The sequence below is a fragment of the Mustelus asterias genome, chromosome 2 (assembly GCF_964213995.1).
Source record: "Mustelus asterias chromosome 2, sMusAst1.hap1.1, whole genome shotgun sequence".
NCBI classification, from domain to species: domain Eukaryota; kingdom Metazoa; phylum Chordata; class Chondrichthyes; order Carcharhiniformes; family Triakidae; genus Mustelus; species Mustelus asterias.
Window position 1 is genome coordinate 9,542,190 of NC_135802.1, and position 72,089 is coordinate 9,614,278.

At 48.1% G+C, this 72,089-nt stretch overlaps 1 protein-coding gene across 1 annotated transcript; it reads right to left on the reverse strand.

Annotated features, from left to right (window-relative positions):
• Positions 1-1,086: 1,086 nt before the first annotated feature.
• LOC144504366 (E3 ubiquitin-protein ligase TRIM7-like) lies at positions 1,087-28,421 on the reverse strand. The gene is made up of 6 exons (XM_078229581.1): positions 27,939-28,421; positions 21,515-21,610; positions 16,849-17,079; positions 15,468-15,490; positions 12,668-12,801; positions 1,087-1,607 (listed from the first exon to the last, which is right to left on the reverse strand). Exons 1-6 carry the CDS (start codon positions 28,419-28,421, stop codon positions 1,087-1,089), a joined length of 1,488 nt encoding a protein of 495 aa, XP_078085707.1.
• Between the last annotated feature and the right edge of the window lie 43,668 nt (positions 28,422-72,089).

Below are 72,089 nucleotides of genomic sequence, written 5' to 3' on the forward strand. Positions count from 1 at the left end.
GTGTGGAATTTATACAGGACAATGCATTCAGTGTGAGCACTAGTTATTTATGTTATAAAGTATAATTTAGATGGGGGGAGTCCGGGATTCTTAATCTGTTTGAAAAGGAACCCTTCAACTAATCTCCAAGTGCCAGATCTTCAAACTCTCCTGGAGGTTTATAAGTGTTTCTGACAAAACGGTGCCAACTCGCTGCCATTTGTTGGGCACGTTGTCCTGGCCCTATTGGACACTGTCCGTGCCACTCCCCCAAGACCCCAAACATTCCCATTCACCTCCTGGCTCTCAAACCTCCTTTCAGGAATTGCACTTGTCTGGCTTCCTGCTGCATCTTGCTGATGACTGGAAAAGCAGGAGAGGGGAGAGCGGGCACTCTGTCCCGTGCCCATCTCATTAGATTTGTCCATCCCCTGGGATTCTGTGGTTCAGGGGTCAAAATGCTCATCAAACGTTGATCACTGACAGAAAGATGTGCAAGTCGGAGGTCATTCTCTAGATTTGGCTAATCCAGCTCCACAACCCTCTGCAATCCTGGACTCGGGAGCATCCCTGGTTTTCATTACTGCATCACGGTGGCCCTGCCTTCAGTGGCCAAGTCCCTAACACTCTGGAATTCTCTTCCTAAACCTCTCTACCTCATTAAGCTGCTCCTTAAAACCACCTCTTTGGCCATCTGACCTCATGGCACCATATGTGGCTTGGGGTCAGATTTTAGCCTGCATTGCTCCTGTGAAGTTCGCTGGGACTCCATAGGTGTTATTATCAATATCAGGTTTGATCAGTGCAGCCATCAAAATGTGACTTGATAAGAATACATTTAGACAGAAAGTCATAGAGATTTGATTCTGTATTGGTCGGAGATCAAAGCAGTTGGCGAGATCATTTTGGAGGCAATCTTATTATTAATATAACTTATCCACCAACTCCCCAATGGATTCACGCCCCCTCCCTCCCCCCAACCCCACAAGTTATATTGAATTAACCGGAGACTATTGTAAGGAGAATGTGAAATGCTTCACCTAGTCTTTCCCTCCAGGTGAGTTTGGGTTCAAGTTAACACTGGGGCCCATTATTTAATATTTCACTTTAACACAGTTTAATGGAGGAATTGCCTGAACAAGAGAATGCTGGAAACACTGGTTCAGTGAAGGTTGTTTTAAATGTGTGTAAGTGTCGCTGATTCTCACTGACCTGGTAAAAGGACACCGTCCCGGCCTCATAATCCAGCTGGATGCGCATCCTGCTGATGGCAGAGTACTTCATTAAGTAAGTCTGCTGGTTCTTATGACAAGCTGTCAGAGAACCCCGATAGAAATATAAACACCACGACTTAGTGCTGTTGGTGAAGTAAGACTCCAGCCCTCCCCGGTCTATGGTACCATAGGCAACACCCACCCCCCAGGCAATGCCACCAGTCTTCACATCCCAGGAGTGGCAGCCAGCAGTGAAACTCTGAGCGCACAAAATCTGGTGCATGTTCTCGAACATTTTGGAGTTGTGCCAGGAGTTCTCTCCCATGTACCCAAACATGACTGTCTTCTCATCATCGGAGACATTCAAGAGCCAGTAGGCTGAGTCTGAGTCCAGCGTCAGTATCGACCACTGATCTAGGGGAGGGAGGGAGATACAAAGTGGTCAGAAGCTGTTGTATGTTCACCCCACTGATGGGTGGCTCAAAGGTAAAGGCCACCAGCGAGTCCATCAATCACATTGATTCCAATCCCTCCCTCCTACCAGACAGACACACTAATAATGGGAGCAATGTAGACAAATTCCATTTGGAGGAAGAAACTGAAGGTACTATTGCTAAGTTTGCAGATGATACAAAGATATGTCGAGGGACAGGTAGTATTGAGGAAGCGGAGGGACTGCAGAAGAACTTGGATAGGTTAAGAGAGTGGGCAAAGAAGTGGCAGATGGAATACAATGTGGAAAAGTGTGAGGTTATGCACTTTGGAAGGAGGAATGGAGGCATAGACTATTTTCTAAATGGGAAAATGCTTAGGAAATCAGAAACACAAAGGGGCTTGGGAGTCATTGTTCAAGATTCTCTTAAGGTTAACGTGCAGGTTCAGTCGGCAAATGCAATGTTAGCATTCATGTTGAGAGGGCTAGAATACAAGAGCAAGGATGTACTTCTGAGGCTGTATAAGGCTCTGGTCAGACCCCATTTGGAATATTGTGAGCAGTTTGAGCCCCATATCTAAGGAAAGATGTGCTGGCCTTGGAAAGGGTCCAGAGGAGGTTCAGAAAAACGATCCCTGGAATGAAGAGCTTGTCGTATGAGGAACGATTGAGGACTCTGGGTCTGTACTCGTTGGGGTTTAGAAGGATGAGGGAGGATCTTATTGAAACTTACAGGATACTGCGAGGCCTGGGTAGGGTAGACGTGGAGAGGATGTTTCCACTAGTAGAAGAAACTAAAACCAGAGGGCACAACCTCAGGCTAAAGGGACGATTCTTCAGCCAGAGAGTGATGAATCTGTGGAATTCTTTGCCGCAGAAGGCTGTGAAGGCCAGGTCATTGAGTGTCTTTAAGACAGAGATGGATAGGTTCTTGATTGATAAGGGGATCAGGGGTTATGGGGAAAAAGCAGGAGAATGGGGATGAGAAAAATATCGGCCATGATTGAATGGCGGAGCAGACTCGATGGGCCGAGTGGCCTAATTCTGCTCCTATGTGTTATGGTCTTAAATAGTGGAAGGAATTGCAGGAAGGAACATGAAGGCAAAACTAGGTTACATATATGTATAGAATAGTAATCATCACAATTTCAATGCTCCAAATAGGCAGGAAATGTAGTGAAAAGAGAAAAAGGAACTGAATTTAAACGGTGAATATAGGATTCCTTTCTCACTCAGCATGGAGAAAGCCCAAAAGGAAATGAATAATTGCCCCATATTTTAATGAGGAATGAACTAAAACTGATAGGAGAAGTAAGTGCTGGGGAGCATTTCAGTAGTAGTGATCACAATGTAATAAAAGGATGGTGAGTAAAATAAATAGTACATGGATTAAGGTAATGGATTAGAAAACAGCAAAATAAAGGAGGGCAGAACTCAAGCAAGTAAACTGCAAAAAGTCTTAAAAAACAGACAGAAAATACAGGAGTTACTTCAAAAAGATGAATCAACAGAGTTCAGGAGCAACTCCACTGAAGCCAAAAACAAACAAACTAATTATGGGGCACCAGGAACAAAAAAAGAACTGAAGGGAAAATTGAAGCTAAAGGGAAGGGATATAAGAATCACATTAATAAATTCAGTGGGGAAATAAGGAATAAAATCTTTTTCACAGAGAGTGATTAGAATGTGGTACTCACTGCCAATGTGAAATGGTCAGGTGGCTTAGATGATTCCAAAGGGAATCGAGACAAGTATATGATGGAAAAGCGAGCAGAAAGGTAAGTTGAAAGGCTGTGAGGTAGATAGAATAAGAACTAGGAGCAGGAGTAGGCCGTCTGGCCCCCTCGAGCCTGCTCCACCATTCAATAAGATCATGGCTGATCTTTTTGTGGACTCAGCTCCACTTACCCGCCCGCTCACCATAACCCTTAATTCATTTACTGTTCAAACATTTATCTATCCTTGCCTTAAAAACATTCAATGAGGTAGCCTCAACTGCTTCACTGGGCAGGGAATTCCACAGATTCACAACCCTTTGTGTGAAGAAGTTCCTACTCAACTCATTCCTAAATCTGCTTCCCCTTATTTTGAGGCTACGCCGCCTAGTTCTAGTTTCACCTGCCAGTGAAAACAACATCGCTGCTTCTATCTTATCTATTCCCTTCATAATCTTATATTTTTCTCTAAGATCTCCCCTCATTCTTCTGAATTCCAATGAGTATAGCCCCAGTCTACTCAGTCTCTCCTCATAAGCCAACCCTCTCAACTCTGGAATCAACCTCGTGAATCTCCTCTGCACCCCCTCCAGTGCCAGTATATCCTTTCTCAAGTAAAGAGGCCAAAACTGTACACAGTACTCCAGGTGTGGCCTCACCAGCACCTTATACAGCTGCAACATAACCTCGCTGTTTTTAAACTCCATCCCTCTAGCAATGAAGGACAAAATTCCATTTGTCTTCTTAATTACCTCCTGCACCTGCAAACCAACTCCTTGTGATTCTTGCACAAGGACACCCAGGTCCCTCTGCACAGCAGCATGCTGCAATTTTTTTACCATTTAAATAATAGTCCATTTTACTGTTATTCCTACCAAAATGGATGACCTCACATTTACCAACATTGTACTCCATCTGCCAGACCCTCGCCCACTTTGAATGGAAGGGGATATGTGGAGTAAGCATGAGCATGGACACGTTGGTCCACATGACCTGTCTCTGTGCTGCATAGCCCAGATTTAAAAAAACACAGGCCAGCAATCTGAGTGTTTGTATTGTGTAAGGGGACTAAGACCTCACCCTATATTTTTTTTAATGACATCAATATAAATATCTTCATGGATACGTCTAAAAATTTTAAAACTGGACAATGGTCTTTTAAGATGGCTGAACCTATGTCTGTCTGCGACTCCTGAACAGAATGAGCCACCTGGCAGTTTCAAAGAAACTTAGTGTCTCTTCTGAGATAACGAGGCGCTAACAGCACATTGTGGGCGGCAGAGACTAAATTCTAAGAGAACTATACAAAGGGATTTGATAAGTCAGGCTGGCCAGCCAGACCTATCTGCTAGGACAAAGGACCCCACAACCTTCCTTTGAAGTCTCAATGGTTGGAACATTTAACCATCGCTGGAACCTACTCGGGGTGGGAAGGGGGGAGGTGTTGGGGGTGGGGGAGGGTTTTACACACCCTTTGTCAAAGACACAATGAAGAGATGGGAGTCAAATAACATGACTCTCTGATAGAACCTGTCATATTGCTTTGCTGTACTGCAAAACTCACTCTGCCATTTTACCATCCCCCATGCAGCAGAACAGCAAAGAGGCTCTGCCGAGATTGAATACCTGGTCTCACTTACACCATTTCTACTCAAACCTCTGTATCATTGTCTACAAGACTGATTCACCTCAATGTGCCTATCTCCTCATATGCAGTCAACTCCATTGGGAAAGTGAATTGTACTGTATCAGCTTTCGGCTGATCTCCAGGAAGGAATTCCTCACTGGACTTTGATTCTGAACTCTGGGCCTGTGTAACATAATATTTATTTTATCTATGATATTTGCCCTGTAAATCTTTTCTCTGTCCCTCTTTTACTGTATAAATGCACAGGGGACTATGTTGTGAACCCCTGCCCGCCTCTCCCCACCCCCAACAACTCCCCATGCTTTGTGTGTGTGAAAATGAACTAACCCTTTGAGTTTATCCTATCTCGAGTTTGCTGTGGGGCTATTAATAGAAAATTGGATCACACCAAAATAGTGGGGTTGGTAAATGAACCACTGCTTATAAAGGGAGAAGCAAATCATATCCACCTTTCTGTTTACAGGTGGGCAGTAAGAGGAGTAATCATAGAAACATTGAAACATAGGAGCAGGAGGAGGCCATTCGGTCCTTCGAGCCTGCTCCGCCATTCATTAAGATCATGGCTGATCATCCAACTCAATAGCCTAATCCTGCTTTCTCCCCATAACCTTTGATTCCTTTTGCCCCAAGTGCTATATCCAGCCGCCTCTTGAATACATTCAATGTTTTGGCATCAACTACTTCCTGTGGTAATGAATTCCACAGGCTCATCACTCTTTGGGTGAAGAAATCTCTCCTCATCTCCAACCTAAATGGTCTACCCCGAATCCTCAGACTGTGACCCCTGGTTCTGGACTCCCCCACCATCGGGAACATCCTTCCTGCATCTATCCTGTCTAGTCCTGTTAGAATTTTATAAGTCTCTATGAGATCCCCCCTCATTCGTCTGAACTCCAGCGAAAACAATCCTAACCTAGTCAATCTCTCCTCATACATCAGTCCCGCCATCCCTGGAATCAGCCTGGTAAACCCTCACTGCACTCCCTCGAGAGCAAGAACATCCTTCTTCAGAAAAGGAGACCAAAACTGCCCACAATACTCTAGGTGTGGCCTCAGCAAGGCCCTGTATAATTGCAACAACACATCCCTGCTCCTGTACTCGAAACCTCTCGCAATGAAGGCCAACATACCATTTGCCTTCTTTACCACCTGCTGCACCTGCATGCTTACCTTCAGCGACTGGTGCACGAGGGCACCCAGGTCCCACTGCACACTCCCCTCTCCCAATTTACAGCCATTCGGATAGTAATCGGCTGCCTTGTTTTTGCTTCCAAGGTGAATAACCTCACATTATCCAAATTATACTGCATAGAAATCATCATAGAAACCCTACAGTGCAGAAGGAGGCCATTCGGCCCATCGAGTCTGCACCGACCACAATCCCACCCAGGCCCTACCCCCACATATTTACCCGCTAATCCCTCTAACCTACACATCTCAGGACTCTAAGGGGCAATTTTTAACCTGGCCAATCAACCTAACCCGCACATCTTTGGACTGTGGGAGGAAACCGGAGCACCCGGAGGAAACCCACGCAGACACGAGGAGAATGTGCAAACTCCACACAGACAGTGACCCAAGCCGGGAATCGAACCCAGGTCCCTGGAGCTGTGAAGCAGCAGTGCTAACCACTGCGCTACCGTGCCGCCCCCATCTGCCATTGATCAGCCCACTCACCCAACCTGTCCAGATCATGCTGAAGGATCTCTGCATCCTCGTCACAGTTCACCCTCCCACTCAACTTGGTATCATCTGCAAACTTTGAGATGGTACATTTTGTTCCCTCATCCAAATCATTAATATATATTGTGAATAGCTGGGGTCCCAGCACCGATCCTTGTGGCACCCACTAGTTACTGCCTGCCAATTTGAAAAGCACCCAATAATTCCTACTCTTTGTTTCCTCCCTGCCAACCAGTTTTCTATCCATCTCAATACACTTCCTCCAATCCATGCCCTTTAATTTTGCACAATAATCTCTTGTGCGGGACTTCATCAAACGCTTTCTGAAAGTCCAAATATACCACATCGACTGACTCCCCCTTGTCAACTCTACTAGTTACATCTTCAAAGAATTCCAACAGATTTGTCAAGCATGATTTCCCCTTCATAAATCCATGCTGACTCTGTCTGATCCTGCCAGTGCTTTCTAAATGCTCCACTATAAAGTCCTTGATAATGGATTTGAGAATTTTCCCCACCACTGATGTTAAGTTTACTGGTCTACAATTCCCTGTTTTCTCTCTACCCCCCTTTTTGAATATTGGAGTAACATTGGCTACCCTCCAATCTGCAGGGACTGTTCCAGAGTCTATAGAATCCTGGAAGATGACCACCAATGCATCCACTATTTCTAGAGCCACTTCCTTAAGTACTCTGGGATGTCGATTATCAGGCCCTGGGGATTTATCCGCCTTCAATCCCATCAACTTTCCCAGTTCCATTTCTCTACTAATATTGATCTTCCTCAGTTCTTCCCTCTTACTAAATCTTGCATTCTCCAACATTTCTGGCATCTGATTTGTGTCGTCTTCTGTGAAGACAGAACCAAAGTATGTATTCAGTTGCTCGGCTATCTGTCTCCTATTATACATTCTCCCGTTTCTGTCTGTTAGGGTCCTAACAGCCTCTTTCTCTTCACGTATCTATAGAAACTCTTGGTGTCATAGAACCATAGAAACCCTACAGTGCAGAAAGAGGCCATTTGGCCCATCGAGTCTGCACCGACAACAATCCCACCCAGGCCCTATCCCCATATCCCTACATATTTACCCGCTAATCCCTCTAACCCTCATATTTACCCGCTAATCCCTCTAATCTACACATCCCGGGACACTAAGGGGCAATTGAGTTTGGCCAATCAACCTAACCTGCACATCTTTGGACAGTCTTTATGTCCCTGCAAGTCTCAGTCTTTATGTTCCCTGCAAGCTTACTTTCGTACTGTATTTTCTCCTTCTTAATCAATCCCTTGGTCCTTTGCTGAATTCTAAACTGCTCCCAATCCTCAGACCTATTATTTTTCTTGGCCAATCTGTATGCTTCTTCCTCAGATTGGATTCTCTCTCTAATTTCCTTTGTAAGCCATGGATTGGCCCTCTTACCCATTTTGCTTTCGTACCAGACAGAAATAAACAGTTGATGCAGTTCCCCCATGCGTTCCTTGAATGTTTGCCATTGCCTATCCACTGTCATCCCTTTGAGTAACTCTCCCCAATCTATCAAGGCCAACTCACACCTCATATCCTCACAGTTTCCTTTATTAAGATTCAGCACCCTAGTCTCCGAATCAATTACTTCACTCTCCATCTTGATCAAAAATTCTATCATGTTATGGTCGCTCATCCCCAAGGGGTCTCGTACAGCTACATTGGCAATGATTCCCTTCTCATTACACAGTACCCAGTCTAAGATGGCCTGCTCTCTAGGTGGTTCCTCCACCTATTGGTCAAGAAAACCATCCCGTCCGTATACACTCCAGGAATTCCTCCTCTACGGCATTGTGGCTAATTTGATTTGCCCAATCTTTGTGCAGATTAAAATCACCCATGATCACCGATATTCTCTTATCACATGCATCTCTAATTTCATGGTTAATGCCATTCCCAACATCACCACTGCAGTTTGGGGGTCTATATATGACATCCACTACTGTTTTTTGCCCCTTGCTGTTTCTCAACTCTACCCATACAGACTCCACGTTGTCAGAGCCAATATCCTTTTTCACTAGTGTGTTAATTTCCTCTTTAACCAGCAGTGCCACGCCACCACCTTTTCCTTTATGCCTGTTCTTCCTAAATATGAATACCCTGGGACATTCAATTCCCACCTCTGGTCACCCTGCAGCTACGTCTCCGTGATCCCAATTATATCATACCCGTTTACATCTATCTGCGCGATTAGTTCATCCACTTTATTGCAAATGCTCCATGCGTTAAGGTACAGAACCTTTCAGCTTGTCTTTTTAACATTGTTTGTCTCGCTCCCAGTATTTTTCTCTATAACCCGGTTTGAACTTTGTCCTTGGTTTCTCTGCCTATCACTTTTCTTATTCCCTTTTCTACCTTTTGTTTTTGTCCTTGCTCCCTCCTTCTCTGACTCCTTACATTGGTTCCCATTCCCCTGGTGTATTAGTTTAAACCCTCCCCAACTGCTCGAGCAAACACTCCCCCTAGGACATCAATCCCAGTCCTGCCCAGGTGTAACCTGTCCAATTTGTACAAGTCCCACCTCCCCCAGAACCGGTCCCAATGCCCCAGGAATCTGAAACCCTCCCCCTGACACCATCTCTTCAGCCATGTATTTATCCGATATATCCTGTCATTTCTACTCTGACTAACACATGGCACCGGTAGTAATCCTGAGATCACTACCTTTGAGGTCCGATTTCTTACCTTTCTTCCTAGTTCCCTATATTCTGCTTTTAGGACCTCATCCCTTTTCTTACCTGTGTCGTTTGTACCGATGTGTACCATGACCACTGGCTGTTCGCCCTCCCCCTTCAGAATGTCCTGTACCCGCTTGAGACATCCTTGACCCTAGCACCAGGGAGGCAACATACCATCCTGGAGTCTCGTTTGCGGCCACAGAAACGCCTGTCTATTCCCCTTACAATTGAATCCCCTATAACTATTGCACTGGCACATTTTTTACCCCTCCCCTCTGCAGTGTTGTTTAAATTACCCCACCCCTGTCCATAACAATTGATATCTCTACACCAGTCTACATCTGTTTTCATCCCCAGTCTCCATGTCTGTGTGTGCCTGTATCGATATCTCCGTGTCTGTGTTTTAGTCTATATCGCTGTATGTGCACATTTCTATCTATAATTGGTCCGTGTCTTCATGTGTTTGTGTGTTTATAATAGTGTGATTCTACACAGAGGGAGGCCATTTCAGGAGTAGCCATTCGGCCCTTTGAGCCTGCTCCCCCATTCATTTTGATCATGGCTGATCATCGAATTAAATATCCTGATTTCCCCCTTCCCCCCCCATATCCCTTGATCTCTTTAGTCCCAAGAGCGAAATCTAATTTCTTCTCGAAATCAGACAATGTTTTGGCCTCAACTACATTCCGTGGTAGTGAATTTATCATTCTCTGGATGAAGAAGTTTCTCCTCACCTCAGTTCTAAAAGGTTTACCCCTTATCCTCAACTATGACCCCTAGTTCTGGACTCCCCCACCATGTATTCATCCTATGTATCCTGCTGCTTCTACTCTGACTACTCTGACTAGCATGTGGCACTGAGATTAATCCTGATGTCCTACTTTTCAGCTTGCTTCCTAGCTCCCTGTATTCTGCTTTTAGGACCTCATCCCTTTTACCTATGTCATTTGTAGCGATGTGTACCACAACCACTGTTCACCCTCCCCATTCAGAATGCCCTGTACCCGCTCCGAGACATCCTTGACCCTAGCACCAGGGAGGCAACATCCCATTCTGGAGTCTCTCTTGTGGCCACAGAAATACCTATCTATCCCCCTTACAAGTGAATCCCCTATAACTATTGCATTCCCACACTTATTACTCCTCCCCTCTGTAACAGAACCAACCGTGGTGCAATGGATTTGGCTGTTGCTGTTTTCCTCTGAGAGGCCATTCCCCTCAACAGTATCCAAAGCGGTATATCTGTTTTGCAAGGGAATGGCCACAGGAGATTCCTGCACTGTCTGCCTATCTCTCTTGCTCTGCCTGGTGGTCACCCATTCCCTTCCTCCCTGTGGAGTCTGAGCCTGCGGAGTGACCAATTCTCTATATGTGTTACCTATGATACTCTCTGCCTTGCGGATGCTCCACAGTGTCCCCAGCCTCCGGTCCAGCTCTGAAACTCAGGCTTCCAGGAGCTGTAGCTAAGACTCTTACTGCACATGTGCTGGCCCCGGGCACTGGAAATATTCCCGGCCTCCCACATGGAGCAAGAGGAGCACACCATGGCTTGGAGCTCTCCTGCCATGTCTTACCCCTTTAAATTGAATCTTTTGGAAGATGCTTGCTATCAGATTATATCCAATTCTCTAGGGCTCTTCTATCCTGCTCCTCATTACTACCGAATATAAGCTTTACAAACTATAAACAACAGAAATTACCTCTGAAACAATAAGTGAAAAAATTATTAAATACTTACCCGACTTTACTACTTACCAATCAGAGGTAGAGCTATCCAATTAGTCCCAAGTGCTCGTTTCCCATCTATCTGTAATTATTTCCTATGGTAGTATTGATCAATACTTTATCAATACTTGACTGTGATTTAATCTGCTTCTATTTTTTCCAGACTGTGCATTCCAGATCATAACAACTCATCTGAGTATTAATAACAAGTTACCTCATCTCTACTCCGGTTCTATTGAAAACAGCTGTGTCCTTTGGCCTCACTGTCGATGGGGACAATTTCTCCATATTTATTCTATTAAAACTGTTCATGATTTTTAACACTCCCATCAAACATCTTTCTCTGCTCTGAGGAGAACTCCAAATTCATGGTAACGTTCCAGTAAATCTCATCCTAAGGTGCGGTGCCCAGAATTGAACACAGGGCTCCAGGTGAGGCCTAGCCAGTGTTCTATGAAGATTTAGTGTTCCTTTTCAAACAAAGAACAAAGAACAATACAGCACAGGAACAGGCCCTTCGGCCCTCCAAGCCCGCGCCGCTCCCCGGTCCAGGATTGAATCCTGAATCCAGGATCCCCGCCTAATTTTCCAGCCTATCTACATACCAATTGTATGTCCTTTTGTATTCAATATTATTTATAAAGTTCAGAAATCCAAATACATTCTCAACCTGTCCTGCCACCAAAGATTTGCATTCATATACATCCAGATCTATCTATAACTCTCTTTAACATTGTGACATTGAGTTTATTCTGACTCTCTTCATTCTCCCCACCTAATGAATCATTCAATTCTTCACCTGCCAGACACTGAACTGGACTCACCGCATAAACACAGGGGCTACAGGAGCAGGTCGGATCTGGGAATTCTGCGGTGACTAACTCACCTCCTGACTCCCCAGAGCCTATCCACCATCTACAAGGCACAAGTCAGGAGTGTGATGGAACACTCCCCACTTGTCTGGATGGGTGCGGCTCCAACAACACTCAAGAAGCTCGACACCATCCAGGACAAAGCAGCCCGCTTGATTGGCACCACATCCACAAACACCCACTCCCTCCACCACCGATGAACAGAGGCAGCAGTGTGTTCCATCTACCAGATGCACTGCAGCAACTCACCAAGGCTCCATCAACAGCACTTTCCAAGCCCGTGATTTCTACCACCTAAAAGAACAAGGGCAGCAGACACATGGGAACACCACCACCTGGAGGTTCCCCTCACCACTAACTCACTCACCATCCTGACTTGGAAATATCTCACTATTCACTGTCACTGAGTCAAAATCATGGAACTCCCTCCCTAACAGCACTGTGGGTGTACCTACACCAGAGGAACTGCAGCAGGTTCAAGAAGGCAGCTCACCACCACCTTCTCAAGGCACAACTAGGGTTGGGCAATAAATGCTGGCCAGCCAGCCACGCCCACATCCGTGAATGAATTTTAAAAACTGTTTGCCCATTTGACCAGTCTGTCTCTGTCCTCCTGAAGACTTGTTGCTGTCTCTGGTGACCCGCGAACTTTGCCACCAGCCCCCTTGTATTTCGAAAAGCTGCCCTCTCTTACTTGTGGTTCCCAAAATAGCTGATTGGTAGGTAAAGGAATTATTCATCCGATCTTTAATAAGTTCAGGAGCATTGTACAGATTCAGGATGAGCTTCGGAATATCGATAACTGATTGTTCCTGCGTCTCAGCAACTCTGTAACAAATGAGGAAATAAATTCCTGTCAGCATTTCAGATCAGCAATCCAAGGGTTAATACGTTATTATACTGCCACTAATCTTCACACTGACACTAACTCCATACTCTTTGAGAGGACTTCCAGACTAGTTACACTTTATTGTGTTCTCCCAATCGCTTTTCTAACTTAGGCAATTCCCTTTTCAATGTTATTATTAAACCTGCTCCCATCACTCCTCAGACAGCTTATTCCAGGGGTAATAACTCACTGACCATTGTTATAGTTGTATAGATTCTAGAAAAATCTGGGGTTAAGTCTAAGGATCACAATGAAACCGATATATAGGATGTGGGAATGATCCCTGAATATGGGATTGGGGACTGATGCCTGTATTTAGGATCTGGAACTGATGTCTGTACATAAGATCTGGAAATGATACCTGTGTATAGAATCTGGGATTGATGCCTGTGTACAGGATCTAAGACTGACGCCTGTATATGGGATCTGGGACTGAGGCCTGTATTTCGGAACTGGGACTGACGCCTGTATATACCGGAGATGAGGGGTTTGGATTATGAGGAGAGGCTGAGGAGATTGGGTTTGTACTCGTTGGAGTTTAGAAGGATGAGGGGGGATCTTATGGAGACTTATAAGATAATGCGGGGGCTGGATAGGGTGGAGGCGGCACGGTAGCACAGTGGTTAGCACTGCTGCTTCACAGCTCCAAGGACCTGGGTTCGATTCCCGGCTTGGGTCACTGTCTGTGTGGAGTTTGCACATTCTCCTCGTGTCTGCGTGGGTTTCCTCCGGGTGCTCCGGTTTCCTCCCACAGTCCAAAGATGTGCGGGTTAGGTTGATTGGCTATGCTAAAATTGCCCCTTAGTGTCTTGAGATGCATAGGTTAGAGGGATTAGCGGGTAAATATGTAGGGATATGGGGGTAGGGCCTGGGTGGGATTGTGGTCGGTGTAGACTCGATGGGCCGAATGGCCTCTTTCTACACTGTAGGGTTTCTATGATTCTATGATTCATTCTTTCCACTTAGTAAGGAAGTTAAAACTAGAGGACACAGCCTCAAAATAAAGGGGGGTCGGTTTAAGACAGAGTTGAGGAGGAACTTCTTCTCCCAGAGGGTGGTGAATCTCTGGAATTCTCTGCCCACTGAGGTTGTGGAGGCTACCTCGCTGAATATGTTTAAAGCGCGGATGGATGGATTCCTGATCGGTAAGGGAATTAAGGGTTATGGGGATCAGGCGGGTAAGTGGTACTGATCCACGTCAGATCAGCCATGATCTTATTGAATGGCGGGGCAGGCTTGAGGGGCTAGATGGCCTACTCCTGCTCCTATTTCTTATGTTCTTATGTTCTTATATGGGATCCTAGAATAGAATAGAATAGAAACCCTACAGTGCAGAAGGAGGCCATTCGGCCCATCGAGTCTGCACCGACCACAATCCCACCCAGGCCCTACCCCCACATATTTACCCGCTAATCCCTCTAACCTACGCATCTCAGGACTCTAAGGGGCAATTTTTAACCTGGCCTGGATCTGGGACTGATGCCTCTATCTGGGATCTGGGACTGGGACTGATATCTGTATATTGGATAGGGGACTGATGTCTGTATCTGGGACTGGGGACTGATGCCTGTATATGGGATTGGGGGCTGATTCCTGTACGTAAGATCTGGGAATGATGCCTGTCTATAGGATCTGGGACTGACACCAGTATGTAGGATCTGGGACTGACACCAGTATGTTGGATCTGGGACTGACACCAGTATGTAGGATCTGGGACTGATGCCTGTATATGGGATTGGGGACTGACACCTGTATATGGGATTGGGGACTGATGCCTGTATATGGGATTGGGGACTGATGCCTGTATATGGGATTGAGACTGATGCCTGTATTTGGGATTGAGACTGATACCTGTATACGGGATTGGGGACTGATGCCTGTAAGGGCGGCACGGTAGCACAGTGGTTAACACTGCTGCTTCACAGCTCCAGAGACCTGGGTTCGATTCCCGGCTTGGGTCACTGTCTGTGTGGAGTTTGCACATTCTCCTCGTGTCTGCGTGGGTTTTCTCCATGTGCTCTGGTTTCCTCCCACAGTCCAAAAATGTGCGGGTTAGGTTGATTGGCCATGCTAAAAAATTGCCCCTTAGTGTCCTGGGATGCGTAGATTAGCGGGTAAAATATGTAGGGATATGGGGGTAGGGCCTGGGTGGGATTGTGGTCGGTGCAGACTCGATGGGCCGAATGGCCTCTTTCTGTACTGTAGGGTTTCTATGATTCTATGATCTATGGGATAGGGGACTGATGCCTGTATATGGGATTGGGGACTGATGCCTGTATATGGGATAGGGGACTGATGCCTGTATATGGGATAGGGGACTGATGCCTGTATATGGGATTGGGGACTGATGCCTGTATACGGGATTGGGGACTGATGCCTGTATACGGGATTGGGGACTGATGCCTGTATACGGGATTGGGGACTGATGCCTGTATACGGGATTGGGGACTGATGCCTGTATATGGGATTGGGGACTGGAGCTGGTAGCTAGGATTGAACCTGTAAGTAGAGGCAATTTACTTTGCTAAATTTAATTACCCAATTAACAAAGAGACAGCTGCCCGAGGAACAGCAATTATTTACTGTGCGACTGAATGAAACTTACTGAGAAAGGACTTGGTTTGATTTCTGTTGGGGAGAAAGAGAGAGAGGGGGAACATTAGACATCGCATTAACACAGTAAAGATATTCGAGAATGCAGCCTATCAGGGTGAGTTGTAGAAACCCAATCAACAAGCCAAAGGTAGCATTGGCACCCATGGGTGACAGCGCAGCAGCAATGCTGGGTGACACTCACAATACTCTAATAATGAGCACCCTCAGAGAAAGACCTCATACAACAACAACTTGCATTTATCTATATAGCACTTTTCATGTAATGAAATGTCCAATGATGCAGCAATCAAACAAAATTTCACACCAAGCCATTGAGTAGTGGAATGATAGAAAACAGAAGGAGGCCATTTGGTCCATAATTTCTGTGCTAGCCCTTTGAAAGAGCTATCCAAGTTACCCCATGTCCCAAAGCCTTGTGAAATTTCCTCCTTTGTGTATTTATCTAAACTTGGAAATTATGAACGAATCTGCCTCCATCACCTTCTCAGGAAGTTTCGAGATAATAACATCCAGAACCAACTGGCTGGTTAAGATTTTTAAAACCTGGCATTTTGCTGATGACCTTTTAACCTGGAGCATCCAGCCAATAGAAAGACTTTTTCCTGATTTACTTCTTCACGACCATTCAGAATTTTGAACAAGAGTGCTGCTGGGATGGTTTGGCAGCTGACCGAGACAGTACCTCCTCCCCAGGTAGGGGTGGAGTTTCCACCTTCAGCCTTCGAGAGAGGAAGCGGGCTCCCACAACCTTTTAGATGGGGCTGATTAGAGAACAGAGCCCCATTAAATCCAGCCTTGTGACCCCATCCACCACCTTAAACATTCACTCCCTCCACCACCGACGCACAGTGACAGCCGTGTGTACCATCTAAAGATGCACTGCAGCAACTCACCAAAGATCCTTAGACAGAACCTTCCAAATCCGTGATCTCTACCATCTAGAAGGACAAGAGCAGCAGATACCTGGGGACACCACAAGCTGGAGGTTCCCCTCCAAGCCACTCACCACACTGACTTGGACAGTTCCTTCACTGTCGTTGGGTCAAAATCATGGAACCCCTCCCTAACAACACTGTGGGTGTACCTACACCTTGGGGAGTGTAGCAGTTCAAGAAGGCACCCCCTTTTTAAGGGCCAATTAGAAATGGGCAACAAATGCTGGCCTAGCCAGCGATGCCCACATCGTAAATAAATAAAAGGAAGATTACTCTATGGCAAGAGGCCGGAGGGGAGGGCAGGATGGTTTTGGAGGATTTTGGGGCAGGAGGAGTTACAGAGATATGGAAGGGTGAATCCATGGAGAGAACTAAACATAAAGATGATAATTTTTAAATGGAGGCTGTAAATTAGCTATAGTTTGTTGGAAGTACCTGGATAAGTGAGAGAGGATCCAAATGTACCAGCTTCTGGGTTTCATCATCTACCAGTCTAATTAGGTGCATCCTCTTGTTCAATTCATTGGTATATTCGACACTCTTTGTCAACACCTTGAGCCCTTCATCTTCAATCATTTTCAGGGCAAATTCTTCATCTTCCTCCAGGCTCTTCCTCCACTCATAGAACTTCTTTGATAGATTTTCTTTCAGCTGATTGATCTGTGTCTGAAATTCCAAATCATGTTCTGGTTACACACTGCTCAGTTACCCCTTGGACAGGGGACACTTTACTGGGCCATTCACACCAAGTAGGAATCACCACTCGATGGAGCGCTCTGAAATCTTCACAGCTTTCTGTTTTGAGAGTGTGTGAGTATTGCGTTCTCGGCATGAGGGGGTGGTAGCAGATAGAGAGCAGAACACTGCCTCATGTCGGGTGGTGTGTGCACTTGCAGGACACGCAGACACAGAGCTGAACTCCCTCTACGCTCTCCGCACAGCACCCATCCGTCCTGCCCTCAGTACAGAATCTCTGTGCTGTATTGGAGTGACAGTTCACACTCGGACGGCGAATCATTAGACACACCTTTGTGTTCGGGTTCATGTGTCACTGAGCTGATTGAAACTTAAATTCGATTAACAAATTTGGGATTGAAAGCCAGTCTCAGTAATGGTGACCACCAAACCATCGTCAACTGTCATAAAACTCATCTGTTTTATCATGTCCTTTAGAGACGGAAATCTGCTGTCCTTACCTGGTCTGGCCTACATGTGACTCCAGAACCACAGCAATGTGGTTGACTCTAAACTATCCTCTGAAATGGCCGAGCGAGACACTCAGTTCAAGGGGCAATTAGGGATGGGCAATAAATGCTGGCCTTGCCTGCAATGTCCACATCCCGCGAAAGCAAAGAGAAACAACCCAGGTACAAGATTCAAATCAGTGTCACTGAAAGCACATTTTATTCAGAACTGTGATCTCCCTGAGTTAGACCATAAGACAGAGGAACAGAAGTAGGCCATTCAGCCCATCGGTTCTGCCCTGCCATTCAATGAGATCATGACTGATCTGATATGAAAATCCTCAACTCCATTTTCCTGCCTTATCCCCATAATCCTTGATTCCCTCACTGATTAAAAATCTGTCTGTCTCAGCCTTGAACGTACATAATGACCCAACCTCTGCAGCCCTCCACAGTAAAGAATTCCACAGATTCACTGCCCTCTGAGAGAAGAAATTCCTCTCCATCTCTGTCTGAGATGGGATCTGGGATTATGCCCTCCGGTCCTAGGCTCTCATGAGGGGAAGCAGCCTCTCAGTATCTAGTTGGACAAGTTACCAGGTATTCACTCGCACTCAGGATGTGAGCATGGCTGGCATGGCCAGTGCTTATTACTCCGACCCAGTTGCTCCTAAGAAGGTGGTGCTGGGCCTTCTTCTTGAAGCAGTGGTAACTCACTTCAGAAGGCCATGGTGTGGGCCTGACATCACCCATAGGCCCAGATCGGGTAAGGACATCGGCCGGGATTTAACAACCACACTCGGGCGAGGCTCGTAAATTCCCGCCCAAGGCCAATGGAAAATTCCGCTCTGCGAGTCTTGCCCGCCCCAATTCCGGGACAGGCGGTAAAACTCTGGCCATCAAGTTTCCTTTCCTAGAGGTCATTAGTTTATCAACCAATTGAGGTTTTTTACGTCAATCTAACAGAGTTTAGGTCATTTTTACTGATACCCGCTTTTTATTTCCAGATTTCGGAAATTTTGAATTCTCAAGCCACCCATTTTCTGTTAGTTGTTCCTGGGATGTGGGCTTCGCTGGCTGGGCCAGCATTTATTGCCCATCCCTAATTGCCCCTTGAAACTGAGTGGCTTGCTCAGCCATTTCATAGAAACATAGAAACTAGAAGCAGGAGGAGGCCATTCGGCCCTTTGAGCCTGCTCCACCATTCATTTTGATCATGGCTGATCATTGAATTCAATCCCCCAACCCTATATTCTTTGATCCCTTTAGCCCCAAGAGCTATATCTAATTTCTTCTTGAAATCAGACAACGTTTTGGCCTCAACTACTTTCTGTGGGAGTGAATTCCACACATTCACCACCCTCTGGGTGAAGAAATTTCTCCTCACCTCAGTTCTAAAAGGTTTACCCCTTATCCTCAAACTATGACCCCTAGTTCTGGACTCCTCCATCATTGTGAATATTCTTTCTGAATCTACCCTGCCTAACCCTGTTAGAATTTTATAAGTTTCTATGAGGTCCCCTCTTACCCTTCTAAACTCCAGTGAATATAATCCTAACCGACTTAATCTCTCCTCATATGACAGTCCTGCCATCCCAGGAATCAGCCTGGTAAACCTTCGCTGCACTCCCTCTATAGCAAGGACATCCTTCCTCAGATAAGGATACCAAAACTGCACACAATACTCCAGGTGTGGCCTCACCAACGCTCTATACAATTGCAGCAAAACATCTCTATCCCTATACTCCAATCCTCTCGCTATGAAGGCCAACATACCATTTGCCTTCCTTACTGCCTGCTGTACCTGCGCGCTTACTTTCAGCAACTGTATAAAATTATGAAAGGCATAGATAGGGTGAACGGTGGGAAGCTTTTCCCCGGGTCGGTGGTGACGTTCACAAGGGGTCATAGGTTCAAGGTGAAGGGGGGGAGGTTTAACACAGATATCAGAAGGACATATTTTACACAGAGGGTCGTGGGGGCCTGGAATGTGTTGCCGGGCAAGGTGGTGGAGGCGGACACACTGGGAACGTTTAAGACTTATCTAGACAGCTATATGAATGGAGTGGGAATGAAGGGATACAAAAGAGTGGTCTAGTTTGGACCAGGGAGCGGCGCGGGCTAATTGTTCCTTGTTTCTCGTTTCAAGGCTTCATTCTATGATCATCTTGCTGGTGCCAGTACAGAGCGAGACTGCGGATAGTTGGGAACCTGTCTCGGGGGCAGGGAATTCATATGGTGTTCGTGGAAGTGGAAATGACTAGGGTTGGGAAGCATTTTCCGATCAGGGCCAGTGTGATCTCCTGGACTCGTTTCGATCGCCTCAGGGGGTCGGAGAGGAATTTCCCAGATTTTTTTTTCCCCATATTGGCCCTGGGGTTTTCACTCTGGGTTTTCGCCTCTCCCTGGAGATCACATGGTCTGGAATGGGGGGGTGGGGGTGAGTTAATAGGTTGTGATGAACAAAGCATCGTAGCTGTGAGGGACAGCTCGGTGGATAGGATATTGGTATGTAGATAGGCTGGAAAATTGGGCGGGGATCCTGGATTCAGGATTCAATCCTGGACCGGGGAGCGGCGCGGGCTTGGAGGGCCGAAGGGCCTGTTCCTGTGCTGTATTGTTCTTTGTTCTTTGTTCTTTGATGCGCTGAGTATCCACCTCCCTCAATTTACACCCATTCAGGTAATAAGCTTTCTTCCTATTATTGCTACCAAAATGGATAACCTCACATTTATCCACGTTATACTGAATCTGCCATGCACTCAGCCTGTCCAAACCACGCTGAAGCATCTCTGCATCCTCCTCACAGCTCAGCCTCCCACCCAACTTTGTATCATCTGCAAATTTGGAGATAATACATTCAGTTCCCTCTTCCAAATCATCAATATATCATGTGAACAGTTGGGGTGAACAGTTCAGAAGGAAGTTAAGAGTCAACCGCTCTGATTTATTGATTATTACCAAGTAACATATCGATAATATAAATGCAGGTATATATAGATGGTGACGTGATGGTAATATCACAGGGGTAGCAATCTCGATGCCCAGTCTCTGTGGATTCAAAACCCATCGCAGCAGCGGGTGAAATTTGGATTCATGCCCTAAATCTGGGATGAAAAAGCACACTTAGTAATGGTGCTCATGGAACCGTCCTTGATTGTGGCAATTGTGGATTGTGGGGGCAGCACGGTGGCACAGTGGTGAGCACTGCTGCCTCACAGCGCCAGGGACCCGGGTTCGATTCCCGGCTTGGGTCACTATCTGTGTGGACTCTGCACATTCTTCCCATGTCTGCCTGGGTTTCCTCCAGGTGCTCCAGCTTCCTCCCATAGTCCGAAAGACGTGGGTTCGGTTGATTGGCTATGCTAAATTGCCCCTTAGTGTCCCGGGATGCGTAGGTTAGAGGGATTAGTGGGGTCAGTATGTGGGGTTACAGGGATAGGGTCTGGGTGGGATATGTCATTGCAGACTCGATGGGCCGAATGGCCTCCTTCTGCACTGTAGGGTTTCGATATTCTATATTCCAGTCCTGCCTCACAGTGCCAGGGACCCAGGTTCGATTCCCAGCTTGGGTCACTGTCTGTGAGGAGTCTGCATGTTCTCCCCGTGTCTGCATGGGTTTCCTCCGGGTGCTCCGGTTTCCTCCCACAGTCCGAAAGACGTGCTGGTTAGGTGCATTGGCCATGCTAAGTTCCCCCTCAGTGTACCCGAACAGGCGCAGGAGTGTGGCGACTCGGGGATTTTCACAGTAACTTCATTGCATTGTTAGTGTAAGTCTACTTGTGACACTAATAAATAAACTTTAGATTTAAAAAAAACCCATCACACCATTTTAAATAAGCAGCTTGTTCTCATGTCAAAACATTCAGCTCAGGCAAGGTCCCATCATAAAGCTGCCCCCAGGGGTCATACTCTACCTTAATTTCTGATTCCGATACCGTCATATCCTGGTTTCGGAAATGGCAATCCTGCTGAATTATCCGGAGGCTCTCAATTTCCTTCGTCAATTTCTCCTGTGAAGACAGTTTAAATAATGCAAAGAAAAAAAATAATGTGAAGCATGAATTAGAAGTCATTTCAGAAAGGTAGGTAACGGCTCAGGGACTAAACCGAAATCATCGCACAATGCTGCAGCTGCTGGAAATCTCAAATGAAAACAGAAAACGCTGGAAAAACTCAGCAGGTCTGGCAGCATCTGTGGAGAGAGAAACAGAGTTAATGTTTCCAGCCTAATATGACATTCCTTCCTGCCTGCCTGACTCTGCTTACTGGGCAAGACAATTTGATTCTCAGTGAGGAAGCTTACTTAGGGTGGCACAGTGGTTAGCACTGCTGCCTCACAGCGCCAGGGACCTGGGTTCGATCCCGGCCTCAGTCTGTGTGGAGTCTGCACGCCCTCCCTGTGTCTGCGTGGGTTTCCTCCGGGTGCTCCAGTTTCCTCCCACAGTTTGGAAGACGTGCTGATTAGGTTGATTGGCCATGCTAAGTTGCCCCTAGTGTCAGGGGGATTAGCTGGGTAAATGTGTGGGGTTACGGGGATAGGGCCTGGGTGGGATTGTCATTCAATCATAGAATCCCCACAGTGCAGAAGGAGGCCATTCGGCCCATCGAGTCTGCACCCACAACAATCCCACACCAGGGCCCATCCCCACAACCCCACACATTTACCCTGCTAATCCCTCTAACTACACATCCCAGGACGCTTAGGAGAAATTTAGCACGGGGCCAATCAACCTAACCCGCACATCTTTGGACTGCGGGAGGAAACTGGAGCACCCGGAGGAAACCCACGCAGACACGGGGAGAACATGCAGACTCCACACAGACAGTGACCCGAGGCCGGGAATTCAACCCGGGTCCCTGGAACTGTGAGGCAGCAGTGCTAACCACTGTGCCACCATGCTGCCCATACAGACTTGGTGGGTCGAATGGCCTCCTTCTGTGCTGTAGCGATTCTATGATTCTAAACTAAGGGACAGATTCCAGAAGCACTTTTAGAGAACCATAGAATCCTACAGTGCAGAAGGAGGTCATTCGGCCCATCGAGTCTGCACCGACCACGATCCCACCCAGGCCCTACCCCATAACTCCATGTATTTACCCTGCTAATCCCCCTGACACTAAGGGGCAATTTAGCACAACCAATCCACCTAACCTGCACATCTTTGGAGTGTGGGAGGAAATGTCCCGCTGAATGGGGAGGGAGGGGTGGTCGGGGCTAAAATGGGATTCCCAATGAGGATCGAGCCCATTCTCCCAGCCCACCTCACTGGTCCCGATGAAACTCCCACCCAGACAGGACAAGAACCCAATAAAACATGCTGATTATAATATCACTAGGAGGTTGGACGGCCCATTCAGTGGCCTCCCGCTATTCGCCCAACTCCCCAGTGGGAACTGCATCAGCCAGTCATGACCAACGTGGACAGGGCATGTTGGCCTCCAAGCAGCTGAAGGCAACTCCAAAACAGCTCAGTGCTTCTCAGTTCCTCTTTGGAGTCAACATTGCAGTTAGGAAGAATGGGGATACTTGAGATTCATTCAAGTGGGTGGCACGGTGGCACAGTGGTTAGCACCACTGCCTCACAGCGCCAGGGACCCGGGTTCAATTCCCGGCTTGGGTCACTGTCTGCGTGGAGTTTGCACATTCTCCCCATGTCTGCGTGGGTTTCCTCTGGGTGCTCCGGTTTCCTCCCACAGTCCTAGAATGTGCGGGTTAGGTGGATTGGCTGTGATAAATTGCCCCTTAGTGTCAGGGATAGCTAGGATAAATGCATGGGGGGTTTGGAAATAGGGCTTGGGTGAGATTGTGGTCGGTACAGACTCGATGGGCCGAATGGCCTCCTTCTGCACCGTAGGGATTCTACGATTCTATAAGTGTGAAGGGAAAGGTAAATAAACGCAGCTGACTGGAGGCTGAGTAGAAATCATTAAGCTGTCAGTGGAATGAGAAATAAAAGTGTTGGTGGGGATGTTTCCCATGATACATTCATAAAGAAACCCACCTCCCAGCCGCTGCTAACACCAGTGGAAAACACTCTGACTTTACCGCTGGTGTGGGCACTTCCCGCTGATTCCGGAGAATCTTGGCCAGTCATTGTGAAGGTGCAATGTTTCCAGAGTTACACCAGGAGCGGCTTCTATTCTGGTTTCTCTTCTATAAAGTGGAACCTGTTCCCACATTGACAGAGCTGCTACCCGCCAGGTTGAGGGATTGATGAAGCCACTATGTGTGTAATGGCCCCACTACCCCTGTCTGTCTGATGGGTTGGAGGGATTTTCGCAGAGTGATACAGAAGGTTCTACACAGACTGTCTGTGCAGAGTCTGCACATTCTCCCCGTGTCTGCGTGGGTTTCCTCCGGGTGCTCCGGTTTCCTCCCACAGTCCGAAAGACGTGCTGGTTAGGTTGATTGGCATGCTAAATTGACCCTTAGTGTCCCAAGATGTGTAGGTTAGGGAGATTAGTAGGGTAAATATGCAGGGTTACGGGGATAGGGTCTGGATGGGATTGTTGTCGGTCCAGACTCGATGGGCCGAATGGCCTCCATCAGCACTGTAGGGATTCTAAGTTCTAGGTTGTAAGTTCAGCCAAGGGGGTCCACAGTGAATCTCAGAGCCTGTGCAGCAGAAGGGATGTGGCAGCCAGTGTGTATGGACATGTGGGTGGACACCGAGTGAGGTGTCCGGACGGAGAGGTATCCGGCCCTGTTGTGCTCTCTGACCTCTGGTCAAATACCCTAATGTCACCCATGGTTAATGTTCATACTTTTATTTTTGTGACCCTGTTCACTGGTTTTTAGTGATCCTTCTACCCCTGAATCTCTCTGCTCTTCCATTGATCTATCACTTTTACAGTCAAAATGGACTCGGCACAATGAGCTCCATCTAGCACACTTTTGCCCACTTATTTAATTTTTTCGTACAGTATTCCACCACTGCTCCGATCTCCATTCCTTTCTGTGCTGTTAGATTGTTCAGGCAACCTTAGATATTTCACAGGATCACAGAAGGAGGCCATTCGGCCCATCGAGTCTGCACTGACCACCCAGACCCTATCCCCGTAACCCCATGCATTTACCCTGCTAAGCCCCCTGACACTAAGGGGCAATTTAGCATGGCCAATCCACCCAACCCTCACATCTTTGGACTGTGGGAGGAAACCGGAGCACCCGGAGGAAACCCACGCAGACACGGGGAGAACGTACAGACTCCGCCCAGACAGTGACCCGAGGCTGGAATTGAACCCGGGCCTCTGGTGCTATGAGGCAGCGGTGCTAACCACTGTGCCACCGTGCTGCCCCCTAGTGGGTCTCACCTAGTGCCACACCCCAGCCTTCTCCCCGTAACCCTGCATATTCTTCCTTTTCAGATAAGTCCAACTCCCTTTCTAATGCTTTGGTTGAACCTGCCTCTAACACACTCTTGGGCAGTGCGTTCCAGACCCCAGCCACTCGCTTTGGTTCCTTTTGTCAATATTTCAAATCCATGCCCTCTCATTCTCAATCCTCTCTCTCTCGAGGGGGAACAGTTTTTCCCGATCTACTCTGTCCAGACCCCCCGTGAGTTTGAACATCTCTATCAAATCTCCTCTCAGCCTTCTCTTCTCTGAGGAAAGCAGTCCAAACTTACACAGCTTATTCCTCCATACACAGTATATCCCTCTATTCCTTCAGACAAGTCATTTAGAAATATAGTAACAAGCTGTGGCCTTACTACAGATCCCTCGAGAAACCACATAATCACACACTCTTTACCCCTACTGTCTGTCTTCTATCTCCTAACCAATATCCTGGGCATGTCAAGAACTTAATTCCAATTTCATACACTTGCATTTATAGTGATAAATGTGATTTATATATACGGGCGGCACGGTGGCACAGTGGTTAGCACTGCTGCCTCACAGCGCCAGGGACCCGGGTTCGATTCCTGGCTTGGGTCACTGTCTGTGTGGTGTTTGCACGTTCTCCCCGTGTCTGCATGGGTTTCCTCCCACACTCCAAAGATGTCCGGGTTGGGTTGATTGGCCATGCTAAATTGCCCCTTAATGTCAGGGGTTAGTAGTGTAAATAAGTAGGGTCTGGGGTTGGATTGTGATCGGTGCAGACTCGATGGGCCAAGTGGCCTCTTTCTGCACTGTTGGGATTCTATGAATAGAATCTTATGTGGAACTTATTGAATGCCCTCCGGAAGTCCATATAAATAACATCCATAGTCACTCCTTTATCAAATATCTCTCCAACTAAGTCAGCTGGTTAAAGACAATTTACTCTGCATAAATCCATGCTCCCTAATGTAAGATTACACAGGATATACAGCACAGAAACAGGCCCATTCAACCTGACCAACTATTGTCAGTGTTTATGTTCCACACGAGCCATACTTATTCATTAATTCATACTTGTCCCATAGCCTCAGCCAACCCTGTCTCAAATAACAGATTCCAGTTACATTCCCCAATCTGACTTTAGGATGAGTCTGCAATGTTCTAGAATCTCTCTTCCACTCCTCCTAAAGGATGGAGTGAGATGGGTGATTTTCTAACCCAAGGAGATAATTCTTAGAGTCACAGAGGTTTACAGCATGGAAACAGGCCCTTCAGCCCAACTTGTCCAGGTCACCCTTTTTTTTAAACCACTAAGCTAGCCCCAGTTGCCCACTTTTGGCCCATATCCCTCTACACCCACCTCACCCATTGTAACCGTCTACATGCTTTTTAAAAGGCAAAATTGTACCCGCCTCTACTTCAAGGTGATTCTTCAGTTAAGAAAATTTGGAACAAATATATGAATTCGGAAGAGGAGTAGGCCACTCAGCCCCTCGAGCCTAGATCAAACTAACCCATCAACAGGTTCCTCACCTGTGTGATTGAATATCCTGCAGTTGTAGCCATCAGGTCCTGGAGTCTTGTCAACTATCAATTGCATTATTTTCTTCCCCACGGCCTTTTTTCCTTGACAATACTTCTTAGTTAGGGCGCCCCTTGCTGTCATTCTATTGTCAGAACTGTGTCTATTTCTACTGTGACTAATTATAGGATAATTATTTAGGAAGTCCATTTCCCTATTTGCAATTTCATTTTTGCTGCTCTAAAGAGTTCCGATTTCCCGTAGCCACGTTCTTCCTTTGACATTGTTAGTAGAAGATCAATCAAACCTGGGTCCCTGGCGCTGTGTGCCACTGTGCTGCCCGTAAAAATTTGACCATGCAACACTTGGCAACAATTTGCAAATATTAGGAAGGAAACGGTTAATGGACTGGTTACAAATTCAGAGCAGTATTTGTCATGCGGAAACTGGATGGATGTGATATCTTTGAGATCTGTCCTCAATCTCCTTGCTAAAGTCTCGTATTCCCTCTTTGCAACTCGTACGATTTTCTCTGTTCTCCTTCAGACCTGGCTTGCTCAATGGAAGCGCCACTCTTAGTTACATTTGTACAAGACCTTCCCGTCCGTTTTATACACATACAACAGGCCAAATGGCTTCCTGCTGTCCCATAACCTTTGTATGATTCCACACTATCTCATACTCCTCTTCCTAATCAAAGTTGTTGAACTCGTGCTCATTTTTGCTCTTATCATAGAAAATCATAGAAACCCTACAGTGCAGAAGGAGGCCATTCGGCCCATCGAGTCTGCACCGACCACAATCCCACCCAGGCCCTACCCCCACATATTTACCCGCTAATCCCGCTAACCTACGCATCGGAGGACTCTAAGGGGCAATTTTTAACCTGGCCAATCAACCTAACCCACACATCTTTGGACTGTGGGAGGAAACCGGAGCACCCGGAGGAAACCCACGCAGACACGAGGAGAATGTGCAAACTCCACACAGACAGTGACCCGAGCCGGGAATCGAACCCGGGACCCTGGAGCTGTGAAGCAGCAGTGCTAACCACTGTGCTACCGTGCCGCCATATTTTTATATTAGAATCATAATCATAGAATCCCATAGAATCTTATATTAGAATCATAATCATAGAATCCCATTTGGCCCATCGAGTCTGCACCAACCACTATCCCACCCAGGTCCTATTCCTGTAACCCCACATATTTACCCTGCTAATCCCCCTGACATTAAGGGGCAATTTAGCATGGCCAATCAACCTAACCCGCACATCTTTGGAGTGTGGGAGGAAACTGGATCACCCGGAGGAAACCCATACAGACACGGGGAGAATGTGCAAACTCCGCACAGACAGTGACCCGGGGCCGGAATTGAACCGGGGTCCCTGGTGCTGTGAGGCAGCAGTGCTAACCACTGTGCCACCGTGCTGCCCTCAAACCCCTACATGCTCCTTAAATTTTAATTGGACTACTCTCATCCCTTTCACTCACCTTCATCCAAATCTCTGCATTCTCCAAGCTCATCAGTGTGTGGGATTTGTGTTTGCCTGTTACTGTACAGGGGCCACACACACACTCTCCATCATCTTCGCAGTAAAACTCCAGCATCTCATTATGCTCCGGGCACCGTTTCTCCGCGGGGTCAGTTGAGGCCTCCCCAAGAGCTTCACACCCTGTGACCTCCTTTGGGTCTTCTCCAGGCGAGGCAAGCTTGTCAGTGGAAGCTGAGACGGCACCAGCCTCCTCCGGCTTGTCCGGATGGGGGAGATGGGGACTGGGTTCTGGGCTGGGGTCTAAGGGGAATGCGTCACCACAAAGTGGGCAGCACACAGCACCCTCGACTGCTACCTTAGCCTGGGAATCCTCCATGCAGTTTGAGCAGAGGTAATGGCCACAGGGCAACTGCTCGGAGTCAGGGAACTGGCAGCTGCAGATGGCACAAGTCAGGTCCGGGACTGACGCTGTGTTCTCCATCCTCACCACAACCTTGGGAAGAGGCTTGGCACAGCTGGAGAGCTGAACCCTGGAGAAGCAGCTTACAAGCTGACTGAGAGAGATAGGAGATTGGCTTGTTACAGTTCCAAGGTTCACCCTGGCTGGAGATTAACCCTTCGTAGGCCACAGCGGGAGATTAAGCAGATTGCAACCACAGTAACTCCCTCCCCGTGTATCATCGCTCCCTGGGATCAGGACAATCTCAAAGTGGGTGAGGGGACAGCTGGGGCGGGGCGGGGCGGGAGGGGGATATGAACACAAATCTTTAAACGTGACAGGGCAGGCTGTTATTAAAAAGCCTGCGGGATGCTTGGCTTTGCAAACAGCGGCAGAAAGTACAAAAGCAAGGAGATGATGCTTCTGTGAGTCATTAGGTCCCAGGAGGGGTATTGTGTCCAATTCTGGCCACTACATATTAGGAAAGATATCTCGGCCTTGGAGAGGGTGCTGAGGAGATTTTTGAGAATAGTACCATGGAAACATAGAAAAATAGGAGCAGGAGGAGGCCATGAGGCCACTGGAGCCTGCTCCGCCATTCAATACGATCACGGCTGATCATCCAACTCAATACCCAGATCCCACCTTTCAAAGAACAAAGAACAAAGAACAGTACAGCACAGGAAACAGGCCCTTCGGCCCTCCAGGCCTGTGCCGCTCCTTGGTCCAACTAGACCAATCGTTTGTATCCCTCCATTCCCAGGCTGCTCATGTGACTATCCAGGTAAGTCTTAAACGATGTCAGCGTGCCTGCCTCCACCACCCTACTTGGCAGCGCATTCCAGGCCCCCACCACCCTCTGTGTAAAAAACGTCCCTCTGATGTCTGAGTTATACTTCGCCCCTCTCAGCTTGAGCCCGTGACCCCTCGTGCTTTGATTCCCTTCGCCCCAAGTGCTAAATTTAATTGCTTCTTGAAAACATTCAATGTTTTGGCCTCAACTATTTTCTGTGGTAATGAATTCCACAGGCTCACCGCTCTCTGGGTGAAGAAATTTCTCCTAATTACTGTCCTAAACTGTCTACCTTGTATCCTCAGGCTGCGACCTCTGGTTCTGGATACTCCCACCATTGGAACATCCCTCCCACATCTATCCTGTCTCGTCCTGTTAGAATTTCATAGTTTTTTACGATATCCTCCTCTCATTCTTCTGAGCGCCAGCGAATATAATCCTAACCCACTCAATCTCTCCTCATGTGTCAGACCTGCCATCCCCGGAATCAGTCTGGTAAACCTCCGCTGCACTCCCTTCATAGCAAGAACATCCTCCCTGGATAAGGAGACCAAAATTGCCCACAATATTCTAGGTGTGGCCTCACCAAGGCCCTGTATAATTGCAGCAACTCATCCCTGCTCCTGTATTCGAAACCTCTCGCAATAAAGACCAACATACCACTTGCCTTCTTTACCGCCTGCTGTACCTGATGCTTACCTTCAGTGATGGGTGTACGTTATACATTCCCCTCTCTTTATTTCTAGTTATTTCAGATAATAATCTGCCCTCCTGTTTTTGCGACTGAAAACAAAGTTTTAACGTTTATTTATTAGTCACAAGTAGGCTTACATTCACACTGCAATGAAGTTACTGTGAAAATCCCCTAGTCGCCACACTCCGGTGCCTGTTCGGGTACACTGAGGGTAAATATAGCATAGCCAATGCACCTAACCAGCACGTCTTTCGGACTGTGGGAGGAAACCACAGCACCCGGAGGAAACCCACGCAGACACGGGGAGAACGTGCAAATTCCGGACAGTGATCCAAGACTCCACACATACAGTGACCCAAGCTGGGAATCGAACATGGGTCCCTGGCGCTGTGAGGCAGCAGTGCTAACCCACTGTGCCATTGTGCCACTCATATGCTGTAGGTACACCCACAGTGCTGTTAGGGAGGGCATTCCAGGATTTTGACCCAGCGACAGTGAAGGATTGGTGATAAATTTCCAAATCAAGATGAGTGACTCAGAGGGGAACCTCTCGGGGCGATGTTCCCAAGAATCTGGTGGTGGCGATCTCAGGTTTGGAGCCTTGGTGAGTTGCTGCAGTGCATCTTGTAGATAGTACAGCCAGCTGCTTCTATGTGTTGGTGGTGGAGGGAGTGAATGTTGAAGGTGCTGGAAAAGGTGCCAGTCAAACCCCCTACTCTGCCTTCCCCAGTAACCTCTCGCAAACCACTCCTCATACTGGCAAACCTTGCAAGTGGACCCATCCCTCTCTCTTGAGGCACCTTTTGATTTGATTTGAATCGATTTATTATTGTCACATGTATCAGTATACAGTGGAAAGTATTGTTTCTTGTGCGCTGTACAGACAAAGCATACCGTTCATAGAGAAGGAAACGAGAGAGTGCAGAATGTAGTGTTACAGTCATCATTGTTAGAGAGTTTAAAAGAGTTAGAATGAAGTTTTAGAAGGATAGACCGAGAGTAAAAGATAGAATTAGAAGGTATGCTGGGCACAGCTTGCAAGAAGTCACCTCGCACCCTCAGTGTACCTGAACAGGCACCGGAGTGTGGCGACTAGGGGATTTTCACAGTAACTTCATTGCAGTGTTAATGTAAGCCTACTTGTGACTAATAAATAAACGTTAAAACTTTGTTTTCAGTCGCAAAAACAGGAGGGCAGATTATTATCTGAAATAACTAGAAATAAAGAGAGGGGAATGTATAACGTACACCCATCACTGAAGGTAAGCATCAGGTACAGCAGGCGGTAAAGAAGGCAAATGGCCTTCATTGGGAGAGGTTTCGAGTGCAGGAGCAGGGATGAGTTGCTGCAATTATACAGGGCCTTGGTGAGGCCACACCTAGAATATTGTGGGCAATTTTGGTCTCCTTATCCAGGGAGGATGTTCTTGGAATCTACTTGGAATCTTCCTCACATTACCCTCTGACCCAGCCACCACTCACCCTCAGCTTGCCTCACAGTGTCACCCCCAAGCCTCACGATGATCGTTCTCAAGCTCTCTCCTTCTGTCCCCTCCCAGCTCACGCTCATGCCCTGCTCTCTAAGTACAGTTCTCTGGGTCAGCAGTGCCAAGCCTGGCACTGTTCACGTGGCATTTGCTTTTCCCTCTTTAACCACTCCCTTCTCTCTGCATCCTGAAATCAAGGCTTACTCGGTGCCTCAGTCCATCTGGGATTAGGTGGGAGTTCAAGTGTTTCTAATGTGTTGGTGCAGACTCGATGGGCTGAAGGGCCTTTTCATAGAGTCCTACAGTGCAGAAGGAGGCCATTCAGCCCATTGAGTCTGCACCAACCACAATCCCACACAGACCCTATCCCCACACCTCCATGCATTGACCTCAACTAGTCTCCCTGACACTAAGGGGCAATTTAGCATGGCCAATCAACCTAACCCGCACATCTTTCCGACTGTGGGAGGAAACCGGGGCACCCGGAGGAAACCCACGCAGACACAGGGAGAACGTGCAAACTCCACAGACAGTGACCCAAGCCGGGGATTGAACCCGGGTCCCTGGCGCTGTGAGGCAGCAGTGCTAACCACTATGCCACTGTGCTGCCCAGCTTAAGCTTCTGCGCTATGTGATTCTAAGATTCCCTTCTCCCCAACCCCCTCCCATCCCTAACCCTGGCCCTCAGGCAAACTCACCAAACCACCACATCCTCATTCTCTGACTTCACTGTTTCCAACTTTAACAACATCTCGGGTGGAAATCTCCCAAAACAATGACGGAGTTCCATAACGGTGAGAATAACGGAACGATCCGTGCCGATCTCTCCAGCACGCTCCGCAACGCAATCCTCCCACTTTTTTGGAGAGTTGGGAGTTTTGGCGCCAGGACTGAGGGGGTGGTGTGTAAACAGGCCGATGAACCCGGCCTCAGAGCACTCGGGCGCTGTTTCACAAGGATACCCCAATCTCACAGTGCACTGGGAGATCCCCCCCCTCCCCCAGAGACATCCCCCCCTCCCCACCCGACCCCCACCTCCCCCGCCCCACGCCTGCCTCCCAACAGGACCACCTTCACGATCCATCACTGCATGACCTCCCTTGTCAGCGCACACCCCCCCCCCCCCACCCATAGCCCCTTTCCCCCATCATGGCCCCCTACGCAGACCCCACCATCTTGGCACTGCCACTGGCGCACCAGCGGTACCCAACTAGCACAGCTTGTCTATCCAATGGCCGCTGCCAAGTTGTCCGGTGGCAATTGCTGGGCAGTGCCGGTGTGTCAGGTGGGCCCTGCCAGGTGGGTACTGCCCGGCCATGCCCCCTACCACCCAAGGGCTTTAGCGGCCTCTGAGCCCCCCCACCCTGGCATGACTATATCACTTGACCATCTCTGCCAGTGGAGACCAGGGTGATTCTCACCATTATGGTGCCCGAATGCCGGAAGATTCCATGCACTGGGATTTGAACGGGAGAAGCATATTTAAATACTACTTTAAATATGCCAATCAGCCTCGCGAATCGATTCGCACCATCAGGAAGAGAACAGGAGAATTGCAAACTGTTCGGCACTGAGTGTGAAATGGATTTTGAGGCCCGCACGCTATTCCCCTGGATCAGTGCGGTGAGGTCAGAGAATCACCCCCTTGTCTCCGAAACCGGAGGTGGAGGATCGGTCTCCCAGTACAGAGACTTGAGAATAAAGTTCAGGCTTGTTGCTCCCGATGAGTTCTGACCGAGTGAACTATCCCAGCCCAAGGTGGCAGCTCTTGCCTCTGAGTCAGACGGTTATGGAATTGAGTTCCCTGTGCAGTACTGAGGGAGTGCTGCAGTGTTGAAGGTGCCATCCTTTGGATGATCCTTCAGCTGACGGCCAACTACATTCTCTTTGGGACATCCTGAGATCATAGAATCGAAGAATCATCGAATCCCTACAGTGCAGAAGGAGGCCATTTGGCCCATCGAGTCTGCACCGACCACAATCCCACCCAGACCCTATCCCCGTAATCCCATATATCTACCCCACTAATCCTTCTAACCTACGCATCCTAAGGGGTAATTTAGCATGGCACCAATTCACCTAACCCGAACATTGTTTGGACTGTGGGAGGAAACTGGAGCACCCGAAGGAAACCCACGCAGACATGGGGAGAATGTGCAGACTCCACACAGACAGTGACCCAAGCCGGGAATCGAACCTGGGTCCCTGGTGCTGTGAGACAGCAGTGCTAACCACTGTGCCACCCAATATGGCACCTTACCTGATAAGGTATTTTCTTTGACTTTCTATGGGGCTTGGCTCCCCAACTTTGACTTCTTAAGAAAAAGCACATTGAAAAAAACTGCTGGAGAGGGATAACGTTACGCCATGAAACCCATTGGCGGGGGGAAGGGGGGGGAAGGGGAGGCAGTTTTCCATCTGCATGCTGGAGGTAAGGAACGGTACCCATACCCAGCGGATTCTGGATAATCCGGTTTATCACTGTTACTTATGGTCCCAGAAATACTGGGCTTCACTTGTGGTGGAATTAAGGCCCACAATGACAAGCTGATAAATCCAATAAGGTCAAACCTCTTTACCCACAGAATGTTTAAATGGGGATCGCTCTGTCACATGGAGTTGGTGAGGTAAATAAAAAGCACTCATTGAAGCCAATGTTAGAACAAAGAACAAAGAACAAAGAACAATACAGCACAGGAACAGGCCCTTCGGCCCTCCAAGCCCGCGCCGCTCCCCGGTCCAGGATTGAATCCTGAATCCAGGATCCCCGCCCAATTTTCCAGCCTATCTACATACCAATATCCTATCCACCGAGCTGTCCCTCACAGCTACGATGCTTTGTTCATTACAACCTATTAACTTACCCCCACCCCCCCATTCCAGACCATGTGATCTCCAGGGAGAGGCGAAAACCCAGAGTGAAAAACCCCAGGGCCAATATGGGGAAAAAAAATCTGGGAAATTCCTCTCCGACCCCCTGAGGCGATCGAAACGAGTCCAGGAGATCACAATGGCCCCGATCGGAAAATGCTTCCCAACCCTAGTCATTTCCACTTCCACGAACACCATATGAATTCCCTGCCCCCGAGACAGGTTCCCAACTATCCGCAGTCTCACTCTGTACTGGCACCAGCAAGATGATCGTAGAATGAAGCCTTGAAACGAGACACCAGGAACAATTAGCCCGCGCCGCTCCCTGGTCCAAACTAGACCACTCTTTTGTATCCCTCCATTCCCACTCCGTTCATATAGCTGTCTAGATAAGTCTTAAACGTTCCCAGTGTGTCCGCCTCCACCACCTTGCCCGGCAACACATTCCAGGCCCCCACGACCCTCTGTGTGAAATATGTCCTTCTGATATCTGTGTTAAACCTCCCCCCCTTCACCTTGAACCTATGACCCCTCGTGAACGTCACCACCGACCCGGGGAAAAGCTTCCCACCGTTCACCCTATCTATGCCTTTCATAATTTTATACACCTCTATTAAGTCTCCCCTCATCCTCCGTCTTTCCAAGGAGAACAATCCCAGTTTCCCCAATCTCTCCTCATAACCAAGCCCCTCCATACCAGGCAACATCCTGGTAAACCTCCTCTGTACTCTCTCCAAAGCCTCCACGTCCTTCTGGTAGTGTGGCGACCAGAACTGGACGCAGTATTCCAAATGCGGCCGAACCAACGTTCTATACATCTGCAACATCAGACCCCAACTTTTATACTCTATGCCCCGTCCTATAAAGGCAAGCATGCCATATGCCTTCTTCACCACCTTCTCCACCTGTGACGTCACCTTCAAAGATCTGTGGACTTGCACACCCAGGTCCCTCTGCGTCTCTACACCCTTTATGGTTCTTCCATTTATCGTGTAGCTCCTCCCTACATTATTCCCACCAAAATGATTTGTTAATGAAGGAAATGGATAGAAGGACATGCCCACAGGGTGAGTTTCAATCGAGTGTGATAGAAACATAGCAAACAGGGGCAGGAGGAGGCCATTCAGCCCTTCGAGCCTGCTCCGCCATTCAATATGATCATGGCTGATCATGCACTCTCAGTATCCCACTCCCTATCTCTCCATACGCCTTCATCCCTTTAGCCACAAGGGCCACGTCCAGCTCCCTCTGATGAAGCTTGTGTGGAGCATAAACACTAGCAGTCTCCAGCTGGGCTGAATGGCCTGTTTTTCTGTTGTAAGTTCAATGTAACATTTGTCTCTTCTTCCCCCACCCCCCCCTCCCCCCCCACCCCCCACCCTTGCTAGACAAGGGCACAGAATACCAGGAACTTGGAGGCGGCATGGTGACACAGTGGTTAGCACTGCTGCCTCACAGCGCCAGGGACCCGGGTTCGATTCCCGGCTTGGGTCACTGTCTGTGTGGAGTCTGCACGTTCTCCACGTGTCTGCGTGGGTTTCCTCCGGGTGCTCCGGTTTACTCCCACCGTCCAAAAGATGTGCTGGTTAGGGTGGATTGGCCGTGCTAAATTCTCCCTCAGTGTACCCGAACAGGTGCCGGAGTGTGGCGACTAGGGGATTTTCATAGTGCTAATGTAAGCCTACTTGTGACACTAATAAATAAAAACTTGGACAGCACGGTGGCACAGTGGTTAGCACTGCTGCCTCACAGCGCCAGGGACCCGGGTTCAGTTCCGGCCTCGGTCACTGTCTGTGCAGAATCTGCACGTTGTCCTCGTGTCTGCGTGGGTTTCCTCCAGGTGCTCTGGTTTCCTCCCACTGACCAAAGATGTGTGGGTTAGGTGGATTGGCCATGCTAAATTGCCCCTTAGTGTCAGGGGGACTAGCAGGGTAAAGACATAGGGCTATGGGTATAGGGCCTGAGTGGGATTGTGGTCGGTGCAGGCTCGATGGACTGAATGGCCTCCTTCTGCACTGTAGGGATTCTATTAGTGTCACAAGTAGGCTGCAATGAAGTCACACTGCAATGAAGTTACTGCTTCATCCAGTCGCCACACTCCGGCGCCTGTTCGGGTACACTGAGGGAGAATTTAGCATGGCCAATGCACCCTAACCAGCACGTCTTTCGGACTGTGGGAGGGAACCAGAGCACCCGGAGGAAACCCACGCAGACACGGGGAGAAGGTGCAACCTCCGCACAGACAGTGACCCAAGCCGGGAATCGTACCCGGGTCTCTGGAGCTGTGAGGCAGCAGTGCTAACCACTGTGCCACCGTGCCACCCTTCGGTTATGGTGAACTGTTAGCTGACCCCATTAGTGAAGATGTTGCCCTCTCAGTGTTAACAGGAATGTTGCGTGTTAATCCTCACACGGAGAGTTCAAGGCAACATCACAATTTCACTTCACTGAAATCAGCAGAAAGCTGGGTGAAGTAACTCTCTGACCCCAGATACCATCCAGAGTCCCTGAAACAACAGCAGCAACTGACAGCACAATGAAACATTTATCAGCTCAAACAATGTCTCGAACACTGCTCTCCTCCGGCCCACAGCTCTGATAAGACCTCACAGATTTAGTTTGTAACGTGTGAGTGAACACACAGCACTCCCCACATTCTTTATGTCTATCTGTGCTCAACAATTCACCAGAACCGGAACCAGTGGCATTCGACCGAGTGTGGCATTAAGGAGCCCTAGCAAAACTGGAGTCAATGGGGATTGGGGGGAAAACTCTCCGCTGGTTGGAGTCATACCTGGCACATTGGAAGATGGTTGTTGTGGTCAGAGGTCAGTCATCTCAGCTCCACGACATCTCTGCAGGGGGTCCCTCAGGGTAGTGTCCGAGGCCCAACCATCTTCAGCTGCTTCATCAAAAAAAAAGTTAAAGTTTATTTATTAGTAAGGCTTACATTAACACTGCAATGAAGTTACTGTGAAAATCCCTTAGTGGCTGCGCTCCAGTGCCTGTTCAGGGACACTGAAGGAGAATTTAGCACGGCCAATGCATCTAAGCAGCACATCTTTTGGACTGCAGGAGGAAAGCAGAGCACCCGGAGGAAACCCACGCAGACACGGGGAGAATGTGCAGACTCTGCACAGACAGTGACCCGAGCCGGGAGTTGAACCCGGGTCCCTGGCGCTGCGAGGCAGCAGTGCTAACCACTGTGCCACCGTGCCACCTCTTCAATGACCTTCCTTCCATCATAAGGTCAGAAGTGGGGATGTTCACTGCTGACTGCACAATATTCAGTATCACTGGTGACTCCTCAGATACTAAAGCAGTCCGTGTCCAAATGCAGCAAGATCTGGACAACATTCCGGCTTAGGCTGACAAACAAAAGTCATTCCTCACAAGTGCCCGGCAATGACCATCCCCAACAAGAGAGAATCCAACTATTTTCCCTTCAAATTCAATGACACTACCATCACTGAATCCGCCATCTTTAACATCCTAGGGGCTGACCATTGACCGAAACTGAACTGGGCTGGCCAGATATATTATTTTTCTTCGTTCATGGGATGTGCGTGTCGCTGGCTGGGTCAGCATTTATTGCCCATCCCTAATTGCCCTGGAACTAAGTGTCTCACTAGGCCATTTCAGAAGGCAGTTAAGAGTCAACCACATTGCTGTGGCTCTGGAGTCACATGTAGGCCAGACTGGGTAAGGATGGCAGATTTCCTTCTCTAAAGGGCACTAGTGAACCAAATGGGTGTTTACACCAATCAACAGAAACAGGACAGGCTGAGTGTGTGGGCTAATGAATGGCAAAGGCAGTACAATGTGGATAAATGTGAGGTTATCCACACTGGTAACAAAAACAGGAAGGCAGAATATTATCTGAATGGCTATAAATAAAGGGAAGGGAATGTGCAACGAGGCCTGGGTGTCCTCGTACACCAGTCGCTCAAGGTAAGCATGCAGGTACAGCAGGCGGTAAAGAAGGCAAACGGCATGTTGGTCTTCATTGTGAGAGGTTTCGAGTACAGGAGCAGGGATGTGTTGTTGCAATTATACAGGGCCTTGGTGAGGCCACACCTGGAGTATTGTGTGCAGTTTTGATCTCCTTATCTGAGGAAGGATGTCCTTGCTATTGAGGGAGTGCAGCGAAGGTTTACCAGGCTGATTCCTGGGATGGCGGGACTGACGTATGAGTCAGTTAGGATTGTATTTCTGGAGTTTAGAAGAGTGAGGGGGGGTTCTCATAGAAACTTATAAAATTCTAACAGGACTAGACAGGGTAGATGCAGGAAGGATGTTCCCGATGACATGGGTGTCCAGAGCGGGGGGGCCATTGTCTAGGAATATGGGGTGGACCTTTTAGAACAGAGATGAGGAGACATTTCTTCAGTAAGCAAGTGGTCAGTCGGTTGAATTTGCTACCATAGAGTTGAGTTGAGGCCAAGCATTGTGGGCGCAATTTTCCCCCCAAAAACTAAGTGCTCAATGGGTGCAAAAATGGGAATATTTTTCCGCCCATTTTTTGGGGAAGTTTAGTTTAATGTATTTCTGGCACTCTGTACATCACAGAGTCTGTCAAGAGATTTATGCTGGGAAGGGGAGAGTGGGGCCTAATCTCACCCGAGAGGTTGGCATGAGATTGCTGAGGCAGCCAGTGCGTAGGCGCTGATCTCCGAATATACGGGGAGATCGGTTGACATGAGCCTCTCCCCAATCACTGGCCTCCCGATTGCTGACCCGACCACCCCCTCCCTGATCACCAGTCCCCAACCCCCCCTCCTCCCTGATGGCCGGTCTCATCATGGCCAGACTCAGCCTCCGATCGCTGGCTCCACCTCAGCTCCCATCCCCCAATGCAGAGTTTCTCCTTCCCTCCCCTCCTACCTTCCCCCCATCCCCCTCGCTCTGGCTCCACCCCCATCTCGCCCCACACCCCTCAGGTTCCACCCCATTGGTACTGCCGGTGCCTGGGTGCCCAGTGGGCGGTGCCAGGGTGCCAGGCTGGCACTGCTCAAGGTGCCAGGCTGGCACTGCTCAAGGTGCAGCCCACTTGCCCTTGACCTCCCGAGAGTCTTCAATGGCCACTGGTCCCACCAGCGAGGCCATCAGGTCTCCATTGCTGGGGACCATACGTGGTCTCCACTGGTGTAGACCTCCCCCAGTGGGGGCAGAAACTATAGCGAGGGTGGACAATTGCACCCGGGCTTGCCAAAGTTTAAAGTTTATTTATTAGTCACAAGTAGTCTTACACTGCAATGAAGCTACTGTGAAAATCCCCTAGTCGCCACACTCCAGTGCCTGTTCGGGTACACTGAGGGATAATTTAGCATGGCCAATGCACCTAACCAGCACGCATTTCGGACTGTGGGAGGAAGCCAGAGCACCCGGAGGGAACCCATGCAGACACGGGGAGTACATGCAGACTCCATACAGACAGTGGCCCAAGCCGGGAATCGAACCTGGGTCCCTGGCGCTGTGAGGCAGCAGTGCCAAGTAGTTGGAAATGCTGATTTTCATATTGCAATCAGTTTCACGCTGTTCCCCGTGTGAGGCTAATTAAAAAACGGCCCAGGAAGATGGTGACCAGCTGATGCTGGCCTCAATTCCCGTTTTTGGCCTCCTGTTGACATTCCCCGGCCCGCTGCGCTACTCGAGCAGCACAGTAGTCCGGGAAAATCCCACCCTGTATGTTTGCAAAATTTGGAGATAATACATTCAGGGAGGGGAGGCGAGGGCCTCGTGGGATTATCGCTAGATTATTAATCCAGAAACTCAGCTAGTGTTCTGGGGACCCGGATTCGAATCCCACCACGGCAGATGGTGGAATTTGAATTCAATTTTTAAAAAGATGGAGATAAGAATCTACTGATGACAAGGTGCCTCACGGGAGACTGCTGAGTAAAATAAGGGCCCATGGTATTCGAGGCAAGGTACTAACATGGATTGACGATTGGCTGTCAGACAGAAGGCAGAGAGTTGGGATAAAAGGTTCTTTCTCAGAATGGCAACCGGTGACAAGTGGTGTCCCGCAGGGTTCAGTGTTGGGGCCACAGCTGTTCTCTTTATATATTAACGATCTAGATGACGGGACTGGGGGCATTCTGGCCAAGTTTGCCGATGATACAAAGATAGGTGGAGGGGCAGGTAGTATTGAGGAGGTGGGGAGGCTGCAGAAAGATTTAGACAGTTTAGGAGAGTGGTCCAAGAAGTGGCTGATGAAATTCAACGTGGGCAAGTGCGAGGTCGTACACTTTGGAAAAAAGAATAGAGGCATGGACTATTTTCTAAACGGTGACAAAATTCATAATGCTAAAGTGCAAAGGGACTTGGGAGTCCTAGTCCAGGATTCTCTAAAGGTAAACTTGCAGGTTGAGTCCGTAATTAAGAAAGCAAATGTAATGTTGTCATTTATCTCAAGAGGCTTGGAATACAAAAGCAGGGATGTACTTCTGAGGCTTTATAAAGCACTGGTTAGGCCCCATTTGGAGTACTGTGAGCAATTTTGGGCCCCACACCTCAGGAAGGACATACTGGCACTGGAGCGGGTCCAGCGGAGATTCACACGGATGATCCCGGGAATGGTAGGCCTGACATACGATGAACGTCTGAGGATCGTGGGATTGTATTCATTGGAGTTTAGGAGGTTGAGGGGAGATCTAATAGAAACTTACAAGATAATGAACGGCTTAGATAGGATGGACGTAGGGAAGTTGTTTCCATTAGCAGGGGAGACTAGGACGCGGGGGCACAGCCTTAGAATAAAAGGGAGTCACTTTAGAACAGAGATGAGGAGAAATTTCTTCAGCCAGAGAGTGGTAGGTCTGTGGAATTCATTGCCACAGAGGGCTGTGGAGGCCGAGACGTTGAGCGTCTTCAAGACAGAAATTGATAAATTCTTGATTTCTCGAGGAATTAAGGGCTATGGGGAGAGAGCGGGTAAATGGAGTTGAAATCAACCATGATTGAATGGTGGAGTGGACTCGATGGGCCGAATGGCCTTACTTCCGCTCCTATGTCTTATGGTCTTATGACCATGGAATCATTGTCGATTGTCGGAAAAACCCATCTGTTTCACTAATATCCTTTAGGGAAGGAAATCTGCCGTCCTTACCTGGTCTGGCCTATATGTGACTCCAGAGCCACAGCAATGTGGTTGACTCTCAACTGCCTTCTGAACAAGGGCAACTGAGAATGGGCATTAAATGCTGGCCAGCCGGCAACGCCCAGGTCCCACGAATGAATAAAAATGTTCCTTCTTCCAAATCATTACCTGGTTATTTACCTTCGAGCTGCTTTTGGGATCTTGTACAAATTAGTTGCTGCATTTCCTAAATTGTGACAGTGACTGCCCGAGAGAAAGCACTTTGTTGATTGTAAAGCTTTAGGATGTCCTGAGACCATGTAAGGTGCTATATAGATGCAAGTCCTTCCTTGACACAATGGCCTAGTGTGTGTTATGAAGCTATATTTGAACACTGGGCAGTTACTTGGCTGCAAAATTGTTAAACTTGGGTAACAGTTGCCCAAAGCCCCTTGCTACATGTTGTTTGTTACATTCAGGGAAATATTCTTTTTAGCTATTTGTTACATTTTTATTGCTACACTCGAGGGACATCCTGTGCTAGTTATATGGGACTTGATGCTGACGAGATTAGCTGTGACTGATACAAGATAGACAAAGTTAAAAGTAACTAATCTCTCAAGAGCACTATGGCACTTAATAGTTTGCAGAATAACTCAGGCAATATGTAACTTCCTGACCCTATGCCAGTAGGGCCAGTATGGTGGCACAGTGGTTAGCACTGCTGCCTCACAGCGCCAGGGATCCGGGTTCAATTCCCGGCTTGGGTCACTGTCTGTGTGGAGTCTGCACATTCTCCCCATGTCTGCGTGGGTTTCCTCCGGGTGCTCCAGTTTCCTCCACAGTCCAAAGACGTGCGGATTAGGTTGATTGGCCGTGCTAAATTGCCCCTTAGTGTTGGGGGATTAGCAGGGGGTAAATACATGGGGTTACGGGAATAGGATCTGGGTGGGATTGTGGTTGGTGCAGACTTGATGGGCCGAATGGTCTCCTTCTGTACTGTAGGGTTTCTATGATTCTATGACTTCCTGACCCGACACCAGTAGGGCTGAATTTCCGACTGTGCGCTCCCGGGTAGAAATTCCCTTGTCCAGGTAATAGGTCGGGAACCACGCAGCCGCTCCGCATCATCGATGAAACTGGCATGAGTCTCAATGTCCTGAAACAACGAGGTAAGACTGTCACTGACAATGGACAAAAGCAAATTCCTGGGGATGCTGGAATCTGAAACCAAAAGAGAAAATGCTGGAAAATCTCAGCGGGTCTGGCAGCACCTATAAGGAGAGAAAAGAGCTGACGCTTCGAGTCCAGATGACCCTTTGTCAAAACTAAAAGGCAGAGAAAGTGGGAGGTATTCACCCTACAGTATAAATATCTTCCACTTTCTCTGCCTTTTAGCTTTGGCAAAGGGTCATCTGGACTCGAAACGTCAGCTCTTTTCTCTCCTTACAGGTGCTGCCAGACATGTTGTCATTTACAGTGTCGCATTAGGGGAGACTGTGCAAAACACTTGGGTGGGAAATGCTTGGGACTTGACTTTCTCATCTACATTAGACCACACCATTACAACTCTCAGCTGAAGTTTGCAGTCAGCACGGGTACTGCAGTGAGGTGGAGAGATTGGGGTAGTCCCCCTTCTCTCTTTATAGTTTGCTGCCTCAATTATGACATGATATTACAATGGGGCAGTTGGAGAGACAGACTCCAAGAACTACTGTAGTTACTGGATCATTTTTAAGAAAGAGAAGTTGTGCTGTGTTTTACTTGCTGATTCTGTAGACACCTTTAGAAGAGCACATCTGGAAAATAACATCTGGGACAAGTTTCCTGCTGATCCCCCAAATCCCCAATTCAAGAAATAGGAACAGAAATTCCTCTAAATGAGCACAGGATATTTATTGGTAAGTATATTTACAGGTTATTACACGTACGTCATTAATCGACCAAGCATCCCACAAGTACTATTGCAATCATCTATATATATAAAGCAGCACCAATCAATACACTCGCATACCAGACAGTCCTATAGAAGAACTGGAATTCAAGTCTGTGAATGATACAAGACAGAATACCAACTCCATCGGAATTCGTTCATGCAAATGTACAACGTCTAGCACTATACATAGAACATAGAACAGTACAGCACAGAACAGGCCCTTCGGCCCACGATGTTGTGCCGAGCTTTATCTGAAACCAAGATCAAGCTATCCCACTCCCTATCATCCTGGTGTGCTCCATGTGCCTATCCAATAACCGCTTAAATGTTTCTAAAGTGTCTGACTCCACTATCACTGCAGGCAGTCCATTCCACACCCCAACCACTCTCTGCGTAAAGAACCTACCTCTGATATCCTTCCTATATCTCCCACCACAAACCCTATAGTTATGCCCCCTTGTAATAGCTCCATCCACCCGAGAAAATAGTATTTGAACGTTTACTCTATCTATCCCCTTCATCATTTTATAAACCTCTATTAAGTCTCCCCTCAGCCTCCTCCGCTCCAGAGAGAACAGCCCTAGCTCCCTCAACCTTTCCTCATAAGACCTACCCTCCAAACCAGGCAGCATCCTGGTAAATCTCCTCTGCACTCTTTCTAGCGCTTCCACATCCTTCTTATAGTGAGGTGACTAGAACTGCACACAATATTCCAAATGTGGTCTCACCAAGGTCCTGTACAGTTGCAGCATAACCCCACGGCTCTTAAACTCCAACCCCCTGTTAATAAAAGCTAACACACTATAGGCCTTCTTCACAGCTCTATCCACTTGAGTGGCAACCTTTAGAGATCTGTGGATATGGACCTTCCAAGATCTCTCTGTTCCTCCACAGTCTTCAGAACCCTACCTTTGACCCTGTAATCCACATTTAAATTAGTCCTACCAAAATGAATCACCTCACATTTATCAGGGTTAAACTCCATTTGCCATTTTTCAGCCCAGCTTTGCATCCTATCTATGTCTCTTTGCAGCCTACAACAGCCCTCCACCTCATCCACTACTCCACCAATCTTGGTGTCATCAGCAAATTTACTGATCCACCCTTCAGCCCCCTCCTCTAAGTCATTAATAAAAATCACAAAGAGCAGAGGACCAAGCACTGATCCCTGTGGCACTCCGCTAGCAACCTGCCTCCAATCCGAAAATTTTCCATCCACCACCACCCTCTGTCTTCGATCAGACAGCCAGTTACCTATCCAATCGGCCAACTTTCCCTCTATCCCACACCTCCTCACTTTCATCATAAGCCGACCATGGGGGACCTTATCAAACGCCTTACTAAAATCCATGTATATGACATCAACTGCCCTACCTTCATCAACACACTTAGTTACCTCCTCAAAAAATTCTATCAAATTTGTGAGGCACGACTTGCCCTTCACGAATCCGTGCTGACTATCCCGGATTAATCCGCATCTTTCTAAATGGTCGTAAATCCCATCCCTAAGGACCTTTTCCATCAATTTACCAACCACCGAAGTAAGACTAACCAGTCTATAATTACCAGGGTCATTTCTATTCCCTTTCTTAAACAGAGGAACAACATTCGCCATTCTCCAGTCCTCTGGCACCATCCCCGTGGACAGCGAGGACCCAAAGATCAAAGCCAAAGGCTCTGCAATCTCATCCCTTGCCTCCCAAAGAATCCTAGGATATATTTCATCAGGCCCAGGGGACTTATCAACCTTCAGTTTATTCAAAACTGCCAGTACATCCTCCCTCCGAACATCTATTTCCTCCAGCCTATTAGCCTGTAACACCTTCTCTTCCTCAAAAACATGGCCCCTCTCCTTGGTGAACACTGAAGAAAAGTATTCATTCATCACCTCGCCTATCTCTACTGACTCCATACACAAGTTCCCACTACTGTCCTTGACCGGCCCTGACCTCACCCTGGTCATTCTTTTATTCCTCCCATAAGAGTAAAAAGCCTTGGGGTTTTCCTTGATCTGACCCGCCAAGGACTTCTCATGTCCCCTCCTAGCTCTCCTAAGCCCCTTTTTCAGCTCATTCCTTGCTAACTTGTAACCCTCAATCGAGCCATCTGAACCTTGTTTCCTCATCCCTACATAAGCTTCCCTCTTCCTTTTCACAAGACATTCCACCTCTTTCGTGAACCACGGTTCCCTCACTCGGCCATTTCCTCCCTGCCTGACAGGGACATACCTATTAAGGACACCCAGTATTTGTTCCTTGAAAAAGTTCCACTTTTCATCAGTGCCTTTCCCTGACAGTTTCTGTTCCCAACCTATGCCCCCTAATTCTTGCCTAATCGCATCATAATTACCTCTCCCCCAATTGTAAACCTTGTCCTGCCGTACGGCCCTATCCCTCTCCATTGCAATAACAAAAGACACCGAATTGTGGTCACTATCTCCAAAGTGCTCTCCCATATAGCAAGAGCAAACCAGGCAGAATTCATGTACTGTTTTAGTTTTGCAAGGGGAGTTACACACTGGGTAGTTCTGGTCCTATCATGACACTGAAAGCATTTGTTACTGACTCTGGACTGGAGCAGAGTTCTGTGCTTGCCACCGATCTCAATCTTTTTGGTCCCTTGTGGAAGTAGGGTGACACGGTGGCACAGTGGTTAGCACTGCTGCCTCAAGGAGTCAGGAACCCAGGTTCAATTCCAGCCTTGGGTGACTGTGCGGAGTCTGCACCTTCTCCCCGTGTCTGCGTGGATTTCCTCCGGGTGCGCCGGTTTCGTCCCACAGTCCAAAGATAGAAACTAGAAGCAGGAGGAAGCCATTCGGCCCTTCGAGCCTGCTCCACCATCCATCTTGATCATGGCTGATCATCGAATTCAATATCCTGATCCCCCCCCTTCTCCCCATATCCCTTGATCCCTTTAGCCCCAAGAGCTATATCTAATTTCTTCTTCAAATCACATTTTGGCCTCAACTATTTTCTGTGGGTGTGAATTCCACACATTCACCACCCACTGGGTGAAGAAATTTCTCTTCACCTCAGTTCTAAAAGGTTTACCCCTTATCCTCAAGCTATGACCCCTAGTTCTGGACTCCCCCACCATTGGGAACATTCTTTCTGAACCTACCCTGTCTAACCTTGTTAGAATTGTATAAGTTTCTATGAGATCCCCTCTCACTGTTCTGAACTCCAGTGAATATAATCCTAACCGACTTAGTCTCTCCTCATATGACAGACCTGCCATCCCAGGAATCAGCCTGGTAAACCTTCGCTGCACTCCCTCTATAGCAAGGACATCCTTCCTCAGATAAGGACACCAAAACAGCACACAATACTCCAGGTGTGGCCTCACCAACGCTCTATACAATTGCAGCAAAACATCCCTATGTACAGGTTTGGTTGATTGCCCCTTAGTGTCAGGGGGCTAGCAAGGTAAATAAGTGGGGTTATGGGGATAGGGCCTGGGTGGGATTGATGTTGGTGCAGGCTTGATGGGCCAAATGACCTCCTTCTGCACTGTAGGGATTCTATGAACGACCTTAACCAGGGATTTAACTCGCAATGTCAAAGTTATTTAGAATTATAGAATCTCAACAGTGTAGAAGAGGCCATTTGACCCATCAAATCTGCACTGACTCTCTGACAGAGTATCTTACTCAGGCTCTCTCCCATTCCCGTAATCCCATACATTTCCCATGGCTATTCCATCTAACCTACACATCTTTGGACACTAAGGGACAATTTGGTATGGCTCCTAATCCATTTAAATTGCACATCTTTGGATTGTGGGAGGAAACCGGAGCACCCGGAGGAAACCCACGCAGACAACATGCAGATTCCGCACAGACAGTGACCCAAGCCAGGAATCGAACCCGGGTCCCTGGCGCTGTGAGGCAGCAGTGCTAACCATTGTGCCACCGTGCCATCCTGCAATCCAGCCAACCAAGCTAACCATTTTTTCAGTCTTCTCCTTCATGCAGAGAGAGTTAGAGGACAGATTTCATAGACCTATTCAGAATTATGGAAGATTTTGCTCGAGTCAATAATGGGAAACTTTTTCCTATCACACAAGGATTGGTAACCATGAAGAAACAAATGTTTTATTTATTCATGGGACATGGGCGTCGCTGGTTGGCCAGCATTTATTGCCCATCCCTAGTTGCCCAGGGAAGTTGAGAGTCAACCACATTGCTGTGGCTCTGGAGTCACATGTAGGCCAGACCGGGTAAGGACGGCAGATTTCCTTCCCTGAAGGACATTAGTGATCCAAATGGGTTTCTCCGACAATCGACAATGGTTTCATGGTCATCAGTAGATTCTTAATTCCAGATATATTTTTTTATTGAATTCAAATTCCACCATCTGCTGTGGTGGGATTCGAACCAGGTCCCCAGAACATTAGCTGAGTTTCTGGATTTAAGATATAAGAACGGGTGAGGGAAAGGAAGTTGGGGCAATATTATATTTCACAGCGGGTTACTGTGATCTGGAATGGGTGGATGAAGATAAGACAACAACTAGACAGAGGGGGGCTAATTGGACAGCTTTTCAAAAGAACTGGCACAGACATAATGGGCTGAATGGCCTCTTTCTGGGCTGTATGAACCAGTTTGAGATTTCCAGAAGGATTTAGATCAATTTCGCAATTGGTAGAACTAATTGCAAATGGAAAATCAAGAAAAGAAAAAGAAACACAGTGGTTAGCACTGCTGCTTCACAGCTCCAGGGACCTGGGTTCGATTCCCGGCTTGGGTCACTGTCTGTGTGGAGTTTGCACATTCTCCTCGTGTCTGCGTGGGTTTCCTCCCACAGTCCAAAGATGTGCAGGTTAGGTCGATTGGCCATGCTAAAATTGCCCCTTAGTGTCCTGAGATGTGTAGGTTAGAGGGATTAGCAGTTAAATATGTAGGGATGTGGGGGTAGGGCCTGGGTGGGATTGTGGTCGGTGCAGACTCGATGGGCCAGATGGCCTCTTTCTGCACTGTAGGGTTTCTATGATTCTATGATAACCTTGAATTGTTTTTAAGAGATGTTGCCCTATTGGTGGTGCACTGGCCAATGGCTTTCATCACATCATCTCCAGTGGTTAGTGGTCAGTCTCTACCACAAATCTTTTGCCAAAAGGATAGCTATAAAAATGTATGGTTCAGAAAACACTAAAGCCATTTCCCACTCAGTGTTGGAGTAATTGGATAGTATTTTGGGCAGAGATTTTGAAGCAACTGCCTTTCTGTTACATGCATGCTCCCAGTCCTTCTTGTTAGGTACCTCTCTCCATGGTAGTTGTCTCCCTGGAATCGTCAGATTCTAATGTTGACACTTCTGATAATGACTGCTTTAGAGTTTTGAAGAGATATTAATGGTCTTTGTGTCAGAGGAAAGGCACATCCTTTCTCAACCTTATCGATGAAGATGTTGAAGTGAAATTGGGAATGTCTGGAGACAATAACTTAAATTGACCTAGACATCTTTGCAGATTATCTTGAGGAGTTGGCGTGGCTTCGATACCCTCGGATTTACACAGATTGGAATGTACACCAACATTGTCATCAATAGGACCAAAGGAATTGATGTTCTGCATGTTGATGTTGTATTTCAGACTGGTGAACACCAGTCCTTCATTACGTGCTGCTTGCATCTGTCAGTGCAGATTATGTTCATGTTCTTGCTTTATTCTTCCAGCTATGTCACCGCCAATCAGGTGCATCCTGGTACAATGCATGTCAGGCAGTCCATTGAGCTTGTAAGAGATCTTAGCTAACAGATAGACCAAAAGGAAATCATTGAAAACAGTATCACCTGAAAGGGATATGAAATGTAGTAAGCGGCACTGTGTGGGAGGTTGGGACTGTGGCTGGGTTTACTGTCAGGGGGGTGATTGGAGTGGGGGGGGGGCTGGAGATCGCGGCGGGCTGGAAGGGGGGGATCAGGGCTGGGCCCGGGAATGGTCGGGGGGGACCAGCTATCGGGTGGCCGGCAGTGCGGGGCCACTGCATATGCACCGACCTCAGCACTGACAGATCTGCGCATAGAATCATAGAATCCCTACTGTGCAGAAGGAGGCCATTCGGCCCATCGAGTCTGCACCAACCACTATCCCACCCAGGCCCTATTCCTGTAACCCCATGTATTTATCCTTCTAATCCCCTGACACTAAGGGGCAATTTAGCACGGCCAATCCACCGAACCCACACATCTTTGGACTGCATGTGCAGTGGCCCACTCAGCGCGCTGGTTTCAGCCTCTCCAGCGGGGATAGCCCCACCCCCTGAAATTTAATGATATTCACACTGGCAGCGCACAGAGTGAGGGAGATTCAAGTCTGAACTCCCACTGAGAAAACCAGCGTCAATTACTCCAGTTTTCATGCGAATTCAACACTTAGAATTTTTGGGGGGAGAATTCCGCCGGCCAACTTTCCTGGGGCAGAAAATGTGAATCTCAACAATATCCTGATGGCGTGACAGTATCTATATCTTCCGTGAGATTGACAGTGTGAAACTTGTGTTCACTGCTCTTAACCTCCTTATGCACATCCTCATCATTCTCTGCTTTGACAAGCATCATATTTCTGATGGATTGCTGGATGGTCATTCTTATTGTTTGAAGGCACCCATTGCGTGCAGTCTGTTTGGATCAGCTCTCTGTAGCTGCATCAGTCTTTGCTCCAGTGCGCTGCCTCTGCCAACGGCCCTTTCTGCCACGTGCCCTGCAGAATTGATGGCAAGCTGGACATTTCCTTGGTACACGTCTAATTCCACACCTTCCACCTCTCTTGCTGGGTTTGGGTCATAGAACATAGAACATTACAGCGCAGTACAGGCCCTTCGGCCCTCGATGTTGCGCCGACCAGTGGTACCAATCTAAAGCCCCTCTAATCTACACTATAGAACACAGAACATGGGTCTTCTAGTAAGTGCATCAATAATTGAGGAGCTGTAAGCTTTGTTGACTTGTGAGGTTTGCTTCATATTCTCGGGTAGCTCTGCAATGCTGGTCTACACATCATGCGATGTGACCACCAACTCAACAATTCTGTCTGCCTGCTCTGCATCTGAAAAATCACAGACCTTTTTCTCTACATCTGCTGATGAAATGCTCGATAGATTCTGGAGGCTGCTGCGGAAATGACATGAACTCCAGTCGACAAATACACATGTTTAACCTGGAATTAGCCTGGTTTTCTAATGTAAACCATATATTTTGGAGACCCTTTATCTCTTCTACTGTTCATTCTGACATGTTCAGCCTGCGTAGACCAATTGTAGAATAGAAAGAATCACAGAATCCTACAGTGCAGAAGGGGGTCATTCAGCCTATCGAGTCTGCACTGATAACAATCCCACCCAGGCCTATTCCCCTAACCCCACATATTTAACCCAATAATCCCTCTAACCTACACATCTCAGGACACTAAGGGTCAATTTAACATGGCCAATTCACCTAGCCCGCACATCTTTGGAGTGTGGGAGGAAACCGGAGCACCCGGAGGAAACCCACGCAGACACAGGGAGAACGTGCAGACTCCGCACAGACAGTGACCCAAGCCGGGAATTGAACCCGGGTCCCTGGCGCTGTGAGGCAGCAGTGCTAACCACCGTGCCACCGTGCCACCCCTGGCATGTTTGTTTGGTTCAGACGTGCCTGAATCAAGAAACCACAGCTCTGTACAATGTTTAAACTTTCTGAATTTGGACAGAGGGTCTACTGCAGCCCAATTTGATCGGTAATTATGTGGACATTTTCTCAAGATTCCGTTAACCTTGCTCCTCGTTTTATTAAATCTATTATTCAGCAACTCCTGAAGCCATCCGTCCGAATCAAAATGCTTGATTTTATGGTTTGGTTTGTTTTGTGTTTTTTGTTTGACTCACTATCGATCTGGCTCACTACCCTGGTCCCTTGCCTTTCCTGAGTGAGTGTCTCTGTGCCCTGTTTGAGAGCACATCTCCACTCCATCTGACGAAGGAGCAGCGCTCCGAAAGCTTATGGTATTTGCTACCAAATAAACCTGTTGGGCTTTAACCTGGTGTTGTGAGACTTCTTACTGTGTTCACCCCAGTCCAACGCCGGCATCTCCACATCACGAGTTAACCCAATGCAGGCTCCCTCAAGGCACTCTCCCACTCATAGCACTGACAGGCTAGGGGTTGCAAATCTCATCACGAGGGGTCCCTCTGCCGACAAGGCCTTTACCTGAGCACTATCTCTGCAGCAAGAAAACAGAGAATGCTGGGAAATCACAGCAGGTCTGACAGCATCTTAGGGAGAGAAATGAGCTGACGTTTTGAGTCCAGATGACCCTTCATCAGAACTCTGTCATCTAAACTCGAAACATTGGCTCTATTCTCTCTCCATAGATGCTGTCAGACCTGCTGAGATTTTCCAGCATTTTCTGTTTTTGTTTCAGATTCCAGCAGTCGCAGTATTTTGTTTTTACACAGTTTCTGCAGTGTGTGTTCTAAGCTGTTCTACGTAGTCAGCACTCTGCATTTTTAACACTCTCCAACACTGTGAACTCACTGCAGTCTGACCAAAACAGCAAGGGTCATCCCATGCCAGGCAGCACCTCTGAGGCTGTTCACCACCGAGTATCTTAATCCTGTTGCCCACCACTGAACAGCATGTTGCGTTTTTATAATGATATAAAAACACCAATCACTCAAAGGCAATTGGGTAAGCACATTGTGAGTTCTTTTATTCAGATTAGACACTTGACAATAGCTATTTAGAACCATAGAATCCCTACAGTGCAGAAGGAGCCATTCGGCCCATCAATCCCACCCAGGCCCTATCCCCATAACTCCATGCATTTACCCTAGCCAGTCCCCCTGACACTAAGGGGCAATTTAGCATGGCCAATCCACCTAACTTGCACATCTTTGGACTGTGGGAGGAAACCGGAGCACCCGGAGGAAACCCATACAGACATGGGGAGAACGCGCAGACTCCACACAGACAGTGACCCAAGCTGGGAATCGAACCTGGGTCCCTGGCACTGTGAGGTAGCAGTGCTAACCACTGTGCCACCATGCCGCCCCAACTCCGACACTATTCCTGTGAACCTTGCAAATTATTTTCCCTTTAGATGTTTATCCAATTGCCTTTGAAACTGTGTCTACCACACTCTCTGAAAGACGTGCTGGTTAGGGTGCATTGGCCGTGCTAAATTCTCCCTCAGTGAACCTGAACAGGCGCCGGAGTGTGGCGACTAGGGGATTTTCACAGTAACTTCATTGCAGTGTTAATGTAAGCCTACTTGTGACACTAAACTTTTTTCTCACTCTCAGGCAGTGCATTCCAGGTCCGAATAGTTTCTCCTCATGTCGCCATTGCTTCTTTTGCAAATTCCCCTTAAATCTGTGCCCTCTGATTCCCAATTCTTCCACTAAAGGGAACACTTTCTCCCTAACGACTCTGACCAGACCCCTCATGATTTTGAACACCCTCGATTCAATCTCTCAACCTCCTGTTCTCTAAGGCGAACGACACAGCCTCTCCGACCTATCGAATTTCCCATCCCTGGATCCTGCCCGGGGAATCTTTTCCACGCTCTCCCTCTAATCATTCCTAAAGTGCTGTACCAAGAATTGGACCCAATTCTCCAGGTGAGGCTGAGCCAGGGTTTTTCCTGCAGCTTCATCACACGCAGCACTGGGAGAGGCGCAAACACAATGGAGAGAAGCCGAAACAAAGAGAATTGGACACAAATTGTACGTGAAGCACAGCAGCTGTAGAGAACAATTCGTGAAGTAAATGGCCTTTATCACAAAAAGGTTAGAGTATAAAGAGTACAGAAGTCTGATCTTATAGAGGTCTATAAAATAATGAGGGGCACAGATCAGCTAGATAGTCAATATCTTTTCCCGAGGGTAGGGGAATCTAAAACTAGAGGGCTTTAAGGTGAGAGATCCAAAAGGATCCAGAGGGGCAATTTTTTCACACAGAGGATGGTGAGTGTCTGGAACAAGCTGCCAGAGGTAGTAGTAGAGGCGGGTACAATTTTGTCTTTTAAAAAGCGTTCAGACATGGGTACGATGGGTATCGAGGGATATGGGCCAAACGCGGGCAATTGGGACTAGTTTAGGGTTTTAAAAAAGGGCGGCATGGACAAGTTGGGCTGAAGGGCCTGTTTCCATGCTGGAAACCTCTATGATTCGATGACTCTAAGTCTTACTGCAGTTATATCATGGCCATATCTGGATACAGCTTCAATCTCCTTACCTAAGGGAGGACATACTTGCCTTAGAGAAACTGTAACTGAGGTTCGTTTGACAGATTCTTGAGGTGAGGGTATAATTTTGAGGAGAGACTTGAGAAGATTGAGAGGTTACTAAGGAGGCAGAGAATGAATGTTGTTGCTGCGACCTCTGGTGGCAAAAGCAGGTGTGAGGAGAAGGGAAAGAGATCCTAGCCGGGACTGGGGAACTCCGGCCAGCACTCACGGTGAGGTGGAACCTCTGATTGAGGAGCTGGAACGCCGACTTTGCTGCTTTGTGCCTCTGTGTGGCAATAGCTCCATCTTGTGGCTTCAGGAACAATTGCACTGAGCTCAGAGACAAGGATGTGTTTTCTTTCATTTTTCATACGAGGAGAGACTAAGTCGGTTAGGATTATATTCACTGGAGTTTAGAAGAGTGAGAGGGGATCTCATGGAAACTTATAAAATTCTAACAGGGTTAGACAGCGTAGACTCAGAAAGAATGTTCCCAATGGTGGGGGGAGTCCAGAACTAGGGGTCATCGTTTGAGGATAAGGGGTAAACCTTTTAGAACTGAGGTGAGGAGAAATTTCTTCACCCAGAGGGTGGTGAATGTGTGGAATTCACTCCCACAGAAAGTAGTTGAGGCCAAAACGTTGTCTGATTTCACGAAGAAATTAGATATAGTGCTTGGGGTTAAAGGGATCAAGGGATATGGGGGGAAGGGGGGATCAGGATATTGAATTCGAAGATCAGCCATGATCAAAATGAATGGTGAAGCAGGTTCGAAGGGCCGAATGGCCTACTCCTGCTTCTAGTTTCTATGTTTCAGGATGTGGAGTTATAAGAACATAAGAACATAAGAAATAGGAGCAGGAGTAGGCCATCTAGCCCCTCGAGCCTGCCCCGCCATTCAATAAGATCATGGCTGATCTGAAGTGGATCAGTTCCACTTACCCGCCTGATCCCTATAACCCCTAATTCCCTTACCGATCAGGAATCCATCTATCCGTGATTTAAACATATTCAACAAGGTAGCCTCCACCACTTCAGTGGGCAGAGAATTCCAGAGATTCACCACCCTCTGAGAGAAGAAGTTCCTCCTCAACTCTGTCCTAAACTGACCCCCCTTTATTTTGAGGCTGTGCCCTCTAGTTCTAGTTTCCTTTCTAAGTGGAAAGAATCTCTCCCTCTCTACGCTATCCAGCCCCTTCATTATCTTATAGGTCTCTATAAGATCCCCCCTCAGCCTTCTAAATTCCAACGAGTACAAACCCAATCTGCTCAGTCTCCCCTCATAATCAACACCCCTCATCTCTGGTATCAACCTGGTGAACCTTCTCTGCACTCCCTCCAATCCTTATGATGGAGTTACTACGCTGGAAACTTATTGCCCATCCCTAACAGAATCCTAACAGTGCAGAAAGAGGCCATTTGGCCCATCAAGTCTGCACTGACTCTCTGAAAGAACATCTTACCCAGGCCTACCCCCCACCCCCAACCCTACCTCTGTAACCCCACGTATTTACCATGGCCAATCCACTTAACTTACACATGTTTGGACTATGGGAGGAAACCAGAGAATCCAGAGGAAACCCACGCAGACATGGGGAGAACGTGCAGACTCTGCACAGACAGTCACCCAAGGTTGGATTTGAACCCAGGCCCCTGGAGCTGTGAAGCAGCTAACCACTGTGCCACCCTGCCGCCCAGGGTGGTGAGCCATCTTCTTGAACGGCAGTGCTGCTAGGGAGGGAGTTCCGGAACTTTAACACAGTGACGCTGTAGGAATGACGATCTGATCTGAAGCAAGGTGGGGTATGAATTAGAGGGATGGTTTTGGTGTTCCCATGTGCCTGATGCTACTTACCCTATCAGATGGAGGGAGCAGGTTTGCGAGGTGCTGTCAATGAAGTTGATTATTATTAGGTGTACAGAATCTGAGAGATATAGATAGGGTGGACAGGAAGGATCTTGTCCAGTTAGTAAAGGGATCAATAACCAGGGCATAGATTTAAGGGAAGGAGCAGGAGATTTCGAGGGGATTTGAGGAAAACCTTTTCACTCAGAGGGTGGTGGGAATCTGGAACTCACTGCCTGAAAGGGTGGTAGAGGCAGGAACCCTCACAATGTTTAAGAAGCATTTAGATAAACACTTGAATCTCCATCGTATACAACGGACCAAGTGCTGGATAATGGGATTAGAATTGATAGGTGCTTGATGGCTGGCGCAGGTAGGATGGGCCGATGGGCCTCTTTCTGTGCTGTAAAACTCTGTGGACGGGATTTTACAGCCACGCTTGCCCCGAAATTGGAAAATCCAGCCCAAGGTCAAGGGACCTTTCCATGGTCTGCCCCTCGCCCCCTCCGATTGCTGAGAAGGGCGGGATGGTAAAATTCACCCCGATGACTCGATTGTGGTGGAGGGGAGGAGGCTGAGTGGCTGCCACTATCGTTTATATTTCACTGACTAACTCGACAGAGTTTTTTGGTGAGTTTCCAGAGAATGCAGTTGACATTGTGGAACATGAACTTCCAAAAGATGTTTGACCAAGTGCCACACATTAGATTTGTGAAATAATTGAACCCCGTGGGATAGAATGGACAGGTGCAACATGGATACAAAACTGCCTAAGGATAGAACGTAGAGATTATCTCAGATTCCCAACATCCGTAACATCCAGATTTTGTATTTCTTTTAATTACAATAATTCCAGGGACAGGGAGAGGTCCCGAAGGGAGAGGGGGCAGGGAGAGGTCCCAAAGGGAGAGGGGACAGAGGTCTCAGAAAAAGAGTACCGGAGAGGGATGGGAAATAGATGCAGTTCAGTTGCAATGAGAAGAACACAGAAACCGGCCGAAGACAGGGAAAGGGTTGTCGGGAACAGACTTTATGTAAAGGCAACAGCAGAAGGTGCTGTGGGCCATTGGGGCAAAGTTACCCCTTTGGAGCAGTAGAGTTCTGCTCAGTGTAGCTGGAGATCTGAAGGTGTGCCTGTGTTTGGTGTTTGAGTGAGTATTTGGGAGTCCAGGGGGAACACAATCCCAGGGTGATTGAAACCTTGTGAGGTGGTCCATCGAGTCTGGCCATGTAAGAGGGCTCAGGGGTAACCCTGGAGATCTAGTAAGGCAGCAGGAGGTGGTGACTCTGTGCTGGGGGCTGTTGGGGCAAAGGGATCCCCTTGGAGCAGGTGGTATTCTGTTCGGCACATCCAAAGAGCTGACGTTGTGATTGTAAATTGGTGGCTGAGTGCATACCCGGTAATCCAGGGGAAAGCATCTCCGGAGATGACAGAGTTCAAACCCAGCTCACTTGCTGCCCGGGAACTGTATAGAGAAGTCTCTCTTTCTGTCTCTGAAATCTGGAAACTGGGATGTGCCAGAAACTAGGTCTCTAAATCTAGGACGAGGGGAGGTAATCCATAGAGCAGAAGGAAGCTATTCAGCCCATCGAGTCTGCACCGACTTTCTGAAAGAGTATCTTAGCCACCTACAAGATGCACTGCAGGAACTTGTCCAGGCTCATTAAGCAGCACCTTCCAAACCTGCGACTTGTACCGTCATCCCAGCAGCAGCACTAACCACTGTGCCACCATACTGTCCACTGTGCCACCATACTATCCACTGTGCCACCATACTGTCCACTGTGCCACCATACTGTCCACTGTGCCACCATACTGTCCACTGTGCCACCATACTGTCCACTGCGCCACCGTGCCATCCACTGTGCCACCATACTGTCCACTGTGCCACCATACTGTCCACTGTGCCACCATACTGTCCACTGTGCCACCATACTGTCCACTGTGCCACCATACTGTCCACTGTGCCACCATACTATCCACTGTGCCACCATACTGTCCACTGCGCCACCGTGCCATCCACTGTGCCACCATACTGTCCACTGTGCCACCATACTGTCCACTGTGCCACCATACTGTCCACTGTGCCACCATACTGTCCACTGCGCCACCGTGCCATCCACTGTGCCACCATACTGTCCACTGGGCCACCATACTGTCCACTGTTTCACTCTGCCACCCTGCCATCCACTGTGTCACTGTGCCAACCACTTTAATGTTAAAATCAGAGCCAGGCCATTGAAGAAAGAGGTTAGATTGTGTAACAGGTGGTAATCCCCGTGGAACTCTCTGTCACAAAAAGCAGCCGATGTTAGCCCAATTAAAGTTTATTTATTAGTGTCACAAGTAGGCTTACATTAACACTGCAATGAAGTTACTGTGAAAATCCCCTAGTCGCCACACTCCGGCGCCTGTTCTGGTACACTGAGGGAGAATTTAGCATGGCCAATGCACCCTAACCAGCACGTCTTTCAGACTGTGGGAGGAAACCCACACAGACACGGGGAGAATGTGCAGACTCCCCACAGACAGTGACCCAAGCCGGGAATCGAACCCGGGTCCCTGGCACTGTGAGGCAGCAGCGCTAATCACCGTGAATCGTTTGCAATCTGCGATCAATTGATGTTTCCCAGCCAGGTTTAGAAAAAGATTCAGAGCCAAGGTTTGGAATTAAGATCAGATCAGCTCTGATCTCATTGGATGGTGGAAGAATATTGAGCTGTTTTTCTGATTAATGCATGTTATTTGTCTGCACTGAAAGGTGGCATTTGAATTGTCCTGAGATTTATTTTGAGAGTAGCCTCATTGGGCTCCAGAAGCAGGGAGGCCCAGTGACAGGAAAAATCTCAGCTGAAACGACCTATAAACAAACTCACAATGTTGGGGAATGTGGGAAATATCTGATATTCAGGCCAGTAAATCCTTGGGAAAGAAGCCGTATTGATGGTGAACTGAAGGGAGCTGGCATCCTCCATCTTTCCTCATCACATCAACTTGTACCAGCGTGGGGTGTGGCCACTCACTGCAAATGCAAGAAGGCTGAGGTGAACTGGTGAATGGTTGCAGTTGCTTTGTTTCAATCCTCACGGTCAGAGTGGCAAGAGGATACAGATCAGCCATCATCCCATTGGGTGGGGCAGGCTTGGGGGGGCTGAATGGCCTTCTCAGGCGTCTTATGTTCCTAGGGTCAGAGCATGGACTTAGAGTTGCCAGCTAGGGTCAGCTGTATTCCTGGAGGTTTTGTCACGTGACCACCTATCTCCCACTGCCCCACCCCACAACTGGTCACCTGACCAGTCCATGATTGGGATGCCCGTCTTCCTGAGCCCCTTCTGAGGTTAATGGCTCCTGGGCTAGCTAATTGGATCATTCTCAATTTCAATAATTTCTCTTATTTCGTAGAGTCACGCAGCAAAAAAGGAGGCCATTCAGCCCATTTTGCCTATGCTGGTTCACTCCCATTCTTTGTCTGTAACCTGTAAGTAAATGAAGGAAAGAACACAGGAACATATGAGCAGAGTAAGGCCATTTGGCCCATCGAGTCTGCTCAGCCATTCAATTAGATTATGATTGATCATCTGCCTCAACACTGCTTACCTGTGCTATCCCTTGGTGTCATTAATATCCAGAACTATATTAATTTCTGTCTTGAAATATTTTCATTAAAGAGTGCCTTAAGTACCCTGGGATGCAGGTTATCAGGCCCTGGGGAATAATCAGCCTTCAATCCCATCAATTTCCCCAACACCATTCCTCTACTAATACTGATTTCCCTCAGTTCCTTCCTCTCATTAAACCCTGTGTTCCCCAACATTTCAGGGATGTTATTTATGTCCTTTTTTGTGAAGACTGAACCAAAGTGTGTCTTTAGTTATAAATTCCCCTATTTTTGATTATAAGGGACCTACATTTGTCTTCAACAATCTTTTTCTCCTCACATATTGTGATTGTGGTAAACCACTGTTAGCTTATTGCCTGTGTGTGTGTGACATGCCTGGGCACGCCCCTGCCGGCCCTGCCTGAGACTCCTCCCCCCCCTGGTCCAGGTATAAAGGTGACTGCTCCCCACCCCCCTGCCTCAGTCCCTGGACCAGTTCATCGGCATGGGTGGGCTCCAAGTCTTTTGCGAATAAAAGCCTATTTGTTCTAGCATACAAACTAGTCTTTGCTTGATTGATAGTGCATCAATGATGATATTATTTCAAACAAACATGTATTAATGATTATAAAGTCAACATGTCCATACTTTTATGTTTCTGCTGGTGGGACAGTGGTTAGCACTGCTGCCTCACAGCGCCAGGTTCGATTCCCGGCTTGGGTCACTGTCTGTGTGGAGTTTGCACATTCTCCCCGTGTCTGTGTGGGTTTCCTCCCACAGTCTGAAAGACGTGCTGGTTAGATGCATTGGCCAGGCTAAATTCTCCCTCAGTGTACCCAAACAGGCTCCGGAGTGTGGTGACTAGGGGATTTTTACAGTAACTTCAGTGCAATGTTAATGTAAGCCTACTTTGTGAAAATAAAACTTACGCAAAAAAAAGTAAGACTACTTGTGACACTAATAGATAAACTAAGCTTTAGTGTTTTATAAGGGACTGGGTGACAGGGCTGTGGGATGGGGTAGACTGAGGGGGATTAACTGTGTCACTCTTTTAAAGAGCTGGAGATAAATGGTCCTGAGTGTGGAAGAGTATACGACACAGGATGCAGAACTATTGCTGTTATTTCAAACATAGTAAGAAGTCTCACAACACCAGGTTAAAGTCCAACAGGTTTATTTGGTAGAAAAAGCCACACAAGCTTTCGGAGCGCTGCTCCTTTGTCAGGTGAGTGGTGCGAGTGCTCCGAAAGCTTGTGTGGCTTTTGCTACCAAATAAACCTGTTGGACTTTAACCTGGAGTTGTGAGACTTCTTACTGTGTTTACCCCAGTCCAACGCACCGGTATCTCTACATCATTTCAAATGTGTCCAGGAGGTGGTGCTGTCCCTGCATAAACGTTGGAGACTATTTTCTGCCCTTCCTGTTTCCCATTTTCTCTGGCTCCCGGTTTCGAATTCCTCCCCTGTCTATAATCTCCGCCTTTTCCCCTTCCTTCACTGCCTTTGCTTGCTGAAGAGGCCCTGTTTCTCCAGAGGGAGGGGGTGGCTGACAAGTCTGCGTATGGAAAGTCTGATGTTGTTTCCTCACTGAGGGCCCCTCGCCCAGGCCTCTCCCGCACCCTGCCAGGGCTGCTGGAATGCAGCCACTGAGTAAAGTTCCAGCACACACTCCCAGCAGCAGAGCCGCCGGGGGAGGCGCCACTCAATTGGGAAAGAAACTCAAATAGAAGAGGGGCTCCCACTGGGAGACACACAGACACGCACACTCAACCCGGGTCAATGGAGGCTGTCGAGTTCTTAGAGTGTTCTTAGAGTAGACTGTAGAGTGCTGTTTGTGAACAGAATTCCCACTCACCTGAAGAAGGGGCTTGCAGCTCCGAAAGCTTGTGTGGCGTTTGCTACCAAATAAACCTGTTGGACTTTAACCTGGTGTTGTTAAACTTATTACTGAGTTCTTACAACACAGAAAGAAGCCATTGGGCCACACCCAGAGTAACTTCTTCAGTTAAAGTTTATTTATTAGTGTCACAAGTAGGCTAACATTAACACTGCAATGAAGTTACTGTGAAAATCCCCTAATCACCACACTCCGGCGCCTGCTCGGGTTACACTGAGGGAGAATTTAGCACGGTCAATGCACCCTAACCAGCACGTCTTTCAGACTGTGGGAGGAAACCGGAGCATCCGGAGGAAACCCACGCGGACACAGAGAGAACGTGCAGACTCCACACAGACAGTGACCCGAGCCGGGAATCGAACCCAGGTCTCTGGCGCTGTGAGGCAGCACTGCTAACCGCTGTGCCACCGTGCCGCCCTAATTCTCAATGGAAAAGCTGGTGTCTTGGTTTCACAAAAATGTGACCACTGAATCCCCCCACCCCTCCCCCCTCCACTGCCAACACCACCACCCACTCCCGTGTGACTCAGACTCCTCCTGCATTCACTTCACTGGGGGCTAGCTGTTTTCCAATTTCTGTAACCTCTTCCAAACCTACAACCCTCCCTATCTCTGTAACCTCCTCTCTTTCCCCCATCTCTGTAACCTCCCCCAGCCCTCCCTATCTCTGTAACCTCCTCCAGCCTTCCCTATCTCTGTAACCTCCTCCAAACCTACAACCCTCTCTATCTCTGTAACCTCCAACCCTCCCTATCTCTGTAACCTCCCCCAGCCCTCCCTATCTCTGTAACCTCCCCCAGCCCTCCCTATCTCTGTAACCTCCCCCAGCCCTCCCTATCTCTGTAACCTCCCCCAGCCCTCCCTATCTCTGTAACCTCCCCCAGCCCTCCCTATCTCTGTAACCTCCTCCAGCCTTCCCTATCTCTGTAACCTCCTCCAGCCTTCCCTATCTCTGTAACCTCCTCCAAACCTACAACCCTCCCTATCTCTGTAACCTCCTCTCTTTCCCCCATCTCTGTAACCTTCCCCAGCCCTCCCTATCTCTATAGCCTCCTCCCGCTTTCCCTATCTCTGTATCCTCCTCCAGCCTTCCCTATCTCTGTAACCTCCTCCAAACCTACAACCCTCCCTATCTCTGTAACCTCCAACCCTCCCTATCTCTATAACCTCCTCCAGCCCTCCCTATCTTTGTAACCTCTTCCAGCCCTCCTTATCTCTGTAACCTTCTCCAGCCCTCCCTATCTCTATAGCCTCCTCCCACTCTCCCTACCTCTGTAACCTCCTCCAGCCCTCCCTATCTTTGTAACCTCCTCCAGCCCTCCCTATCTTTGTAACCTCCTCCAGCCCTCCCTATCTCTGTAACCTCCTCCAAACCTACAACCCTCCCTATCTCTGTAACCTCCAACCCTCCCTATCTCTATAACCTCCTCCAGCCCTCCCTATCTTTGTAACCTCTTCCAGCCCTCCTTATCTCTGTAACCTTCTCCAGCCCTCCCTATCTCTATAGCCTCCTCCCACTCTCCCTACCTCTGTAACCTCCTCCAGCCCTCCCTATCTCTGTAACCTCCTCCAGCCCTCCCTATCTCTATAGCCTCCTCCAGCCCTCCCTATCTTTGTAACCTCCTCCAGCTCTCCCTATCTCTGTACCCTCCTCCCGCCCTCCCTACCTCTGTAACCTCGTCCCGCCCTCCCTATCTCTATAACCTCTTCCAGCCCTCCCTATCTTTGTAACCTTCCCCAGCCCTCCCTATCTCTGTGTCCTCCTCCAGCACTCCCTATCTTTATAACCTCTTCCCGCCCTCCCTATCTCTGCATCCTCCTCCCACTCTCCCTATCTCTGCATCCTCCTCCCACTCTCCCTATCTCTGTATCCTCCTCCAGCCCTCCCTATCTCTGCATCCTCCTCCCACTCTCCCTATCTCTGCATCCTCCTCCCACTCTCCCTATCTCTGTATCCTCCTCCAGCCCTCCCTATCTTTGTAACCTCCTCCAGCCCTCCCTATCTCTGTAACCTTCTCCAGCCCTCCCTATCTCTGTATCCTCCTCCAGCCCTCCCTATCTCTGTATCCTCCTCCCACTCTCTCTATCTCTGTATCCTCCTCCAGCCCTCCCTATCTCTGTATCCTCCTCCTCCCACTCTCCCTATCTCTGTATCCTCCTCCCACTCTCCCTATCTCTGTATCCTCCTCCAGCCCTCCCTATCTCTGTAACCTCCTCCCACTCTCCCTATCTCTGTAACCTCCTGCAGCTTTCCCTATCTCTGTAACCTCCTCCCACTCTCCCTATCTCTGTATCCTCCTCCAGCCCTCCCTATCTCTGTAACCTCCTCCCACTCTCCCTATCTCTGTAACCTTCTGCAGCTTTCCCTATCTCTGTAACCTTCTCCCGCTTTCCCTATCTCTGTATCCTATGAGATATTTGTTCTGCTCCAATTTGGCCTTGTGGGAATCCCCAATTTTAATTCTTCTGTTATTGGTGACCTAGGCCTCAGATTCTGGATTCTTCTCTCAGCCTCTGTGCTCCTTTCTGCTGCTTTAACCATTCCCTAAAACCTATCTTTTTGGCCAAGTTTTTGGCTCCTGTCCGAATACCTCCCTGTGTCACTTCAGTGTCAGAGTACAACTTCTACATAAATAGCCATTGAAAGTACAGAACTTGACCTTGCCAAATGAAGGCTCTTTCCTGTACTCCTGTCATTGTTTGAGATCCTACCCACTACGGTGGTGTCATCAGCAAACTTGCACATCGAGTTGGAGGGGAATTTGGCCACACAGCCAGGGATGTATAAGGAGTGTAGTTGGGGACTGAGGACACAGCCTTGTGGGGCACCAATTCTATAATAACTGATTAAGATTTTAGCTCCTTGGGGTCAGTGCTTCTTTGATGGCCTTTACTTTATCCTCTACCGGATGTAACCATGTGCCATCTACCTGGTAGCCGAAATAGGTGACTTTGGCTGCCTGGAAAATGCATTTCCCCCTCTGCAAGCAGACTCCTGCGCTGGAGAATTGCTGCAGGACTTCTTCTAGGTTGACCAGGTGTTCCTGTTCTGAAGCTTCCGTGACCAAGACGTTATCTAAGTATACTGCCACCTTGGGTAGCCTTTGAAGGATGTTCTCCATAACTCTTTGGAAGATGGCACACGCTGATGATGCCCTGAAAGGCAAACGGGTATACTGACAGAATCCCTTAGGTGTGTTGACTGTCACATATTTCTGGGAGGTCCAATTCAAGCTGAAGGTAGGGATGGCTCATGTCCAACTTGGAGACCATCTTGCCACCATAATGTCTACATCTTCAATCTGGGAATAGGGTACCTATCGAGTTTGGAGACCTGATTGGTTTATCGTTCTTGCAAAGACGATCTGATTTGTCAGGCTTAAGAACAGGGACTATAGGCGTGGCCCATTCTACAGATTGCACAGGCCTGATTATATCCAAGTTTTCAAGACACCCTAGTTCAGTGTTCACCTTCTCCAGCATGGAGTAAGGGACAGGTCTTGCTCTGAAGTACCTAGATGGAGTTTTGGGGTCAAAGTAGATCTTAGCCTTGGTTCCTTCTATTTTCCCCAGGCCTTCCTGAAAAAATTCCAGGGTATCTACTGATAATCTCGTACAGTCCCCCACACCAAGCCTGAAGATCTCCAATCAGTCGAACCGAATCTGCTGGAGCCAATCTGTCCCCAGAAGACTTGGTCCATGCCCCCGTACAACAGTGAGTGGGAGATGAGCTGTCTATAAGTCACTGGGCCCTGGGGTGCCTTTTATTTGTAAAGGTTCCCCTGTGTAGGTGGCCAGCTCTGGCCTTCGTATCTTCCAACCTCAGGAGTTTGATGTCAGATTGGAGGTGCTTGTAGATGTGTTCTCCAATAACAGACTATGGCTCCTGTGTCCACCTCCATCTTTAAGGAATGGCCATTTACTAGTAATTCCACCATTATCAGGGCAGCTTTTGTTGTTAGTATATGACAGTAGCAGTGTCCCTGTCTCTGGACAAGGGGATACCTGCATGGTACACCCAGGTACCAGCTTCGACTTTCTTCTGAGAGAGCGTGCATTTTACCTGTTCCGGAAACAGCCGTGGCTGTGTCACAGAATCATACAATCCCTACAGTACAGAAGGAGGCCATTCGGCCCATCAAGTCTGCACCAACCACAATCCCACCCAGGCCCTATCCACGTAACCCCACATATTTACCCCCAAATCTCTCTAACCTACGCATCCTGGGATACTAAGGGGCAATTTAGCACGGCCAATGTACCTAACCCGCATATCTTTGGAGTGTGGGAGGAAACTGGAGCACCCGGAGGAAACCCAGGCAGACACGGGGAGAACGTGCAGATTCTGCACAGACAGTGACCCAAGTTGGGAATCAAACCCGGGTCCCTGGCGCTGTGAGGCAGCAGTGCTAATCACTGTGCCACCGTGCCACCCCATGTCCATTGACAGTTCTTGCAGTAATCCGTTCACTGGTATCTACACCTTTCTGGTGTATGCTTTTTAATACTTTTAGTGTTGGCATTGCATTTCCTTGACAGTCTGGTGTTGACATCAGGGTTTCTATATTAACGGGACCTTTTAACACCTGATTTACACAAACACTCTGCATTAAGGACTGGTTACATGAGGTCTCTCCCCTAGTTGGAAGACATTGCTGCTTGATGCCTCTTGTAACTGCTGAACCCCTTTATCCAGGTTCTCAAGTGACAAAGTTATCTCAATGGCATTGTTAATGTCCATCTTGGGTCCTACCAACTGTTTCTTTCAGATGGTTAGGCCATTCATGCCACATATCAATCTGTCCCGCAACATTTCATTTAGAGTCAGCTCAAATTCACAGTGTCCAGCTAGTTCCCACAACCTAACCAAGAACTCAGTGACAGGTTCCCCTAGAGTTCCCCCAGCCATATTGAAGTGATGGGGCTGGAGAATACAGGGGGCTTTGGGTCGTAGTGGTTTTTTTACCAGGTTTACCAGTTCATTAAAAGTATTTGAGTCAGGGCATCTGGACGGGTCAAACTCCTTGTTACACTGAAAGTTGGGGCCCCGCATGCTGTTAGCAATATCACTTTATCGTCCCCTTTTCATCCGCTTCAGTGTTGTTAGCACGGAGGGAATAACGCACGTGCTCCGTGTATTGGGCCCAGTCTTCCCCACTGGTGTCATAGGCCTCGAGTTTCCCGAAAAGCATCATGCCTTTATCTTACCAGAGAAATTCCTGACGTTCAGAGGTTGTCCGGCAGGAAAGATGAAGGAACGAATATTTTTTCTCCTCGTCGCCAATGTAATCATTCAGCCACACGCCAGTTTCCTGTCACCAACACCCTTTATTGTGAAGCAAAGGAAAGGGCCCCTCCTGCAGCTTCCAGTCAGGTATCCTTCATATTCCCCAAAGGCCACAGGTAGATCTATTGATGATCCCCCCTGGACTCCGTGCTCATCATAATCAAAGGGAACAACAATTTATACAACAAGAGTGCTGATTGAAACATAGAAGATAGGAGCAGGAGGAGGCCATTCGGCCCTTTGAGCCTGCTCCGCCATTCATTACGATCATGGCTGATCGTCCAACTCATAACCTTTGATCCCATTCGCCCCAAGTGCTATATCCAGCCGCCTCCTGAATACATTCAATGTTTTGACATCAACTACTTCCTGTGGTAATGAATTCCACAGACTCACCACTCTTTGGGTGAAGAAATGTCTCCTCATCTCCGTCCTAAATGGTCTACCCTGAATCCTCAGACTGTGACCCCTGGTTCTGGACTCCCCCCACCATCGGGAACATCCTCCCTGTATCTACCCTGTCTAGTCCTGTTAGAATTTTATAAGTCTCTACAAGATCCACCCTCATTCGTCTGAACTCCAACGAAAACAATCCTAACCTAGTCAATCTCTCCTCATACATCAGTCCCACCATCCCCGGAATCAGCCTGGTAAACCTTCACTGCACTCCCTCGAGAGCAAGAACATCCTTCCTCAGAAAAGGAGACCAAAACTGCCCACAATACTCTAGGTGTGGCCTCACCAAGGCCCTGTATAATTGCAACAACACATCCCTGCTCCTGTACTCGAAACCTCTCACAATGAAGGCCAACATACCATTTGCCTTCTTTACCGCCTGCTGCACCTGCATGCTTACCTTCAGTGACTGGTGCACAAGGACACCCAGGTCCCGCTGCACACTCCCCTCTCCCAATTTACAGCCATTCAGGTAGTAATCTGCCTTCTTGCTTTTGCTTCCAAAGTGAATAACCACACATTTATTGGTGATTGGTTTGCAAGTAGACTCTGATTGGTAGAGGTGTTGTCATGGAGAATGCAGCAGTTAACTGATGACTGACTGTTAACTGCCAAATTTCGTTTCCATTCAAACCAAGCAGGTTGACTTTGATTGGTCTGAGAAATGAACCAGAGACAGTCTATTGCCTATTTTGTTCAGCTGAAAGGGGTGCAATGCATATACCTGTTCCATCTGTCTGCAAAGGAGAGGGCCCTGTGTATATGTAGCTGCGAGCCCGGCTGATAATCTTAAATTGGTTGTTAGCATAGTTATTATCACACTCAGGACTGTTTAATAATGTCTATTATTATTGTCCAAAGTCCAAAGGTGTGCAGGTTAGGTTGATTGGCCATGCTAAAAATTGCCCTTAGTGTCCTGAGATGCGTAGGTTAGAGGGATTAGTGGGTAAATATGTAGGGATATGGGGGTAGGGCCTGGGTGGGATTGTGGTCGGTGCAGACTCGATGGGCCAAATGGCCTCTTTCTGTACTGTAGGTTTTCTATGATTCTATGATTTCTATGATTTATAAAATATATTTATTCAATATCTTTATATAATGTATTTAACTTCATGGAAAATCCCAAGGAACATCATAGAAACAAAGGGTGGAATTCTCCTCGTTTGAGGCCCAGTGCGATGGCAGAGAGCTCTGTCCAGCTAACGGGAATGGCACGATCCCATGCCAGATTCTGCGCTTGGAATCTCATTAATTATGCAAAAACGAGGTCCGCTCTGACTCTCCTGGCTGGCCGGTAGCTGATTCGTCCACTCATCCTCAGCTGACGGGTTCAAAGGTCCCGGTGCCATATTTATATACCAGCCAGCGCATCATGTCACTCTGTCCAGCCCCCCCCCTGGTTCACCAGGCTGTGTAGGATGTCAGTAACCCAGACAGAAATGGCTCACAGCCTCAAGGGAGAGGTCCTCCCGTCCTCCCAGGGTTTAACTGGAGGGAATTTCTGCTCAGCCAGCTGGTTAAGCATGCTGATAATTTAGCACAGATGTGCGCTGAGTGGTAATGGGCACTCAGAGGATCCTGGCAAGTGATGATTCCTGCTGCTAACCTCTGGGTCTGCATGTTGACTGGCTATTTAACTGCAGGGAGCATCACATGCACTTAAATATACCCATAGATACACATGCATGTACACATAGGATTACACAGGTCTCTGCACACCGACATAGCAACATAGGAATAAGGAGCAGAAGTAGGCCATTCAGCCCTTCGAGCCTGCTCCGCCATTCAATCAGATCATGGCTGATCTCTCCCTGGTCTCTATACACACACGGACACAAATGTACACAGACATGTGCACACAGATATGCAAATACACACATTCATACACACATCTGGATGTTCTTGCTCTCGGGGGATTGCAGGCTGATTCCGGGGATGGCGGGACTGATGTATGAGGGGAGATTGACTGGGTTCGGATTGTTTTCGCTGGAGCTCAGACGAATGAGGGGGGGATCTCATAGAGACTTATAAAATTCTAACAGGACTAGACAGGGTAGATGCAGGAAGGATGTTTCCAATTGTGGGGGAGTCCAGAACCAGGGGTCTCAGTCTGAGGATTCGGGGTAGACCATTTAGGATGGAGGTGAGGAGACATTTCTTCGCCCAAAGAGTGGTGAGCCTGTGGAATTCATTACCACAGGAAGTAGTTTCTGTCTGGGTTACTGATATCCTGCACAGCCTCGTGAACCGGGGGGGGGGGTGCTGGAGAGAGTGACATGATGTGCTGGTTATAGTCACACATTCTGTACAGGTGCGGCACGGTGGCACAGTGGTTAGCATTGCTGCCTCACAGCACCAGGGACCCGGGTTCAATTCCTGGCTTGGGTCACTGTCTGTGTGAAGTTTGCATGTTCTCCCCGTGTCTGCGTGGGTTTCCTCCGGGTGCTCCGGTTTCCTCCCACAGGCCAAAAGATGTGCCGGTTAGGGTGCATTGGCCGTGCTAAATTCTCCCTCAGTGTACCCGAACAGGCACCGGAGTGCGGCGACTAGAGGATTTTCACAGTAACTTCATTGCAGTGTTAATGCTTGTGACACTAATAAATAAATATAAAACTTTAAACATGCAGAGGCATACACGTAGACACACATGTTACAACACGCACACAAATACCAAGCTGCCTTGTGACAATAAGGAAGTAATCTGCATTAGCAATGCTGGTTAAAGGGTAGATATTGACCAGGACACTGGGGGTAACTCTCCACCTGTTTTCAGGATCGCGTGTCCCCCCCACAAGGGTTCAGCATCATGTCAGACTGACAGCACCTCTATCACTGCAGCCTGGATTATTGGGCCCAAGTCTCTGGCTCGCAGTGTTCAACAGATACCCAGAGTACAATAATTAGATAAACCACACGTGGACATTGTGGTTGCACTGCCCTGTGTACAGAGGTGAAGCAGGAAGCTGCGGTGTGTATGTGACAGCAGCGATGTTTGAGCGAGCAGGGCAGTCCTTATTTTTCTACAAAACATATTCGTGAATCTGTGAGAACATTACCAACATTCCAAAATGGCCGGCACACAAAAAGCAGCGATATTCGGGTTCTTTACATGTAACACTCTGAGATGATTCAACACAGTAAAGGAAACGTGTCTGACATTTTACAATGGTCTTACAAATGTTGTTTGTTCAGACGAATGAGGGGGGCATCTCATAGAGACTTATAAAATTCTAACAGGACTAGCCAGGGTAGATGCAGGGAGGATGTTCGCGATGGTGGGGGGAGTCCAGAACCAGGGGTCACAGTCTGAGGATTTGGGGTAGACCATTTAGGACGGAGAAGAGGAGACATTTCTTCACCCAAAGAGTGGTGAGCCTGTGGAATTCATTACCACAGGAAGTAGTTGATGCCAAAACATTGAATGTATTCAAGAGGCAGCAGATTAATGGGAGAAAGCAGGATTAGGCTATTGAGTTGGACGATCAGCCATGATCGTGATGAATGGGGGAGCAGGCTCGAAGGGCTGAATGGCCTCCTCCTGCTCCTATCTTCTATGTTTCTAATTTACAAAGTTATTTTATAGGTTGTCTATAGAGAACAAGTCACACTCCGAGGTGCTTCAGTACAACTGAGAAACATGTAATATTCACTGTGTCCATCCAGTGATGGTGTGGAGGTGCCGGCGTTGGACTGGGGTGAACACAGTAAGAGTTTTAACAACACCAGGTTAAAGTCCAACAGGTTTATTTGGTAGCAAATGCCATTAGCTTTCGGAGCGCTGCTCCTTCGTCAGATGGAGTGGAAATCTGCTCTCAAACAGGGCACAGAGACACAACATCAAGTTACAGTATTCTGTATTCTAATCAGTATTCTGTAACTTGATTTTGTGTCTCTGTGCCCTGTTTGAGAGCACATTTTCCCATTGCTGCAGCAGCTGCCCCGGGTTTCAGTGCGTCCCTCAGCACAGAGTCCTGGGCTTTGCAATGTGCCGGTCTGGAACACGCAGTCAGGGGCTTCTCCTTGTACTGGAAGACCAACAAGTTTCGGGCAGACCAAAGAGCGTCATTCACTGAGTGGATGATCCTCCAGCAGCAGCTGATGTGTGTGTTAGCAGCACAGTCCTGTGTGCAGCGCTGGGGGTGCAGAGTGTGTGTGTGTTAGCAGCGCAGTCCTGTGCACGGTGCTGGGGGTGCAGAGTGTGTGTGTGTTAGCAGCACAGTCCTGTGCGCAGCTCTGGGGTTACTGCTCCTCACAAAGCGCTGGTCAGGCAGTGTGACATTCCAGCTCCCTGACATCATTCACAGCCAGTCTCCGATGTCTAAAAACACAAATACACACAGGGAACAGAAAGGGAGCAAGGGCTGGCTAAGAGGCGAGAAGAAGTTTAACAACACTAGGTTAAAGTCCAACAGGTTTATTTGGTAGCAAAAGCCACACAAGCTTTCGGAGCTCCAACCTGGTGTTTAACCTGGTGTTGTTAAACTTCTTACTGTGTTTACCCCAGTCCAACGCCGGCATCTCCACATTAAGAGGCGAGAGGCAGATTCACTCGCAGTTAAGATCCAAAGAGTTAGGTGTTGATAACGGGGTTGGAGGTGGAACGGATGGTCAGTGGGATAAGGAGAGATAGGGGTTTGGGAGAGAGAGCACAGGAGATGGAGGGGATGGTATGTGCTGGGTAGCTGTGGAATGTACAGATAGATCTTTATCGTTCTGTTTACCTGGTTTAAAAAGAAACAGCAGGAGGGATCTCATCGACAGAGAGAGACGGAGGCCGGAATTATACTGTCCTGCCTGCCTCAGGAATCTGAGTGGGCAAGGGGCGGACAATGGAAAGGTCCGTTGACCTTGGGCAGGGTTCGGGATGATTGAGGCTGTAACATCCCACCCAAAGTGCCTGAGCCTCAGGGCATTGTTTCAAAAAGTACAACTATATTTTACCGTTCTCATCCTTATTTTTAAATCCCCCCCTCCCCACCCCATGGCCAATGCCCCTCCTTAAACTCCCTCAGCTCCTCAGGACTCTGAGATAGCTTCCATTCTGGCCTCTTCCGTCTCCCACTGTTAATTGCTTCAACCTTGGTGGTGTTTTCATCTGTGTCCAATGTTGCTCTTTACCGCTCCTGCGATGACCTCGCAGCTTTTTACTGTGTTAAAGGCGCTAACAAAATGCCAGTTGTTGTTGATCAAGGAAGCACAGTTTGCACACCGCAAACTCAAGGGGAGGTCTTTTCATTGGCTTGCTAGTGTGAGGGTACAAACCAATGGGATTGTGGAATTTTCCAATGTGGGGAGGCCAGTCAGCCCATCATACTTGTGTCCTTACTAGCTCCATGCTGGGACTATCTACTCCACCAAACTATCCTCTCTCCGAATGTTTACACACTTTGTTTAAAAAGCGGAAGGAGATTGAATGGTAACTTTCAAAGGGGCATTAGATACATACATGAAGGGGGACATCTTTCAGGGCTGTGGGGAAAGAGTGGGGCAACGGGGCTAATTTGAGATGACACATTCGCAATGCACTGAAAGGCTTCCTGTGCTGTATCTATGAG

Bases quoted from the DNA above. Each gene is read 5' to 3' on its own strand.
- LOC144504366 (XM_078229581.1), bottom strand. From the start codon at position 28,421: ATGGAGAACACAGCGTCAGTCCCGGACCTGACTTGTGCCATCTGCAGC. The intron at 17,080-21,514 runs GTAGAGTATGAC...TTGGAATTTCAG, and splicing joins TATCGGAATCAGAAATTAAG to ACACAGATCAATCAGCTGAA. The intron at 15,491-16,848 runs GTACTTCCAACA...TCTCCCCAACAG, and splicing joins ATCCTCTCTCACTTATCCAG to AAATCAAACCAAGTCCTTTC.